Source organism: Protopterus annectens, chromosome 12.part0 (genome assembly GCF_019279795.1).
Source record: "Protopterus annectens isolate FY-2018-M chromosome 12.part0, PAN1.0, whole genome shotgun sequence".
Classification (NCBI taxonomy): Eukaryota; Metazoa; Chordata; order Ceratodontiformes; family Protopteridae; genus Protopterus; species Protopterus annectens.
This window is the reverse complement of record NC_056746.1, coordinates 1334370929-1334443017: the sequence shown is the minus strand read 5'-3', so window position 1 is coordinate 1334443017 and position 72089 is coordinate 1334370929.

Sequence of the window (72089 nt, the reverse complement as noted above, 5' to 3'; positions counted from 1 at the left end):
TCTGCTCAGAGGTGACATGTGCCTGACATACAAGGCCATGTCCAACCTGGAATTAATGGACATGCTCCACCTCAAAAAATCCAAATCCACCAAAACCACTAGAGCAAGCGACTTAAACCTTAGCACGGATATAAATAGGACATGCTGGGGGGATAGATTTATCACTCAGAGACTCCCTATGCTGTGGAATAAAATCCCGGTCCATGTGAGGCAGGCTCTGTTCAAGAGAAATCTTGACCTGTGGATGGGAGATCGTAGGTTTACCCCGGGAATCATCTCTGTGTCACTGCTGGACAGAGGCACAACAAACTAATGGGCACAGTATTTTTTCATATAAGGGGTGGCGTAAGCCACAAAACTTTGGGCTAGGCTAATAAATGCCTTAGGGCAGATAGCCTAGTATAAACCTATGAACCTATGAACCTATGAGAGAGTGTTGGCTCACAGATCCCTTGATAGAAGGAGGTATCGAAGAGATCGGAGTGGATGTCAGAACCGAGAGACCAGAGGTTTTTGGAACCGATGGCTCCACCGCAATGACTTCCATGCACTCTGGCTCTGAGCTCAGGTGAGTCAGAAGAAGAATAGATGATCCGGGGAGGTAGAGTAGTTGGCTCCACATCCATATGGGCTGGGGTCAATAAAATTTTGGCAAGAGCCAGTGTCTTGAGAAGGCTCTTCACCACCCTCTCCACATCATCATCTGAAAGGCTCCTGGATGACTGAGAGGAGTGGGTGGACAATCAGTGACTGCCCTCCACAGACTGTAGAAGTGGTGACTGTAGAGCAGACTGCACCAGTTCCAAAGAAGGTGAACTAGTCCTTTTGTGGCTCCTAGACAGTTTTGAGGACACTGACAGAACTGCATGAGATAAATTTTTGTCGGACCCGAGAAGTTTTGAATCTGAAGAACTGGAAGATTTCTCTCTGTGGCTCAACGGCTCTGAGGACGCAACCGCTGGAGATGTCAGTTTGGAGGATTTTCCTGGTTTACTTGCCTGATTCCCTTCCACACTGGTGTGTCAAAGGGTCCTTTTAGTAAGTCTCTCAGTATAAGTTTGTTTTTGAGCTCCTGCAGGACTCTGGCACTGAAGGCATGACAAATGGAACACGAGTCCTGCAGGTGCACAGCTCCTAAGCAATAAACACAACTTGCATGTCCGTCAATCAGGGACATTTTTTGGGAGCATGAGTCACACTTCTTGAATCCAGAAGGCTTGGATTCTTTGGGCTCTTCTTTAGACATTATTGAAAGCACAAACAGCACAACAGTAATAAGCACAATACACTACAGTAACACAATTCTATAATAAACACAACAACACTATATCTACATTTTTTTTTACAACAAGAGAAGGAAGGTAATCGAAGGGGAGAGCCTCTAAGTTAAACAACAACTCCTCCAACCGAGGAGAGCCTCTAACTTAAATGGCTAATTTCTTAGCATCAAGAGAGAAGGAGGGAATAAGGGAAAAAGCCCTCTAACTGAAAGTGGGCCAAGAGCAAGGGGGAATCCGCTAAGTAAAACATATTTGAAATGGAGGATAGGCCTGAGGGAAAAATGATGGCCTAAACAACTACAATAACAACCATAAAACGGAGATAGGGATCCTAGACAACTACTACTAATCTACAGAAAATGTTTCCTGATAATTATAAAGATTTTAGTATAGAATATAACAAGAAAAACAAAAGCAGCCTGAGGCAGTCTCCAGCAATCTCAAAGTTTCAAGCGGCAAACGAGATCTAGGTAACTAGCGCTAGGCATGATGGGATAGGGTCTAGCCTTGAGCCAGTGGAAGCACTCGAGCTTTAGAATATGACCGAGTCGGAGCGATAGGGACATCATAACATCATAAGTTAATTATATATTTTCAGAACAGTTAATGATATTTCCAGGACCGTAGAGGATGAGTCTTAGTTCAGCAGTACCAGTCACTGAAGCTGTTTCACCTTGTAAATATGACCCTTGTAAATAATAATTATATTTTTATTTATTTACATTTATTTACTAAAGCAGTACATAGACCATTTGAAGGTTCATACTGGGCAAAGAAATTCACAATAACTTAGTAAATAACTAGCTAACTAACTAAATAAGTAAATAAATCAGAACTTATTTATGAAAACAGAATAATCACAGATGGTATATAGTCCACCAGGCAACTGAAATATTACAAAAGAGGAGAAAAACACTGAAATATTAACACAGAGGAGAACATGAATATGTATTAATTTCACTAGTAATTATAGAGGTGAGTAGCAAATAAGAATAGATGGAACCAGTAAAAGTGATGTAGGTAAAGGGGAGTCATGTGATGTGTCCAGTGGAAAACCACTTGCAGTCAGATTTTTGATGTAAGTGTATCTTGAGTTGTGCTCTGAAACTGAGGAAAGACGAAAGTGAGGAAATAGAAGATTTCGTTTAGGTGAAGGAGAGTGATTGCAAAGAGTGGTCAGTACCATGCACTGTGAGGTGGGAAGATGTTGTGGGGGTTGTAGGGGGTGGTTTGACTATGGTATTTGACAGAAAGAGGAAAATAAATAGTTTGAAAAGAAGACACCATAAGAATGGCTCATCTGGATTTGGAGTTGGTGATGCAGAGGTGTTCCTGGAGGTGAAGGGAGTTGGATATGAATTATCAGATTTTGTTTTCAATGGACTCTATTGTGGATTAGAGGCTGTGGCTATCATGGGGAGCCCCATATACAAGTTGAGCAAAGAGGGGTCCTTTGCCTATTGCACCTCTTACTAGTTTGGAAAGAAAGGAAGATATTTCCCAAGACCAGAATAAAAGAGTTGATCGTTTTGCTGGTGTTTTCAGTGTGGTTATGGAAGGCTCTGCCTTGCCATTGGTCCAGACATAAACCTATGTAGTTAAAGGATGTGGTTCTTTCTTTCAGGGTGCCATTCATGTTGGCAATGTTGACATTGTTAGGGTTTTTTAGCTTTTGTGAGGTTGCAGTAAATACTTCTTGTTTTGGGGGGCTTTAGGAGTAGCTTATGGTTGTTTAGCTAAGAATGTGAGGAATTGGACTGAAGGACAACCATGTCGTCACCTTAAAGAGTGATAAGAAGGTTAGGGAAGTCCAAGAATAGTTGGTCCATAAAGATTTAATTTAAAACAATGAGATGAATATGGAATCCTGGGGCACTCCTTTCATAAGTGGTGCTGGACATCTTTGGGATGAACCAGTTTTGACTCTGAAATAATTGTCTGTTATGAAATGTTGGAGCCAGGTGACAGTGGTGGATCTAACACAGATTTCCTGGATGGAATGAAGGAGGAGGTGGTCAATAAGATCAAAAGCTTGGGAAAGATCACTGAAGTGTGTTTGAAATGTTTCCTTTATCCATGTTGAGAAGGATCTCATCTGTAAGTGACCATAATGTTGACTCTGTGTTCCTGCCAGCACAGTATCCATGCTGAATAAGAATAAGGAGATGGTGCTATTGGATTGGTTAATCAGACATTTTGCCAAGTGTAAGGATAGTGGACACAGGGTGGACATAGGAGCATTCTCTGACTGAGATTGCTGTTTGGAAGGGGGTTGACAGGTGCAGTTTTCCATATGTCTAGCATTGTGTTTTGAATTAAGCAGAGGTTATAAATGTGGAGGGGAAGTCTTTACAGAATGACATGACCCAGGGGTCTGTGTTGTCTGCACCAGGGAGAACAACCAGGAGTATGTTTACTAGTAGGAACTAAAGGTCTTTGTGAGTAATTTTCTTAAAATAGAAAAGGGAGTAAAAGGTGGGGTGTTGGGTGAGTTTTAGGGAGAAGTAGGTGGTGTAATATTAGGGAGGTGACTTAATTGCTTGAGAAAGTCAGAGGTAGAGAGTCAGCCTAAAAAGATCTGGGTGGTAGTGGAGGGAATAGGATTTGTGGATTTCTGGCCTGTGAGAAGATTTGCTTCCTGCCAGAAATGTTTAGGTTTACTTAGCAGAGTCAGTTGTTTGTGTTTTATATAGTTGTTTTTGTGCCTGTGTGTAGCTTGCTTAGCTAGGTTATGCAGAAAATTACGGAATTAGATTAGTGTTAATGTTATACTCATTTCTAATGTATAATTTCACTTATCAGTCACAAATGTGTGCACTAATGTCTATGCGAAAAACAATGAACAGGAACCATAGGAACCTTACTCCATGGCAATACCCGGCCTTTGCCTTCACCTTGCTCAAAAACAAGATCAAGCAAGAACACATTACTAAAACCACTTCATCTGATCTTTTGCTGAGTATCCATAGCATTTTATTTTATTTTTTTCTACAGACTCTAAACGTAATATTTTTCCTGCCACTACCAGAAGGTTCTGCTTCTTTGTGTTTTGGCGGATCTTGATTTGTGATGGTACACGTCATTCCCACATCACTTTTTGTACTGCCAACTGCATCTAATGATGGAGCAATGCAGGCAACCCTCACATTTCTTTCTTAAAGCTAAACTATAAACACAATGCATCATACGCACATGACATATACACTGCCAGCTTTAGAAGTTTTGAATGTCAGCAGTTCCTGACTCACTAGTATATATTTTAGTGTCAGACTTAGTGAAGAGAGGCTTATGTCAGCATGGTTCAACCATTTTGAACTGTTAATAAAAACATTTTCTGCAGCCTTAATATTCACTGACCTCTACAATATGAATGACCATGTGATGTTCAACCATCTCTGTAGACTTAACTGGAATTTTTAAAACATGGGTCTGTTTCTAAACTTTCTCTAGAATCTACTGGGTTAGCACAGAATGAGTGCACCTAGGTTATAAGCCATCTCTGTAATATGGATTCATGATAAAGTGAGAGATAATGACAGTCGGATACAATTTAAACTGATCAATAAATCAGTGACTGTACTATAACTTGGGGAAGAACAGGAAACCCAGGCTAATGTTTCATATACCTCTTTAGGTTTAAGAGCTCTGCCTTCCCACTACCAGCTATAAATGACACTGGCTCTTGTGTTACAGTTAAGTACTGTCACCCTGCCCTACAACATAGAAATCCTCTTAGTCGTCCTGTGAGTTAGACATTTATAGACTTATCTGACCATCATACCTTGTCCTGACATGTATCTGCCAACCCTATCTAGCATGGAGACAGCTTTCAATTATATTACATCATCAAATAGATATCTTTTTTGTGCAATATCATTTAAAAACTAGTGAAATGTACTTTTTCCTTCTTCACATTAATAGCTGGATGTTTGTGAAATAATATAACACAGTTTGGAAACATAAATTCAAGTGTTTACTCTAGAAGAGAGTTGTGATACTCTTTTCAGTTTCAAATGGTCAGGGTTAAGTGTATATTAATATTTTTGGCACACCTGTATGGAGAAATGCTTTTCCTTTTATTACTTTCAAGAAGTCCACTGGCATCACTTTCATGACAGAGAAGTATTTATATATTTGTTTATTTATTTATTGCTTTTTGCTTTCATATTTGCCTTTAAAACATTCTTTCATGTTATTATCCCATTATATTTTACTCTGGATGTTATTATTTTGAATAGAAACTGTTGCTTCTCACTCACATCACATCCATATCTCTTAACCTCTTAAAGCAAGAAATCTGAACAAGCCATAAATAAAAGTGGGACAATGGCCCCAAAATAGGGACAATTTTTAAATATTGCTCTTACAAACTTAGAAACTTGGTAGAATAACAGGCTTGGAATTAGCTTGAATTTTCTGAAGGGTATGAAGCCTGAAATTCAAATGTCTGTCATTATGTTCTTACTTCAGTCTTAAATGATTTGACACTAATTTTCCAGAAAACCACAATTTTATTTTCCCAGGGAAAAAAAATGCTGATCCGTAAAAAAAAAACAAAACAAAAAAACCCCCCACAAAATAAAGTGGGGGCCTTCTCCCCAACACCGCCCCCAATTAAATATACCAACTCCAATATCGCACCACAGTGGAGAACATGGCAAAGTCCCAAAAATGGCCCAGTGATTTTTTCCCTAGGAATAAAATAGCTGTTCAGTGCTTTCGGTATTTTGCCATTTCGTGTAATGATGTTCGACTAAACAGCGTTCGCAATTCATTGCATTCGCTAAAATAATAGGGACCTGATTTAGACATGGGACACAAATATCTTGCAATGCAATAAGTAGTCAGAGTGGTATATAGAGAGTAAGAGACTGCAGTAACTGTGGTCATCTAAATGATGCAACTTATCTGCATAAGAAAAATTACACAGATAATTTGTGCTTCGTATTGAAAAGTTCAAAGTTAAATCATGGATCTTTTTCCCCTACTTTTAGCATAGGAAACAAAGTGGAGTCCTTTTATAATCTGCATCAGAAGTGGTGTACACAGAAAGCAGGAATGTTTTTAAGTAATGCCTAAAGAGATTTACCAAGCACATCTAGTTATCAATAATACATTACATACCTCTCAACCGTCCAGTTTTGCCACATATTTTTGGTCTTTTCCTCATAAAAGTTGTGGATTTCTGGCAAAGCACTGATGATTGAAGCCCCTAAATAATGGCATACATATGAATTTCAGATTTCATAGCCTTCAAAAACATGCATGCTAACACAAATCCTGTCATTCTAACAGCGTTTTAAGTTTATCATTTATAAAATCAACATTTAAAATCTGTCCTCATTTTTGGTCCTTTGCCCTGCGGTATTTTAGGCTTTGTCCAGATTTTTTATGCTAAGAGGTTAAGAGGTGTGATGCAATGACTTTTTTCTTCTGAACAAATGTGATATCTGGAATGTCAAACAAAGAAGGGGAAATTAATTTCGCATCTGTGAATTAGCCAAAAAAGAAAGTCTTTTCTCCCCAAGTATTAAAGTCGGGGACAGGCTGAGAAAGTCTGCCAGTGGAGCTGAAAGAGCATCCCTTAACATGAGCCTCCAGGAGGCAGACATTATGCATTCTAAAGGTGAGGTATGGGTCAGGCCACACCCCTAGACACCTAATGGTAACAGCTGCTTCTGCATGGGTGCAAGCCCACCTTTGAAGAATCTAAAGCAATACTGACTACTGAATTTGTCTTGGCATGACTGGCATGACTGGCAATCAGATGGATTACTGAACTGCTGGCAGAGTTCTGCAGGGAGTTCATCACTGTAAGGATAACAGACAGAATGCAGGAAGACATCTGCGTATAGGAAAGCAGTGAAAACTTACTTACTTCCCCCCTCCTATATGGTGCAGCTATACTAACCAACCTACAATTCTCACTCAAAAACAAACTAGAAACTTGCTGTAACAAGATAGCAAAGTTTGCTGCATCCAATCTCCAGTCCACCCACAACTGTATTCCTCTAAAAATGCTAAATTGGCTTGAGTTCCCCCATCATCTTACTGTCACATACAAACTCATCACCAAACATCAGGATTGTCCTGATCTACAGTCACTGTTCTCCAATTATATCCCTAATAGGCCCCTTAGATCAGAAAATCAACTTCTTCTCCAAATTCATAAACCTAATCTACCTACTGGCCAGCATCTAAACTCATGGATCACAGCTAAAATATGGAATTCCCTTCCTATAAACATTCGCACAACTCAATGCACTCCCTCATTCAAATCAGCTCTGCGGGCATATCTCCATTCTGAATGGATCTGTAACTGCTCTATGCCTCATCCTGCCATAACTTGAACCTAGTTGACTTCTTTTTTTTTCTCAAATAATTTTTATTTTCCAAATATTATAATATTTAACAATACAATCATCAGTGAAAACAAGTATTATAAGCCTTTATATACACTGTACACTTGACCTGAACAACAAAAAAAAAAAAAAAAAAAAAAAGAATAAAAAATATGAAATTAAAAACATTTATAATATTCAATCAGTAGAGTATGAAGTTATACATTTAATTAGTTAGAGTTCAGTTTTAATGTCTCAATAAGAGCAAGATTTTTTTCCCGAAGGATTGTTTATCCATGTTTTAGGAGAGATTCGAGATTCTTTCACCTTAATTTCTAATGTCGCTGCTTCTTCCATCAATCTCAAGAATTCCTCCAGGGTAGGTTCTTGTGAAGACTTCCACTTTCTAGTTATACATTTCCTTGCCACAGCTAGTATGGACCAAAGTAGATATAAATCTTTTTTATTCATTTCAGTAGTATCATTAACATTTAAGAGAACTAAAGATTTGGTTAAATTAAAGGTATCTGTGAATATAGCTTGGAGAAAAATAGTAATTTCTTCCCAGAATTGTTTAATGTTAATACAATCAAAAATATATGAGACCAGTCAGCTTTACAGGTTAAAGAACATCTCCAACAAATAGATTTATCAAGTAAATTAAATTTGGCTTGTTTATCAGGTGTAATAAATGCCCTGTGAATATATTTCCAGGTAAATATTTTCCATACTTGTAAATTAAATGTTAACTTAATAGAACAAAGAATATTTGTTTTACTTTCAATTGATAAACTGGTATGACATCCTTTTGCTATGAAATTCCAAAATTTTGTATTAAGGTTAGTTTTATATGTTATCAATATTTTGTATAATTTTGAAATTAGATTTGTCCAATTATATTTGTTATAAATAACTTCAAATATAAAACTTATCAAATTTGGACTAGTTTTATAAGGAGAATTAATAATTTTACTGTTAAGATCTTTGGCATATGATAATATGCTTTGAAGTACCACCCAATCTGCCTTTGAAATATCATATATATTTTGAATTTGTTGAATGTGTAATACTTCTTGATTCTCTATACAGTGTTGCCAACAAGTGAAGTTTTCCCCCTCCCATCTTATTAGGATTACATTATGAATTTTGTTGAAGAAATCTTTTGCAGAGCAAAAGGGTATTATCAAGTCTAGCCAAATCTTAATGTCCGTGTTAGTATATATACATCTTCTGAATAAATTGTAAATATTATTTATGTAATTTAAGTTAGTTGGTTTTGTTATATTATACTGAATATTAACAGTCAATATGTGCCACATTCTATTATTTTGTTCACTTAATATACAGTTTTTAATTATTTTGTTTTCATTTAAGAAAATAATAGTGTGCAGTGTTTTCCATGTTGAAGAATAATTAGGATCTATCCAATTAATGATAGTTCTTAGTATGGAAGCTTTTATGTATGATTCTAGATCTGGGAATTTAATTCCACCCAATTCCCAAGATCTAATATGATGTGTGTAGGCTATTCTATTTCTTTTTGGATACCAAAGAAAGTTTAATAGAATTTTATTTATTTCTTTCAGAATTTTTTTGTTTGGTACTATAGGAATAGCTTGTGCAGTGTAATTTATTTTTGGAAGTACTGTCATTTTTATTATTTGTAATCTGTCTTCAAATCTCAAAAACATTTTATTCCAGCTTACTATTAGCATTTTTATTTTATTAATTGTGTTGTTATAATTTATGTCTAATGTAGATTCCAAATTATCACATACGGTTATTTCTAAATATTTTATTGTGGGAACTTGTTTACCTATTACACAATTTATTGTTGAAGTGAATTTTCTCTTTTTGTTCAAATGCATATAATTAGATTTTCCCTTATTAAATCTAAGGCTAGATATATGATAAAACCTTTCCACTATTTCATCTAGTTTTTGTACTGATTTCTCTGAAACAGATCATGTGAGTAAAACATCATCAGCAAATAACATAATTTTTTAATTAAGTTGACCATATATATCTATGCCTGATATTTTAGGATTGTGGCATACTAATAAGGCAAATAATTCAATTGCTAAGGCAAACAGAATGGGTAACATCAGGCATCCCTGTTTTGTGCCTTTGGTTATTTCAATAGCTTTCGAGGTGAATGGCCTGAGTTTTACATAAGCCAGATTGTTTTTTATAAATATTCTTTATTAGTGTAATAAAATTAGAAGGAGATTCAAATAATTCCAAAGCCTTAAAAAGAAAGTCCCAGCTCAGCGAATCAAAGGCTTTTTCTATATCCAAAGCTACTATTAGAGCTTCCTGGTTACTTCTGTTTAAGAAATCTATAAGTGTTAGTATTCTTTGTATATTGTCATGTGTGTGCCTTTTATAAATGAATCCACTTTGATCCTCATTTATTATGTGTATCAATGATTTTTTTAATTCTACTAACTAGTATTGACATGAAGATTTTATAGTTGTTGATAAGTAGAGAAATTGGCCTATAAGATTTACAATGTAAAGGGTCTTTATTTTCTTTTATAATGGGCGTAATTTGGTATTGTGTTTTGTGGTTGAATTTCATTTAAAGTTCTATGAAACAATGATATTACCGAAGATGGAAATATCTTATACAGTTCATTAATTATTCCATCAATTCCTGGTGCTTTATTACTTTTACTTTCCTTAATTGTTTGGTTAATTTCTTTTAGGGATATTTGTTTTTGAATATCTGACTTTAACTTTTCTGGAATCACCTTTACCTTTACTAAATTCAGGTCTAAGTTTGATGTATTAGTTAGATGTGAAATATCATTATAATGACCAGTGAAATGATGTTTAAATACATCTAGTATATCATGTATATCCAAAACCTTTTTGTTTTTTGTTTTCCCATCATGTATAATATTTGTAATATTATTTGCAATCGAATGTTTCTTTAAACGTATTGCTAAATTGTGCATATGTTTGGGTGAAACTGCATAGGAGCTAAGTTTTAACTTTTCTATAGCTATATTAGTTTTGTGAGTTAGAATTTCATTATATATTTTGTTTAAGTCTTCAATTGCTTTTTTATGATTATTTTGTGTGTACGTAGATGGATTAATAGTGAGATTTGTGATTTGTTTTTGAATGTTATATAATTCTGATTCCCACTCTTTTAGCTTGTTTTTGTACCATGAAAAAAAATTCCATTTAAATAGGCTTTCAAGGTATCCCAGAGATTAATTATATTTGTTTCAGTAGTGTAATATATGTCTAAAAAGAGTTGTATTTCTGAATCTAACCAAGGTTTAAATTGTTTTTATTTTGCAATGTAAGCTGGAATTCTTGACATAAAGATTAACTTCTTATAATATGTATGTATTTTAAGAATTAATGAGTTGTGGTCTGAAAAGGGACAAGGAATTATGGAGAATTTTGTTATTTTTAAATTTAGTTCTTGAGCTATAAAGATTTTATCAATTCTTGTATGTGTCCCAAATCTGTGATCTTGGTGTGAAAATAATAACGGATTGTTCTCCTTATAACTATATCTATCAATTACATTTAAGCTTTCTTCCTATTTCTTAAGTAACTTACATATATAACTTACATGTAAATTATTTTTGCTTGTGGTCTCTGATTTATCCAATATGCAATTGAAATCACCTTCCAGAATCAGATTTCCTTTATGTACTCTAGCAATTAGATCCATGTGTTTTCTAATTGTCCCAACCCCAATACCTGGGAACCAGTATATATTTACTAATGTCCAGAGTCTATTATTATACTTTACTATTACTATAGCCAGAAGTCCTTCTTTATCTTCATGTTTGTAAATGATTTGCGGCATGATGACATTTTTTTTCCATAAAATTAAAGTTCCCCTAGTCTTTTTTTTTATATGAAGAGTGATATAAGGTCGTGTATTCATTAGGGTTCCATATATAGGTATCATTTGTTTTGAAGTGAGTCTCTTGAAGAAATACTTGTACTTTATTTAATTTCATATATCTTAATAAATTAGATCTTTTCCTTAGATTGTTTAAACCAATAGTGTTTAAGGATAGAATAGTCAAGTCCATTCCCAATAATTAACTTTATATCATATTTGCTTTGTATAATATATTTGTAACACCATACAATATATATAATGTGTAATAATTCTCATTGTAGTCAATATATTAACTTTAGTCAAAAAACTCAAATTATAATTTAATTCAGGCCAATAAAAAAAAGAAAAAAGAAAATGTCAAAATTAAATGCATAATAACAAGTATACAAATATTTTTGTAAACCTTCTAATGTACATGAAGTGAAATACACTTCCAATCTGTTAGATGAAAAGGAATCTAACATATTGACTACCATAACTTCCCACATGCAAGAAGAAGAAAAAAACGAACCCCTTTCGAGCTCCAGTTTACCTTTTCTCTTATCTTGGAGAGTTGATAAAATCAGATAAAGAAAATGTAAAAAAACAAACTAGTATTTATTATTTTCACAATATGTTGCTGTGTCTTTTGGCTTTTCCTGGTTAGGGGTCGCCACAGTGGAACTCCGGTCCCCTAATGATTGGCAGTAGATTTTTACCTGCCGAGTTGCCAGCCCTGATGCACTACCTTCAATGAAGGTACGCCCATTCATGCATGTCTCCACACAGAAGACACTCTAACTGTGAATCAAATGGGACAACATCTAACTGTGAGGCGACAACGCTACTGCAGCACCACCATCGCAGTACTATTTTCACAATATAACAATTAATATTGAATGAACAGAGTGTATGGAAATGACTATTGATTTAGTAATACAATTTAAATTTAGATTAGTCTCCTTCTTCAGAATATAGCAATCCTATCATGCACTAAAACATTTATAAAGTAAAACCCCATTTGTGTCATATAAAATGCTAATGATGTCAAGGAGATATCTACTAGGTACCATTTCTTTAAAGGCCATAAACAGTATAGTATGTGCTACTTAACATTAGTTCTCTTTAGACTGAGAGCAGTGTATATACATGTTATTAGTCACCACTATTATGATATGACCAGCACTGATAATTATGTCAGATAAAACACTCTTCTGCACAATAAAAATATATTATAAGTGAGTGAAGTAGACTTAGAAATGAGTCAGTGAGTTAAGATAAATAAAGACAAATTTGTTCAGAACACTTGAATCATACTACAAAAACTATGCAGCCCAAAGAATGAACCTATGGTGTTGTATTCACTAGAAATGATAATGTAAACATGTTTGAGTAAGCAATACATATAATAACAGTTAACCAAAAGAATATTGTTTCATAAAGACATGAGAGTGAGATTAAACATATTTATGCCAATTTCAAAACAGTGTATAGATGGTAGATGAAACATATTAAATTCCTGAATTCATAAATTCATTGAATACTAAAAGTACTGAAATTAATGAAGTTAAAGATGTGTTCTTAGACAAAAAATTTATATTGTGAAACTATCAATTAATTGTCCACAATTTGCAAGAATAGAAGTCAAAACAATTTTAGAGCAATGGAAGTTTCAGCATGTGACATGGATAAATGACCACTTCTGAATGGTCCAGTTAAAAAGACAGTTGCATTGAGAAAACCCACTCAAAGAAATCTCAACCATTAACAGCGCCTCTTATATAAGTGTATATGTAAATTCCTAAATATAGGAAAACTATCTTGCAATATATAAGTTTATCAATAAGTCAGTTACAAATAAAATTTGGGTTAAAACATAAAATTTCCCTTAAATGCCTCTCCCTTATATGATCTAGATTTCTGTGTTATGGTCAAATTCCACTACTAGATAAACACTGAATATCCTATATGTTAATTTGTTCAAATTAGCATAATACAAACATTGAAATACAACCATTAAGCAGCACAGGAGTCAACAAAACACAGTGACTTGTAATTTATATATAAGAAAGAAAAAAAGTAAAAGGAGTAAGAAAAACAAAAATGATACTGACTAATTAATATAACGAAGAGACAATATATCAATCACAGCACTGAAGATACTTCTAAATTAAATAATTTTTTTCTCTCCTTCCTCTTTCCTATAAATGAAATGTATTTAAAGTGAGTACTTTACAGCATTTAAGGTGAATAGTATAGAGTTTAGGGTGTATTATACAAGATACCTTATTCACACACAATTCCCATGTGAACAGATGCCCAACAATAACATTAATACAATAACAATAATAATAATTCCAAAAACTTTCATCTTTATACACTGCTTTTTTGTCCTTCAGAGCTGTACCATAACCATTTTGCAGAATTTCCAGTCTAAATAAATCAGGGAAATAGATGTTACCCACGCCTTCAAACCTCTTTAAGAGTTCACCTTTTATCTGCAAACATGTGCATATTTTGACAAACAATATTTTATCTGCCTACAAGATTAACCATTTCATATTCCAGAAACTTTGTGGGCATTCCTAAGCACATATGTGTTGACCCAAGTTCATAATTTTTTATTTGCATAATAGCTTATTTATGACCAAATTTATATTTGTTCTTGCTCTATGTGGAGACTTTAAGCTCTAGATTTCCCTTAAAATTCTGTGATGTGCATAGTGAACTGTCTGGTTAAGAAACTTGCATACATTATGACCTGAACGTATCCCTAAGATGCAATGCTGACAACTGTTTGACATGTCAAGGTATTTCACATGAATAGCAGACAATGTTAATGGAATCACAACAGCAATGGGCAGTATCCTCTACAGTTAGAGTAGATTAAACTGACTACTAATAAGAAGTATATGTTTAGCACAAAGCTAACTACTTTAAAAACGGAAACTTGCCATAACATGGTATAATCTAAACAATGAAATCTATTAGGTATATCTGAATGGGGAATTACATATCCTAACAACATCGTTATGCAAATGGGCACTAAAACATTCGTCACCATACATATTATGTTTGCTCAGCTTACAGAGTATAAGAAAAATTTCCATGTCACAGTATGTAACTCTTCAAATGCAATTAATAGTAGACATATCTCTCAAAAATGGTTTTAATAACATATATTGTGTAATTCTTAGTTCTCTACTGTGTAAATCTAAATGTCTATCTCCCAAATCATGTATTTATAGTCTGCTCCCTGTAAACACCGAGTACTAAAAAGAAACTGAACAATGCTTTTGAGTAAACTACTGGGAAATGAATGACCCTGAAACTGTATGAATAAAAAGACAAATAAGAAAGTAATCATTCATTCAGTAGCTTTAAATGATGCTAAATTAGTTAAATGCTGACTTTTTCTTTATACGTCAGAATATATCATCTATTTTGTTTTTTATCCGACGTGTTACTTAACTCAGCAAAATAAACTATGCTAAGTGATACAGAGCAGGCAAATGTGCTGACAAACAGCAGCTGTATAGCCTTAACTGAGTAAACTAAGAAGTGTGCTGTGAAGAAAAATAAATTTATTTGATTTCACATAAATAGCAAAATAAATTGATCCATTGAAGCCTCTGGTGGTTTTTTGAAGCAATGATTTAGTATTCTAAGGTAGTTTGTGTGATTTTATATCACATGGGTCTTCAGGGTGAACTCAGTAAACCAAGCATTTCACCAAGAATCTGATAACAATATTATCCAAGCAATTTTCAAGGTTCAATAAAAATATCTAAATAATAGTCAGCTATGCAGCTAATGTCTGCAGAAATAAAGGAAACAAATGTTGTAAAACCTTGTCTTAACCAGATGTATAACATATGCAATACCATTTAGCATTTGCATTTCTTAGGAGCCAATATCTGAAGATGTGCAAGTCAACTTGTTCTCAACAAAATGTGTGGCATTTATACTGCTTTATTATACTAATGTATGTCTAATTTTACTGTAAGCTTCCCTTACTGTCTGTTTCTACCTTAAATCCTTTACATCAGAAAAGGGAAGTACTGTTGTGAAGGAGGTAATGTGTAAAAGCGAGTGTATACCTTCACCGTACTTCCTGTTGTTCGCTCTCTATCTACATTGCGAGTAAACTAATCTCCTTTGATTTTTATGAATAAAAAAGAAAAAAGCCCTTCAAGAAGTTGGATAAATGGAATTAACCGCACCACAACTCGCAACTCTTTATGGTCATGAATGTGAGGACTAACTGACGGAGTTTCAATGCAACAGTGTGCTTCTAGGTAAAAGTACTGTGTTTTGACTTTTCCCTTCTTTCTCCTTTTTAATAGAGTGTGAAGAACTCACGGTATCTACAAAGTGGCATGTTCTAAATGATATTTTTTGATTCAAGAGTGTGCAAGGTAATCTTGTTAACGTTTTTTTGAAAGGGAAGCTCTAACTGATGCACACAATTGTTTCAAATTAAAACATTGTCAACACCCAGCAATGGAACTTTGTTTATAGTGACTCTGTTTCTTTTGCACTTTAAAGTACATCAGTGATACTGTAAAATGTGAAATTGAATTATAGTGATGTCAGTGACCCACAGAAACTATGATTAAAAGTTTTCAGTTTCTGTCAAACAACAATGAAGTGAACTAAATGTTCTACTAATAAAAGGGAGATGAAAAAAAAATTTTGTGAAGATGTCTCTGTTCACCTTTTATATATGACTAAATAAAGTGATATGATAGGTAACATTTGAGCCTGGTTTTCCTCATTTACTATGAATGAAATTTAACTATATTTCTAAGTGTCACTCTAATTATAAAACACTTATCATTGTCAGGCACAACCACCAGACTTCTGATGAATATGTTACAGAAAGTATAAGTTTAATAAAAAGCATAAATGTCACAGAGTATTATAGTCAATGTAATAGATAAAATACATACATTTTGAGGTAAAGTCCAGAAATCTATATCTTTGTTGAATCTTTGAGAGATATGGAAGACTGTGTAGTTTTAAAATCAGTTCTTTGTTTCTTTTTCCTTACATCAGACCAACTGTTTTTCTCTGGTTGATACAGACCAGTCAATTTCTTCAGGAATTGTGATGATATTATTATTCCTGATGAAGGTAGAAGTTGCTTCGATGTTGTTAAAGGTTCTCAAGTAATTTGAATAGAAAATTCTGATTTTAGCAGGATAGACATTTTGCGCTTTTATTTTATTTTGCTTGAGAAGTTTCACTAATGGCCATGTTTTTTTCCTTAATTCTAACACTTTTGCAGAATAGTCATTGTCAAGTCTAATCTGACTCTGTTTATATAGTATGGGACTTTTTCTCCAGGCTGATTTTAGTATGAGTTCTTTATCCAAAAAGGACAGAAACTTTACCACAATTGATCTTGGTGGTGCATTAGGTGAAGAGGGAATAGATTTTCCTATGACTCTGTGAGCTCTTTCTATTCCATTTGATAATCCCTCTTTTAAATCAAGCACTTCAGGAAGCCAGGAATTCAAAAAGATGACGATGTCTTCTCCCTCAGTTTTTTTCTGGAAGACCAAATATTCTTATATTAGTTCTTCTCTCCCTGTTCTCTAAATCATCCACTTTGTTAATTAGCCAGTTATTTTGGTGTAGCAAGAATTCTGTCTGATTTTCTTCTTCTTTGAGTCTCCCATCTATGTCATTTAGTGATGTCTCCATATCAAGTAATTTATTTTGTTGTTGCTGTACAATTTCTTTTCGTACATCTGTTTGGTTTTGGCAGTTTTCCTTGGGACTTTCCAAGTTATCAGTAAATCTATCCATTTTCAATGACAGTTCATGTAATGTGGAAGACATCAGTTGAATCTCTTTCTTCAGGGTAGTTTCTGAGTGAGAATTCTTTAAGCTGGCCATTACCATACAGTTGTGATGTTCTCCAATATATTTTGACAAGAAAAACTCAAAAAAATTTCTTGAAATTTGATAGAGTTGTAGTTCTTAAGTTCCTTAATATTGTTTTTCTATTTCTGGTTAATGAAAATAATTTTTCCCTGTTTTTTGGTACTGTTTTATGGAGCTCTAAAAATGCTGCCTATCTGTTTGCCATCTAGGCTCCGCCCCCGACCTAGTTGACTTCTGATCAGCTAAATCAAGGTTTAGTCTTGCTACATAGTTATATTCTATTCTAACTTAATTCTTCTGAAATGTAAGAATCTAGCTGTATGAGACACTCCATTTATAATTCTTATGATTTTTTTTCATGCTTTATATTGTTTTCTACTATTAGAGTGTACTTTTTTTGAATGTATGACTTGTATTGTACTAGATACTCCTTTGTAATTCCTGAGTAGCTTTTCTCCTCTTGCCTTATACGGTATTCTGCTTTTGTTTTATATATATATTGATTTGCTATTGTATTAGATACTTTATTTGTATTTTCTTTGTGAAGCTTTTCTCCCTGAGCCTCTACTGAAAATGTTTTTTTTAGCCCATTAGACTTTCCCGGTTAACAAATGCCAATAAATAACTAAATAAATAAATAAAATCAGCAGTATTTCGTGTTAAGCTGTTCACAAATAGAGAGAACAAAAAGGAACAAAGATTGCTACTTCAGGTACCTGTAATTTACAAGAGTGCTAGGTGAATGCATATGGTTTCTGCCTCTAAGTAAATGCCAGAGAGGAAGGTTTGGAAGCATACCAGCAGGACATGTATTAGATATCACTTTGCAATTTAACAATTAGCAAGGAATGACCAAATATATATATATATATATATATATATATATATATATATATATATATATATATATATATGTATATATATATTCAGCTCAGATTAACAAACATTCCTCTGTGATAAATTATTCATCTCCATCAGGATGCACTCAGCAACACTATGAATAGCTGAATCTACAGTTATCCTAATGTAGAAATATTTTGTTCACATTGTAGAATACCATAGTCCATTATAACATCTGTGATTTGTCAAATACTATCTTTATTAAGCATTTTTCCAGTATGGAAACTAAGGGGGATTTATTTGTCACAAGATGGTATGAATATTTGAGAATGCAGACAGGAAGACAGATTTCCAAGTACCAAGTATGTGAGAGGCAGTAGGACAGAAGTGGGAGTTCAATGTTGGCCTGTGGGTGGAACATCTAGGAGCCCTGTCCTCACTTAGTTACATGTGATGCAGACTGTCATCCCCTGGGCTACAATAGGCAAGGACTGATTTGATGAAGCTTAGGACCTTATTTTTGTGGTTGTTCTGAAGTGAAACAGTGTTTACATCCAAACTTGAGGGATCATGGAAGCTTTGGGGGATTTGCTATACTGGCCATCTGGTTTGAAGACGACCTATTAGAATTTTTGCAAGATCTGTGACAGAATCTAGGGACAATGCGAAAATTAGATCACTTGACATTCTTGAATGGTTGATATAATGGTGAAACTGCTTACTTCACAGATACAAGGTACGGGGTTTGATTCTCACCATTGAGAGAATTGGTTAGTCTTAAAATGGCCCACAAGACCAGTTAGCTTGGTACTTACCTATGAACGATATTCATCTTGAGTGCTTGTTCAACTTGCTGTTCTGTGCCTGACTATTACTGATCTCTGTCTGCATTTGATTTTGGATTGAAGTTATCTTTTTAAAGTTTGCTTACTTCTATTTTTTATCTTTTTGTTATATTGCATTTTGTTTTGTTTTAAGATTTTTATTCTTTTTGGAATTTTAAGAGGTCTTGTATAGGGTCAGTTAGAAAATAATTCTTTTGCAGGCAGTGAATAATATCAATCTAATTAGTGGGAGGAGCTGAGAAATAGCATTCCTCATTTAACTACAGATATTTAGAGGCATCTTTATTTAGCTGTACTGCTTGTTTGACTTGTTGTTCTCTTTTTGACTATTGCTGATCTCTGTCTGCTTTTAATTTTTCCCACCCAGCCGCCCTAGTGCTCTTGTACTTTTAAACTTGGTGGCATATGAGTTGCCCTCCCCTACTGTAAATCAGAGTTTGGCTACTTCTCCCAGTGTCATGTCATCAGCTCGTTCTACTGAGCACTGAGAGATCAGCTGAAAACCCCTCTCCCATGACTTACACTTGAATTATGTTCTGTTTCCTACCTTCTATAACAATGTAATAGCTATGAATGAAAAATTGTGCTGTGGTGTAATTTATATACTTTAAATTCAGCATTTGATAGGGTCATACACAAAAACACTAATCAATATATTTGAACAACTAGGTATTGAAGTATTTTTTATAAGAGGAATAGCTGTAGGTTTACTGAACATGTGAAATTCTTGGTTACAGTCAGGGTGTCCCACAGGGTTCAGTCCTAGGCCCCTACTTATTATTTATTTATTTCACATTTGTTAACCAGGTTGGTCCAGCTGTGCTACAAAAACAAATTTCAGTGGAGACCCAAGGAGAAAAGCTCCAATAATGTCTGCAGCAATAAAAAGTAAAAGAAACATTATATGTAAGATAAAATAGAGTACAAACTGGAATGCCAGTATACAGAACAAATTATAGTTGTCACATAAGAAAGTGTGAGTACTAAAAATATAAACATACAAACAGTTTTGTCACAGTGCTGAAAAGCTAGCATGTTCTAATATTTACAAGAATTAGAAGTAATGTCAAGACAGTTCCTAAGTAGAGTTTGTAGAATGTGAATAGACAGAGGTATATGGGAGGTTAAGTAGGGTGATTGCAGTGACAGATCTTGGAGTTAAGCAGGTGATCTTTTAGTGGCTTTTTAAAGTTGTTGGTGTGAGTTATACTTCAGATATGTAATGGGAGTTTGTTCCAGCTATGAGAGACAGAGTATTTATAAAGGTTTTCGCCTATATTTTTACAGTGTTTATAGCTCAGTAGTAACAGTTGGTTGGAACTAAGAAGATGATTGGGGGTGTAATAGGACAGAAGTTTGGAAAGAGATGGGTAGGAAGTGGGGTTAATTTGAAGGGAGTAAGCAGTTTGGAGTTGAATGAGAGTAAGTTGATGTGGGAGTTCAAGCCAGTGACGTTTCTGTAGGGCCAGGCAGTGGTAGGAGGAGTAAGGATGATTGACAGCAAATCTAGCAACTTTATTGTGTGTTGATTCAAGTCTGTGAATAAGAGAAAATTGTAAGTTAGTCAGGATAGGGAAGGCATAGAGTAGGGTAGGTATTAAGAAAGTTTGAGCAAGGGCATTTTTGGATTCTGCACTAAGATATTTTTTATTTCCGTAAAGTAGGCCTAATTTTTTATGTTTTTTTTTTTTATGCTTTGTTGGACATGTAGGTCAAATTTTAGTTGGTCATCAATAATGGTGCCAAGGAGTTTAGTTTGTGTTTCAACTTTTATAATAGTGTTGTTGAGGGAAGAGATTGAAAAGGTAGATTTACAGTGGGAGAGGGAGTTAGGCAGAAAAGAGGCAGAGCTTTGTTTTACTGGGACTGAGGATGAGCTGATTGTCATTCAGCCATATTTCTACAGAAGAAAAGGAGTTTTGTGTAGTAGTTAACAGGTTTGACAAGTTTTCAGAGACAGACATCATCTGCATATTGGATAATAGAGCAGTGACCACAAGAAGTATGAAGGTTATTGGTAAAGTTGTTGAATAGCAGAGGGCAAAGGATGGAGCCTTGGGGTACTCCAGTTTGGATACAGAAGAAAGGGGAGCAAGAGTTAAGCCATCTAAATGATTGTTGCCTGTTAGAGAGGTAGCTGGTGAAGCAGTTAAGGGCAGTGTGAGAGAGGTTGAGACGAGAAAGTTTGGAGAGGAGTAGAGTGTTAAGAACAGTGTTGAAGGATTTAAATAGATCAAGGAACAGGCAAGATATAAGTTTGTTGTTGCCTCTGGCCATAGCAACAGTTTCAGAGAAGGAAATAAGGACAGTGGAGGTGCTGTGTTTAGGGCAAAACCCATGTTGTGTAGGAGTGAGGAGATTTTCTTGGCTAAGATATGTAATTAGTTGAGAGTGGATACATTTTTCAAGGATTTAGACAGAGGTGAAAGGATAACAATGGGTCTGAAGTTGCTAGCTTCAGTTGAAATACCACCCTTGTGTGGAGGTATAGTGTAGAAATATTTCCAGAGGTCAGGAACTATGGATTATTGAATGGATCTATTAATTAAAATAAAGACAGGAAAAGCAATAGAGTCAGCAGCTATTTTAAGGAACTGAGAAGGAAGGTTGTCAAGTAGAGGAAGAGCAGTGTTTAAGTTTCAAGAGTAGTTCTCTGATGTAGGAAATATAGACAGGTGGTAAGGTTGCCAGCCCGGCTAGCTAGAATTTTGTAAATAATTCTATGTCATTGCAAATATTAATTTGGTCCATAGGCTTGTCTACACATGTAAGTAATTTCTATATTATGTGCTGAGTTTCAAAAATGTACCCACAGTGCACCCTGCTGAAAAAGAGCAGAAATATATATGGATTATATGCCTGTGCAAATGTATGTTTTCATAGTAGAAATTGGGACATAAAGAGTTAACTTGCAAACTCTGAGAAAATAAGTAAAGAGTTTTATGATTGTGTTTACCACAGCTAGAAGACAGAATGTGTACAGTTAGAGTTTATTTCTATTGTTTTAAGACAGAAATAATTATTAGGTTTAAAATGTAAAAGTGTTAATTGTTTTATGACTTCCAGTTTCAGGCAAGATTTTAAGAGACAAGTGTCAGCTTCTAAAATATAAATATTTTTCATAGAGACATGTTAAATTCTGTTGGTACCTGTTTAGATTGGGAACTAGAGGCAAGTGTCAAATAGTGTTGTCATCTAGCTAACCCAGCAGTAATGTGTATTATTAATTTAAGATCTATCTCAGAGAGAAAGTCTGAGCATTTTGTATTTGTCTTTGGACCTGTAAACATCCATTCAGCACTTGTATTTGCCTTGCTCTGTAAGTAAGACTTAGATCATAGTATTTGTCTTAGACATAGATAGGAATACAGCAAGATTAGTCTAGATGTTTTCTGCATTTATGTGACACTGTCCTGCAATGTTGCTTTAAAGTATTTCCTGTGATCTGAACTTTTATCACTGTATTGAGTTACTGAGTATTGTCTTATTTTTATTATTTATTATTAAATATATTTAAACATTTTAATTGTGGCTGGGTTTGTTAGAGATATTTAATCTCTTAGCGTACTTGCATATGTATTTGGTGATACTATATAGGCCACTCATAAATAGCCTTAAAAGGTCTGGTTACACTTACCATTTGGATAACAGTAACATTACATAGTAGAATTGGTCACCCTTTGGTAAGGGTCTTATAGTAGCTGATAAGTTAGGGTGGTTGGTGGCAGTGATTACTACCATATAATCTGGACATTAGGAGGCATATCTAGTGAACCTCTGACAGCCTTCCCCAGGAGTGTCTGTGTGTTGGTTTATACATCAAATCTCAAAGTGTGTGTGTGTGTGTCTGTGTGTGTGTGTGTGTGTGTGTGTGTGTGTGTGTGTGTGTGTGTGTGTGTGTGTGTGTGTGTGTGTGTGTGTGTGTGTGTGTCAGCTACTTGGGCAGGGACACAAAGCACTGGTTGGACAGAGAGGGTGTAGGAGGTTTTAGCTTGACCACTTGGCTGAGATCTTAACCCTATAGTTGTGCCATTGGGGAGTTTTATTGGGATCTGGAGAAACAGGCAGAAAGCAGCCTCAGACTGACTGTGATCTCTGTGTGTTCTTCAGGGAAATTGTACTTTACTGTGTGTGTAATTGTCATCCTCCCAATGTGCACATCCCTCACTGGTGTTAGTGGTGAGGATTGAGGCTCCTTGATTACTGGGCCAGGGCAGGGGCATCACAATAGGTTTGAATGAGAAAGTGTTGGCATTGGCAGTCTGAATGAGAGAGGTAGAGTGGTTTGCGTTACAGGAATCTGTAGTAGAAAAGGAGTTATTAGGAATGAGCATGGAAATAGTCTCTATGCAGTATTTTTTAAGAAGTGTTTCAGTCTCTGTTGGGGTATTGTTAGGGAAGGGGTTGGGGGTAGTGGGGGTACCAGAATGGAGACTTTTGATAATACTACTCCAAAATCTTTTAGGGTTGGTGTAGTGGTTAGTTTGAGCTTAGATGTAGTAGTTTTATTATCGTGGTGGGTGTTTTTTTTTCTTTGTGGTGACCCCTAAGTTCTCTGTAATTGTAATTGTGAAGGTGATTTAAATTTTAGCCAGAGTTTCCATGCCTTATCTGTTTTTGTCATGAAAGTGAGAGTATTTCTAGTGAGCCAGGGGGCATAGTTGGATTTGACCCTGATTTTCCTAAAGGGAGCTAGGGAGTTCAGAATGTCAAGAAATATGTGGTTAAATTTATGTACATCTTCATTAATGGGCAGAGAGCGCAGAAAAGACCAGTTGATAGAGGAAAGATAATTGTTCAGAGTATCTGGGTTAAAGTTGGTGAGTTTTCTACAGTCTTTGTAGAGATGAGGTCTCTGTAGTTCAAGAGAGTATCAATAGATGCACGTTGGCAGGTGGTCACTTATAGTGATGGATGGGGTACAGGGATTATGGTACATGTGAGGTTTGTTAGTAAAGATTCAATCTAGAGTTGACGCTGGTATGTTTTTATGTAGGCAGGTGGGGGTGGAGATCAGTTTGGAAAAGCCATGGAGATTGATGCTGTGTTGGGGGAGTAAATATTTAGGTAATTCCAATCTATGTTAACATCTCCAAGGACTGAAGTTTCATAGGCAATATTTTATGATAACCAAAAAGTATTTGTTCAAGGATTGGGATGTTTTTACCTGGTGGGATGTAAATAGATGCAATAGCAATTTTTTTGTGGGTATTTAAGTGACAGTTTAAAATGAGAAGTTCAGCAGGTTGAAAGTTAGGGATGGAGACAGTAAGTGGGGAAAGATTAAGCTGTTCGGAATAGAATATGGCAACACCGCCACCTTTATTTGGAATTCTATCTAGTAGGTACATATTAAATCCTGGAGGTAAGATTTCAGTATCTGAAATGTGGGGTTTAAGCCATGTTTCAGATAGGGCTAGGATTTGGGGTTTGTTAGAGGCTATACAGGAGTGAAAGTCGGTAATTTTATTGACAGACTTTGTGTGTTTAATGAGAGGATGGTTAGTTGTTTTGAGGGAGGGAAGGGAAAGTATGGCAATAGCAGAGGGGATGTGGGTGTAGTATTAGCAGAGAGGGTGAGAGTGGTAGGGGAGGGTGGGCCTGGGTTTGGATGAATGTCACCAGGGAGGAGTAAAGAACTGTAGAAAAGGATTTGTTGAGGAGAGGGGAGGTCATAAGTGGAAACTTTAAGTTTCAGGTTTAGAGAAGTAGAAGTGGGGGAAAGGATGTAGAGTTTGAGAAGGCAGATATAGGAGAACTGGAATATTGAGGAGGAGATAGTGTAGAAATGATTATTGTTATTTATAGTAAGTAGGCAGGTGCTGAAGGAAGTTGGTTGAACATGGTTTAAGTTACAATGATAGCTAATGAGAAAGGAGAGGAAGACGAAGAGTGGATCTAGAAGGTATGGGAGGAACATGATTAGTGAATGGCTATCTAGTATCAGTAGAGAATTGGATGGTGCAATGGAAAATGTGGGAGCAGTGCAAAATGGGAAATGAAGTATTAGGTTCGTAGGGGAGGGGGAGTAGTTCTAATGTCAAAGTGTTAAAGTGGGGGTAGATGATAGATTGGAGTGTTATGAAGGGGTGTGGTTATGTAATGAGGCTTGGGTACAAGTCTAGATATTGCAGGGGTGGGTGGAAATGGGGGTAGGGTAGGGACGTGGAGTGAGCCCGAACATAGTGAGGACGAACGGAGAAGGCTGACCTAGACCAGGGAAGGCATGTAAGCAATAAAAAAGTTTACAAAAACAGAGACCTAGGAACAGGAGGACAGCTAAGTAAAGTATGAGTAAGTCCTAGAGTCAAAAGGAACAGGGAGAAATTAGGAGAAATACAAAAGTCAAAAGAACAGGCACAAATTAGGAGAATTTAGACTAGGGAGATGCTCTACTTCATAGACTTTTAACAAGGAAGGAGGAGTTTAATTAACAATATGGGGAAGGGGGTTAAAATAAGCTTATATGCAACTTAGGTTAAACACTATGGCAGGGGAAGAGATAAAAAAGGTAAGAATAACTTGGACGTCATGGGGGGATACAGTGCAGCTGTCAGTACCAATGCAGAGCTCAACCAAAAGGCACTACAAGTACCCATTTGCTAGTGCTACTGAAAGGATTAAAAGACAAAATTCAGTGGAGTTTAGTTGAAAATAGCCATTGCAAGCACTTGGATTGAAGCAGAGAGGCTGTGAAGGTGATCAAATAGTAGTTCAAAAGTTTTCTTAAGTTCATATTTTTGGAGTGTGCACACTGTAAAGCATGTGCAGGGGAACAAACCAGACCCACTATGTAGTCACGATGTACTGGCACTAATGGAAATCAGAGAAGGAAAAAATTGTAGTAAAAGAGTTAAACAATCTCAGTGAAACAAACCTAATATCAATGCCATTCAGGCTGTATAACAAACACTAGGCAGCAGAATTACTTAGCAATAACATTCTAATAATAGTTCAGTTATACAATGAGTAGACAGATTGCAAATAACACAGATAACTAATAATTCCAGTTTGTACAAAAACAGCTAAAATATATAAATTGACTGCAGAATGAAAATAGAAACACTAACTGTAAAACCATGTGCAGCTAAGTAACTCAGAATATACATATACAGCTCTGGTCTTAACAGGTACAGAAAACAAAACCAATATAAGGACAGAATGCATGGGTTCAGTTTAAAAACCCATGTGCAGCTCCCGACATAGTGTTAGAACTCAGAGGTTGAATTAAATGCCAGCATAAAATTAACAATATCTATGACAAGGAAAATATGCATTACATCCAAGTTACACCTCCAGATGCATTGGCAGTTAACTCCTACTGATGCCGTTAGGCATCAAATATTGCTCGTTCATATTTATATCAATAATTCCAAAACCATATGATGTACAAGGTTTTAAAAAAAATCATCTTAATACTTACACAATGGCAAACTCAACTGTTTTGATATTTGACCTCTGTCTATTGCAGGTAAATAGATATTAACTGTTGTTTTTTATTATATTAATTTATATAGATATAATTTTCACAATTTTCTAAATATTTCAACAACCATGTAACACAGACATAACTCCTTAGTCTCATATGAAAGCTCTCAGCTAGATGAATAGAATACTGATAACAGTATGTATGTAACTTGAGTGGTTGCTGAGATATTGTAAGTTGTTTACAAAATATTACAAATGTAATAGTTACTGTGTTTACTGTGACTTATAAACTTCAATTTAAGACATAGAACCTAAAGAATACTACCATTACAAAAATACTTTGTGCTGAAGAGTTTGCCATTTATACTTCTTTCATAACTGTTATGATTCCAGAAATATGAACATTTGTTTGAAATGTGAGGACATAATTTGAGTCTGTCAAAAGGCTTAGGCTCCACCCATTGGAAGTTGCAGTGCAAACCTCCTGAGGTCCATTGGAGGGAATGAGTTAAGCAAAGCAGTATTAGTAGTAGGTGAAACAACAGCATGCAGTACACAGTAAACAATTCCAGCCACAAAAAGCCAGCAGAAAATTAACAATATCTGTGACAAGGATAATATGCACTTAAGTAAAGCAGTATTAGTAGTAGGTGAAACAACAGCATGCAGTACACAGTAAACAAACAGTTCCAGCCACAAAAAGCCAGCAGAAAATTAACAATATATATGACAATGATAATATGCACTTAAGTAAAGCAGTATTAGTAGTAGGTGAAACAATAGCATGTAGTAAACAGAAAACAAGCATTGTTTAGATTGTATCTTTCAGATCTTTTTTTCATCTGAGGTGTTCTACAGTCTGTATGCTGATGACTTGAAATTGGTTAAATTGTTTATATGTGTTATAGATAAGGCATGTCTGCAAAAGAACTTGACTAAATTGACCATTTGGGCACAGGAAGCAATATGCTGATAAATACATCAAAAACTAAGCGTATAAGATTTGGGAGACATAAATTGAAAGGTGAATATCTAATACAGCACTCAGTGATTGCAACTGTAGATTCATTTAAGGGTATATGGCTAGCTCCAGCTTTGAGCTTTTCTAATCACATCAACCAATTTGCTAATGATAGTTATAGAACTATAGGTTGTATAAAAAGATTTATAAAGTCTAGGAAATCAGAAATGATGATGTCATTGTTTGTTAGTTACATTAGACCCAAACTTGAGTATGGAATAACAACATGAAAACCTTATTAGAAAACAAGCATGTGTAAACAGAAAAGAGTACAGAGTAAATATTTCAAGAGCATCTGTGGATGTGAAAATGTAAGTCATTATGAAAGACCAAAATAGCTGAACCTGTAAAGTGTTTTTTTATAGATATTTAAGAGGAAATCTTATTCACTTATATAGAGCATTTAGAGGCAACTACCTTTGGGGATATCATAAAGTAGTACAGAATCATCAACATATGCAGAGGATTCTATAGGAATAAAAAGTGTACTAATTGGTTCTCTCAGAGAGCAGCTGATGCATGGAATAGACTATCAAATTACATTGAAGCAAGTACTAGTTTAGATATTTTTAAGAACAGCCTGGAGACTTATTATGGGAACAACTGTTTTGGTATATTGGCAAGCTAGAAGGACATTAATGACCATGCTTGAAATATTTGTATGTATGTGTGTATGTATGTGTGTGTGTATATATATATATATATATATATATATATATATATATATATATATATATATACATACATACATACACCTTCCAGCATACTAAAAAACTAATCACTTTATTCAGCTGCTTTTACTGTATTTGTGCTTCTTCTTATTTTATTTCATTTTTTGCTGTACTTTCTTAAAGTGTTCAGTTGCATATAATCTTCTGCATTTATTACCACTTGTTAGTAGCCTGATTACATTGTAACTGTTATTCTAAACCTCTTAGTTTTGATCTAAGTACTTGGGTTCCAAGACAGTTATTTTACATTTGGAAGGTTTGTGATATACACTTTTGTGACAGGAAATGATAGCCTATGCCCTTCTGAGCTGGGAACTGCTGGTGAAGGCTTATTGTGCCTTTTATTCTAAGTGCCTTTGTTTTGGTTTAAGCACTTGGGCTCCAAACAAGTTATTTAGCATTTCTCCCCAGGCCTCCACTGAAAATAGACTCTGTCCTAGTCTGACTTTCCTGGTCAACAAATGTTAAATAAATAAATATTTTACATTAGGATGGCTATGGATGTATACTCTTGTTGCATTACTGTCTAGACAGATTTTTTTAACTACTAGAGCATCTAGTTTGTACATAGCTGAGCATTGCTAATCAAGTTCCTTGTCTTATTGACTTATTCAATATTTAAATTTCCCTGACTTCTCCCTAGTAGATCAGTAGCCATGGATATGCACTTCCTGACCCTATCTGTGGCCAGTCTAGTCGAGATGGGTATTCTGAGACATTGTAGCAATTGTCTCATGTACACTGACAACTTATTCTTAATGAAACAGATATACTATGCGGGAGGTATAAATACACTTTAAAGCTGGAGGCAGAACTCTCTCTCATACAATCAAAACTAATCTATAGAGATTGTCAGTGATGCTTGCACCACACCTACTGCACAGAGAAAAGGCCCTGTACATAAAAATTAGTTATGCTGAGGCACGTACAGGTAGCCGTCTATAACAATAAGACCACCAGCACAGTACAAAGAAAGTGTCCTCAGCCATCACGTAAACACTCTGTTAAAACACCACCCATGGATACACATAGTAACAGTGTATCCAGTGCCTCTACTGCTAAGTCCTTAAGGCAAACTTGTACACAGCCAAATTTCCTTGTCATTGATGATTCTATAGTGAGGCACACCGCTGTTCCCCTCACAAGATGGAGTAAGGAGAGAGTCACTGTTAGTTGTCTTTCTGGGGCTAGGATCTGTGAAGTCGCACAGGCAGTCAGGTCATTAAACAGCAGGTACCAGTATGACTCTGTCATAGTTCATGTGGGTGTTAATGACCTGAGATGTACCTCCTTGACTATATGAAATGAGACATGATTGAGCTCATAGATTATGTGTCTCAGGCATGTATGTGCATAGCACTGAGCAGCACACTATCTTGTCCAACATTTGGCCTAGCTTCTGCTGTCAGTCCAAGGAGGTACAATATTTGATGGCATGGGAAGACACATTTGACAAACCACACTGCTTTGCAGGGATGGTCTGCAGTTATCCCCTCTAGGTTTTCAGATACTGGCAAATACTTTTTCCACTCCCATACTGCCTTTTTAAGGCAATGCCCACCTGATTAACCTACCAAATTAACTGAAACTATGAAGGAACATCTGAAGGTGGTACTGCTCAATGCTAGAAGTCTTATCAAGAAACTCCAGTCACTGCAAGCCTTCCTCTCCCTGGAGAGTGTAGACATCTGTGTAGTAATGGAGACATGCTTTAAAGTCACAGAGAGTACCCCATCAATGCAAAGTTGTAATAATTTTCATACCTTTAGGCCAGCTACTGCACAGGAGGAAACTAAAGGTGGAGTAGTCTCAGACTACATAAAAAACAATCTCACATGCAGACTAGTTAAAGTGTATGACCCACTGAAACTCATACATGTGCAACTCACCATAAACAGGGTCTAGTACCATATCCTTGAAACCTATACATTGGCGGCTGGTGACTTCAAATCAAAGGAGGGCTGCAAGAGACAGATGAATGTGTGGGGTCAATGGGAATGGGTGTAACCAACTAGAAAGGGGAGGAGCTATGCTCAAAACCTCAAAAACCTTAATTAAATAAGCTGCCCTGGGTGCCAAACACTATCATTATGAGAGTGCAATCAATACAAAATGAAGTGTAAAAGAAAAAAAAATATTTCAATCCATTGGCTGCATGACAGCTTACTTAACATCTAGATGGAAACAAAAAGGTTGTGAGGTATGAAAACATAAATTACTTTTTAAATACATTACTGGAATACTAGTCAAAATCAAGTATAAGAAAAACAAGCAGCACTTAACTCAAATCACTTCTCCTTGCACTCCAGTTCTAATTATAATTTATATTCAGCTTTATTAAAGTACCAAGTAACATGCTGAAAGTAGCAATCTCTGTGATACCCCCACTTGTAAAAATGTTTCTTATCCAAAAAAGACCTGCTGCCTGACAACTATCTACTTGTTTCATGGGGAAAACATGATCAAAGTAAAAAATGAAAAGCAAACAAGAAACAAGCGCAACATGTATTGCTTAAAAGATTACTGCACAGGATATGGACCACACATGATAGATTGGCATTCTGTTTAGTTTGCAGGTAAAGCTTGTAATGAGCTTAACATAATGTAACCCTGTCCTTTATTACAAATACTGTCATATGCATTTCAATACCCAAAGCTTATACGTTATCTAGTTATGTAAGTATTCTCTGCATGGCAACAACAGAAAGGCTTTCAATGTTGGCAATACTGCTTATTAAAACTTACTTGCATCTTACAATGTCAGACAAGCTTACCTGATGGTCATTAAAGCATTGCTACTTAAACACAGAGCAAAAGGCACTTTCTGAATAATAATAAGCATAAATCAACAGTATAAAAATATGACAGAAACCAGAACATTCTGCAAAATCAATGACAGATAAAAAACTACTGTAGTAATTGTGTTTACCTTGGATGGGGGGGGAATAGACTGCACATTTACACTGCATAACTGCTCCTTGCCTTGCTTGGACACATCCAGAGTTACTACATGGGGGAGTTGGGTGCACCAAGTTTGCCACAATTTGAAATGTCTCTGGCTGACTGAATGGCCCTGACACATTTGTCATACCTCTCAACCTCAGAGCAAGAAATCTTGACAAAACCATACATAGAAGTGGGATAAAGGCCCAAAAATAAGGACAATTTTTAAATATTGCTCTTATAAACTTAGAAAAATAATAGAATAGTAGGTCTTGCATTAGTATGTATTTTCTGAAAGGTACAAAATCTGAAACTCAAATGTCTTTCATATTTTTCTAACTTCAGTCTTCAATGATTTGCCACTAATTTGCCAAAAAACACAATTTTATGAAAAATGGACCAAAAATGTGATGCAAAAATATAAAATAGCCAAACAATACAGCTGGGAACCTGTCAAAGAAGGGACACTTTTTAATATTAGTACTGCTAACTTGAGCAGCTGACAAAATAAAAGAATCTACATGCATTTCTGAAATAAAAGTAATCTATAACTGATTATTACAGTTATTTATTAATTGTAAGCCCTCCATGTTTTCTTCCAAAATTGCCATTTTGCAGAGGGATTATTAGGGGAAGAGCAATATTTTGAGCCAAAATCGGGGACAGTTGAGAGGTTTGGATATGCCTAATTCTATAAAGCAATTTTATGTGCACGTACCAATCAACCTATTAATGCAGGAAATCTGGAGCATACAAACATTACTAAAAATTGCTCTTGTATAAACTTAAGACAGTTGATAGAATAACAGGTCTTGCTTTAGCATGCATTTTTCTGAAAGTTATGACGTAAAACTCAGTGTCTGCCATTTAGTGACTTAATTCCTAAATGATTTGCCAGAAAAACACACATTTTATGAGGAACAAACCAAAAATAAGAAGCGAATATCTATTCATTCTGCAAAAATATGGATGGCTGAGAGGTATAGTTTAACCGGGGCTGTCTGAGTTTGCTGCCCTTCCCCTCTCAAAATCATGGTCGAATGGAGCCTCCCCCCTGCAGCCATTCCAAAGTCCCATTCCTTGGTTATTTTACCCCATTTACCATAAACACTGTAATGTGCATACTGCTTTACTTCTGCAATTATTTGGATTTCATTTGAAAGTTTTATTTTACATTTTTACAGCACAAACCCCAATAGATATCTGCTAAACAAAGCAATGCAGTCTCACAATGAAAACAGACTTAGCATTAAAACTTCTCTGCTCTTGAAACTCACATGCATTGAAACAGCATTGAAACCCACATTCAAAGAAAATACATTTTGCCAGTGGCAGATAAAGATTAACTTTGGGCTGTTTTCAAATCATAGGCCCCTTGAACACGAAACATACACATGCTCTTTGATACACCTTCCCGATTGTATTAAATTGTATTCCTTGTACAATACTCAAAAAACTCCAGCTTTACTCCGTAGCATATCGCCTACTCAGAGGTGATCTCTGCCTAACATATAAAGATATGTCAAACCCAGAGCTGTTGGACATGCTACACCTAAAGAAGTCCCAATCCCTCCAAGCTACATGCTCTAGGGACCTAAACCTTGTCACCACAATAAACAGGACATGCTGGAGGGATAGATTCCTATCCCAGAGACTTCCCATACTCTGGAACAGGCTACCCATCTATGTCAAGCAAAGTTCTTCATTAGCACTTTTCAAGAAAAATCTTGATGAGTGGATGGGAAATAGGAAATACACCCCGGGGATCACTTCTGTGTCTCTGCTCATCAGTGGCACAGGAAAATAGCTTTCTTGGGTGGCGTAAGCCAGGGAACCTTGTTGGCTAGGCTTGCATAGGCCCTTGGGCTGATAGCCTAGTACCTACCTATGAACCTATGAACCTAATACAGTACAGTTGTTATAGTGCATTTTAAATTTATTGTTTTGAACATTTTTCCAGTAAACAATGAAACAAAATGCATGCACCAATGACAAAACTACCCAATTCAGAACATTTCCATGATAAAAGTCTACTCAACCTTCTACAGTCCACCAGTATCAGTAAATATGCACAATCTCTGAAGTAGTAAAAGTCATCTAAATAATTACACATTAAAGAAATCTGTAACAATGAAGAGGTTGCTGCTAGCAAACAACTTTATATGTCATTGTTTATTCATCTACAAATAAAGTGCCTGTTGCCCTTGAGGAATAAATTGCCTATGCTGCATGCATTAAAAAAAATGATAAGCTAGTAATATGGCAATAGGGACTGTATGGCAAACTGATAACAGGTTCATAGTTACTACTCTAGGTATCTTCACCAAAAAGGACTGCAGCATCCACCCCATTTACAACACAGTACAGTATCAGCAATGTATCTATCTAATGTGGGAGTAGAACCCACAGCCTTCTGCACCAAAAGCAAGTACACTACCTGTTGTGCTATTGACAATGCAAGCAGACTCAGAATAAGCAGCACTAAAGTTTTGTTCCCCTGCATCTCTCAGCTCCTTGTAAAATCTACTCGACAAGCAGTTGTATCTCTGAATTTTGCAGCACAAGAAATCTGGAAAAAGCCAAAATTTATTGGGGAGTGGACAAAAGCCCAAAAACCAGGGGCACATTTTAAACATTGCTTGTATAATATTGGAAAGTTGCTAGAATAAAATGCTGTGTTACCACCATACATTTCACTGCCACGTCTTTAACCCAGGGGACCCTGTGCAAAACAGTCAGAGAAATATACCACTATGCCAAATCAGCTGTTTTGTGAAAGAGGGGAAGACAAACTTAAATGGGTACCATTTAGTGAATTCAGTTCTCACCATAGCTGTCAACCTCTTGGCACAAAACACCTGAACAAAGCCAATAATGGTGGAATACAGTCCCCAAACATATTCAGTGAATTCAGTTCTCACCATATCTCAACCTCTTAGCAAAAAACATGTGGACAAAGCCAGTTATGGGGGGGAATACAGCCCCCAAACATTCAGTGAATTCAGTTCTCACCACAGACAGCTCTCAACCTTAGCACAAAATACCTGGACGAAGCCAATAATGGGGGAATACAGTCCCAAAAATAGGGACAAATTTCAAATATCCATGTTATAAACTTAGACAGCTGCTAGAATAAACGGTTTTGTGTTACCATGTACTTTCTGAAGAATATGAAGTCTGAAATTCAAATGCCTGTTATTTTTAAACATTTAACCAGGAAACTAGTCTGACTTGGAACAAAAGACAATTTTCAGCAGAGCAGGGAGAAACTCCAGACACATCTTTGTAAGATGGGAGGACATGCAGACTCCACACAGAAGGCACCCCAGCCAAGAATCCAACCAGAGAACCTGTAGCTGTCAGGCTGCAATGCTACCAGTGCACCACTGCACTACAGACTTTGCAAGGAAAAATGTAGATACAGAAACCACAGATTTTATGAGGAACAGAACAAATATGAGGCAATAATCTGCAATTTTTTTTAGAAATGGTGGTGGATAGGGAATTCAGGTCCTTGCCACCTGCATCCAAGTTACAGGGTTCAAGCCTGACTATCTCTACCCACCACCATTTGTTCTCTCTAGCCACCAGTATATAGCAACTGGGGCTATATATATATATATATATATATATATATATATATATATATATATATATACACTCACACACACATTTTGTCCAGCAGTATAATCCATGTCATGAAGCCTTCACCTGCCTGCTGTAGAAAATGTGTTCAGCAGTATAATCCACACCTACCCATTTCATGAATGAAGCCCACAATCCAGCCAGTGACCATTTCTACACACACACACACACACACACACACACACACACACACACACACACACACACACACACACACACACACACACACACACACACACACACTTTGTCCAGCAGTATAATCCATGTCACGAAGCCTTCACCTACCTGCTGTAGAAAATGTGTTCAGCAGTATAATCCTCACCTACCCATTTCATGAATGAAGCCCACAATCCAGCCAGCAACCATTTCTACACCTACCCGAAGACTTTGTCCAGCAGTATAATCCACATACGAACGAAGCCCGCACAGCAGTGAAATCCCCGCGAGAGCTCACCCCTCCGTCCTCATTGGTTCTGCCTGCAGCTGAAGCAGTCCGGAGCTCCTCTATTCTGTGTGGTCATCACCGCACAGATTCCTGGGTATCTCACTGCATAGATTGCTGGGTATCTATTTGTCTGTATCCGGACTGCTGATAAAGGCAGTCTGAGTTCCCCAATGTGTCTGCGCAGAGGAGTCGGGACTCATGATTTTTTTTTTTGTTTTTGTTTTCTTGTTTCACAGATTTTTCTTTTGTTTTTTCTAGGTGGGAGGGCTGCAGTCCGGCAGTCCTATAGCACGAGCCACCCCTGAACCTATAGGTCTCTCACCATGTCCCAGGAAACTCATACTACCTATCTCAATGTACAAGACTCCTTCACTGTTCAACCCACTACAGCATTCATAGGGGATCTCATCTACTCCTGTATAGACTGGAAATTCTACACCACTTTTAATGCAGAAGCCCAGCAATTCCTAAACTTTGCTAATACCAAAATCCTGGAACAGTTGATCTATTTTCCTTCCAAGGGTGCAAACATCCTTGACCTTATACTCACAAACATGGGGGAGACGATATTCCTCACCCAATGTGATGTCTTCGCTCTTCAGATCTGACCATAAGGCAGTATTACTTGAAATAAACATTAAAGCCTGGGATCCAGGAAAAGCAAAATCCTTTAGGAACTATTCCAAGACTAACTTCTCTAAGCAACACCTTGGATAAATTCCAAGCACCCTCAAACCCAGCAAACACCATAGCATATACTGAGCTATTCATAAAGTTTCTGTACAGCCGTACGGATAGCTGTATAGAGCAAGCTGTGCCCACTTGTATTAAGAATAAGACAAACTCAAAAGACAAACAACCCTGGTGGAGTCACAATATCAATCAGTGATCCAACAAAAGAAAAGCAATCTTGGCCAAGCATATGAAGAACAAAGCCATACATGCTAAAGTCCCCTGACAAATCAAAACAGGCAGCTAAGAGACCAAGAGAGTTAATTAATACTTCAAAGGGCTAAAGTCCCCTGACCAATCAAAGCAGGCAGCTAAGAGACCAAGAGAGTTAATTAATACTTCAAAGGGCTAAAGTCCCTGACAAATCAAAACAGGCAGCTAAGAGACCAAGAGAGTTAATTAATACTTCAAAGGGCTAAAGTCCCCTGACAAATCAAACAGGCAGCTAAGAGACCAAGAGAGTTAATTAATACTTCAAAGGGCTAAAGTCCCTGACAAATCAAAACAGGCAGCTAAGAGACCAAGAGAGTTAATTAATACTTCAAAGGGCTAAAGTCCCTGACAAATCAAACAGGCAGCTAAGAGACCAAGAGAGTTAATTAATACTTCAAAGGGCTAAAGTCCCCTGACAAATCAAACAGGCAGCTAAGAGACCAAGAGAGTTAATTAATACTTCAAAGGCTAACTTTGAAAAAAATTAGCTTCTCGGGCAAAGGACAACCACCAAGTTTTGTACAGCTATGTCTGTAACCTCACCTCAGGGGAAATACACACCAATGCACAGAACGTATTGTAAATGGCATTACACACACTGAAACTGATGCCAGTGCCAACCTTTTTGCTTGCAGATTCAGCTCAAAATTCTCCCCTCACCCCCCCTGATAGTCCAAAGGTAATATCACATACCACAACCCCCCCCCCCAGCCATTACTAGGGAACAGGTCATCAATGCACTTTCCAAGGCCAAAAATACTGCACTGATGGGACCCAATAACACCCCAGAATGTTTAATAAATAGCATGAAACATGGCCTCTCTGGTCTACTTGAATTACTTTTAACTGGAGCCTTCAGTCAGGTAGTGTGCTCAAGAAATGGAAGATGGGTACAGTCATTCTCCTGCACAGAGAAGTTCCAACTAATGATCCAGGTAACTACAGCCCATAAGTCTGACCAGCCTCATATGTAAGGCCATGGAAAGAAATCATCAAGGACATGATAAATGAGGACAGGTAATCTGCAAATGCTGGACCCATCACAGTTTGGCTCTGTTAAAGAAGGTCATACCTATTAAATCTGGTGGATCTTTCTTTGAAAGGGACACCAAAGCACTGTATGAAGGTAAGACTGTGCATATAGCTTACCTTGACCTTGCCAAGGCTTCTGAAACAGTACCCCACTCAGGCATTATAGACAAGCTCATTAATTTAGATATAAACCCTTTTATCACCCACTGGATAGCTAAGTGGTGCACTGATAAAACCAAGAAGGTCAAAACAGGTGAGGCCATCTCCACCAAGAGGCCAGTCACTAGCATAGTCCCCCAGGGCTCGGTACTGGACTCAGTCCTTTTTTGCATCTATTTCTCTGAAATGGAAGCAAATGCTGCAAGTTTATGGCTGATTAAGTTTGCAGATGATTGCAAGTTGTGGACTATCATCGACTCCCCTGAAAACACTATCATTCTAAAAGAAGGCCTATCTCTGACAAACAAATGGTGCCAAAACCACAATCTTAAACTCAGTGCTAAGAAATGTGCAATTGTACCCTTTGGGAAGTCAGCACAGCTAATTAGCATGTTAATAATACACCCCTAAGAGTTGACCCAGTGGTCAGGGATCTGGGTATGCACGTAGACAGTTACCTTATCTTTGACCACCAGGTGGCCACAGTAGTGAGGAAATCCTTTTATGTTGTGGAACCTATAAGTAAGGGCATGGCATCTAGGTCATTGGCCAACTGCAGTCCACCCTTATCAGACCAATCATAGAGTACAATGCTCCTTTTAGAATGTACTTGACTGGGTGGGTGTATGCAACAACTAGAGTGACCTCAGAGGTTCCTTATAAAAAGAATACATGGCATAACAAACCTGCCCTATGCAGAGTGCTTTAAAACCCTTTCCCTCTAATCAGTCTCCTATAGATTGCTAAGGGGTGATCTATGCCCGGCTTACAAGTCATCTGTAAACTCCACACTTATGAATCTCCCTCATATTTGTAAATCAAAGAGTGCCAGTAACACAAAGTCTAGGGACCTAAATTTTGTATGTGACTTAAACAGAACATGATGGACAGACAGATATATATTCCAGAGATTGCCCCTCCTATGGAACAAGCTTTCCATCCATGTGAAGCTGTGTTTGTCTATTACCCAGTTTAAGTGCAACCTAGACCAGTGAATGGGAATGGGAAATTTACACTGGGGCCTAGCACCCATGTCCTTTATCGACATGCCCGGCCCTCAGTGTCCTGTTTGGACACAGGACATCATTATTCTTTCAGGAAAACTTGGATAAACTTAGAAAGTCCTCGAGTCATTAGCCTAATAGCAATATATGCGTTACGAGTGAGGTTTGTAAGCTTCCCTTTATCTGCATGGGTTTTTCCCAAGTGCTACAGTTTATTTCCATTCCCAAAAAATGTGCTGGATGACTAGCTACACTAAAGTGTCTACATACATTGCATTTATCCTTGCAGTCATGGACCACGTCATTTGAGAATCCACTTATCTATTTACTGAGTAAAAAAATGAATAAATTGCTTGGAAACAGAATGAGAAGTAAAAGGTAAGACAAAACAGCATCCAAAATTAAAAGGCACCCCATGGCAGATGAAAAGATAAGATTCCTTTACTTTTATTTTTAAGGGATAATCAGTAATCAGCTGCTTTTGTATGATCATCTTCTGTACAAATGCTGTTTAGCGACAGCTTGAACTCAAAAGCAAATTAAAATTACAGGCTTATGTAATGCATCAGTCAATAAGCAATTGATTTATAGATGGCATTAATACAAATACTTTAGTTTAGACCTAGCAATGAGGAACTGAACAAGTGAAATTACTGGGTTATCTATTTCATTCAGTCATTGTATTCAGCTGCCTGTAATTACCCGTGAAAAATACTCCTCTGATGATAAGACCCTCAGCATAGCTGTGTGCATTCTATAGCACAAAAGCTGTGCCATACACTTTCAGTGGGAAATGTCATCACATCCTCATATCTGTGGCACATGCCATCACAATGACTTTGCTAAGGTCAGGGAGTGTCAGTTGTAACTGGCAGGATAACGAGATTCCTGAAGAACGATTAGCTAGTTAAAATGCAAACAGAAGCAGCAACTATGCAGCTTGTAGAAATTATCTATATGAAGCCTAAAACTATAATATGTTGCATGTTACCATTTTGCTAATGCTCTGATACTTTTCTGCATAACTGCAGCAAGCTAAATCAAATTAGCTCAGGATGGATACCTCAGCTGCTATTAATATGACAAATGCAGTTTTTCATGCCAGCATCTGTCTTGTCTGTAGAAATACAATGGACTCCCTGGAAAAAGGCCATGGGTCCAGTGAAATTCACCCAATAAACAAAATGAAGTGAGGTGATTTACAGCAGAAGACAAATAAATAATGTTGGTAAAGTGCTGCTAATGTATAACTACACCATAAATAAAACAGTTTGCTTCCACAGTGTCTTTCCCTACAGAGTGATCCATATGCACATACAAACATTGGACAGATATGGCCAGGGCATTTCTCTATTTCTGTTGCATTGCAATGCTATTCAGTTTTCTTGACACATCATTTGAGGTTTACATAAAATCTCAAGATACTCACTCTATGGATTTTTCTCTTTGGTCTATTAAATTTTAAGTTCTCTGTCACCCCAAAGAAAGGTCACATGATAAGGTTTTGTATGTCTTCCTTCTTTCCATCTTAGTTGTAAACCTATTGGTGAGTTCATAATCATTTTACTATGTAAGGTCAGTGTCAACTAAGAAAAACAATGAGGCTGAAATTTCATAAAATCTGAAAATGGGAAGGTTTGAGAAGAAATAACCCCTGCTGATGTGTCAGTCTTCACAAAAAATGTATTTAAGCACCTTCTGTGGTATCTATAAAAATGCAAAGGATAAAAGAATGTGAGAGCCACAATGGTGAAAGAACAGAATAGCTGGTACTCTTCTCACTAGAGAAGAGAGAAGACAGGGACAAGATATATGGGTACTTAAAATCATGTTGTGGATATGTGAAGGGGGACATGGTATGTGAGCAAAAAAGTGTTATGGATAAATAAAGTGGGGTATAATATGGATGCAGAAAATCATGCAATAGATATGTGAAGGGGGTACATGATATGAGTGCAGAAAACATGTTATGGATATGCGAAGGGGGACATGATACAGGTACAGAAAATCGTGTTACTGATATGTGAAGGGAACTTGATATAGGTACAGAAATTCATTTTATGAGTATGTGGTATATCAAGTGCAAAAACTGTGTTATGGATATGTGAAGGGGTATGATATGGGTGCAGAAAATTAAGTTATGGATATGTGAGGGGGGTATGATATTATTACAGAAAATCATGTTACTCTGTCGCATATCGTCTACTCAGAGGCTATTTCTGCCTAACATACAAAGCTATGTACAACCAGAGCTGTTGGACGTGGTCCACTTAAAGAAATCCCAATCCTTCTGAGCTACACACTCTAGAGACCTAAACATTGCAATCACAATAAACAGAACATGCTGGAGGGATAGATTCCTGTCACAGAGACTTCCCATACTCTGGAACAAACTACCTATCTATGTCAAACAGAGCTTCTCATTAGCACTCCAAGGAAAAATCTTGATGATTGGATGGGAGATAGGAAATTCACCCCGGGGATCACTTCTGCGGCTCTGCTTGACAGGGGCACAAGAAAATAATTTTCTTGGGTGGCAAAAGCCAGGGTACTGTTTGGCTAGGCTTATATAGGCCCTAGGGCCAATAGCCTAGTTCCTACCTATGAACCTATATGAAGTGGGGCATGGGTTCAGAATTTCATGTTATGGGTATGTGAAGGGGGCATGATAAGGGTGCAGAAAATCATGTTATGGATATGTAAAGGGGAGCATGATATGGGTGCAGAAACCATGTTATGTATATGTGAAAGGTGGTATGATGCAGGTTCAGAAAATCATGCTATGGATATGTGAAAAGAACATGATGCAGATGCAGAGAATCATGCTATGGATATGTGAAGGGGATATGATATGGGTTCAGAAAATCATGTTATCGATGTATGAAAGGGGTCATCATTAATATGAAGAATGAAGAGGAGAGAAGGAGCACAAACAACAGATTGTAAAGACTCCCTGGATTTTTGAAAGAGCTTCTTCATGGTGAGGGTTGTAGATGCACAGATACAGTGCTATTTGAATGCATGGCGGAGGGTGACACTACAGTTTGAGAAAGGAGGTAGGAATGATGGGAGATGGAATGTTAGATGTACTTAAACAGCAAGTAGGCAGTCATTGTCTCCTTCTGCTGTTAGTTAACTGTAATGCAAACAGCACAGGCCCAAGAAGATGGCCTGGAGAAATAAAGCGACGCAATTAAATAGAAAGAGTAGGTAATGCAAGATAAAACAATGAGGTGTTTAATAATCATGCTAAATTACATTTTTTTCAGTAAAGGCAGACATTTTATTTAATATTTGCTTTTGAGCTAAATTGTCTAATTTTAATGAAAACAAGATGTTTTGGGTTTTCATTTTTTGTACTGTTTGGCTTTCTTTAACCTAAAGTATTTTTTCAATTTAAGTGGTGATGATGGATGCAGTGGTAACAAACATTCATAGATGATTAAAGGATCCCTTCACCGATTCTTAACCAAGTACTAGGCTTGATATGAATCGTAAGAACAATAAGCAGATGAGTCAGGCATCTTGTGTGCCAAAAATGTGTGAGGAGCAAAATGTAATATCACGTAACAGTTAGAGAAGTTGGCTTTATACACTTGGCTGCTGTCAAAGTACCAGCATTTTACAATTTAGCAAAACATATTTTGAAGATGCAGTTCTACTCATAAAATATACTGCAGCTGACTGCCCAGTATCACCCTGTAGAGCACTCAGTTAAGATTGGTTTTCACTCTTGTTGCTGCTTAACCACGCCTTTGCCTTCTGCTAGTCTATGCATAATTTACAGCTGGAGAGTGTTTGTAAGTAAATGTTAAATGATACTTTAGACATCTGACTGAACTAATTTTATTCATTATATAGCGCAGATATGTGGTCTAGAGGAATAATACCATACCTTCCACCCAGGCACCCCAGGCTGTACAACAGCATGGCCAAAGCCAAGTGAGAGAGAGACAGAGACAGAGAGAGGAATAACACTCCGTCTATCACCCAGACACCCCAAGTACTAGAAGCAGCATGGACAAGGCCAAGGAGAGAGCCATGTACCACCCAGACATCCCAGGTAGTAGCAGTAGCATGGACAAGGCCAAGGAGAGAGCCATGTACCTCCCAGACATCCCAGGTAGTAGCAGTAGCATGGACAAGGCCAAGGAGAGAGCCATGTACCACCCAGACATCCCAGGTAGTAGCAGTAGCATGGACAAGGCCAAGGAGAGAGCCATGTACCACCCAGACATCCCAGGTAGTAGCAGTAGCATGGACAAGGCCAAGGAGAGAGCCATGTACCTCCCAGACATCCCAGGTAGTAGCAGTAGCATGGACAAGGCCAAGGAGAGAGCCATGTACCTCCCAGACATCCCAGGTAGTAGCAGTAGCATGGACAAGGCCAAGGAGAGAGCCATGTACCACCCAGACATCCCAGGTAGTAGCAGTAGCATGGACAAGGCCAAGGAGAGAGCCATGTACCACCCAGACTTCCCAGGTAGTAGCAGTAGCATGGACAAGGCCAAGGAGAGAGCCATGTACCACCCAGACATCCCAGGTAGTAGCAGTAGCATGGACAAGGCCAAGGAGAGAGCCATGTACCACCCAGACATCCCAGGTAGTAGCAGTAGCATGGACAAGGCCAAGGAGAGAGCCATGTACCTCCCAGACATCCCAGGTAGTAGCAGTAGCATGGACAAGGCCAAGGAGAGAGCCATGTACCTCCCAGACATCCCAGGTAGTAGCAGTAGCATGGACAAGGCCAAGGAGAGAGCCATGTACCTCCCAGACATCCCAGGTAGTAGCAGTAGCATGGACAAGGCCAAGGAGAGAGCCATGTACCTCCCAGACATCCCAGGTAGTAGCAGTAGCATGGACAAGGCCAAGGAGAGAGCCATGTACTACCCAGACATCCCAGGCAGTAGCAGTAGCATGGACAAGGCCAAGGAGAGAGCCATGTACCACCCAGACATCCCAGGTAGTAGCAGTAGCATGGACAAGGCCAAGGAGAGAGCCATGTACCACCCAGACATCCCAGGTAGTAGCAGTAGCATGGACAAGGCCAAGGAGAGAGCCATGTACCTCCCAGACATCCCAGGTAGTAGCAGTAGCATGGACAAGGCCAAGGAGAGAGCCATGTACCACCCAGACATCCCAGGTAGTAGCAGTAGCATGGACAAGGCCAAGGAGAGAGCCATGTACCACCCAGACATCCCAGGTAGTAGCAGTAGCATGGACAAGCCATAGAGAGAGAGAGAGAGAGAGACAGAGGGGTGACAGCACAGTGCCTACTTGTTTTTGTCTGGTGGGAGGGTTGATGGGTGCATGTTCAGACAGCAGACTCCATTATGAGCCCCTGAGGGAGACCAGAAGACAGCAAAGGCACTTGGTGTTGGGGGAAAGGGGTCAGGAGCTACTGAGGTAGAATCGTCTGCAGAAGTGTGAGACACTGCCTCACAGTTATGTGTAGCAGACCATCCCCTCGGGTTTCCACTGAACGTTCACAGGGGGAAGTGAGCATGAATAAGTCAACATAAGTGTGAACATGCCCCTGCCCATTTTATTTTTGTAGGTATTGATGTGGTGGTTGGGGATCGTTTGTCAGTTTTGTCTAAACATAAGATTCTAGTTAAGAAATAAAAATTATGGATAGTAAACTTAGGTGCTATGTTCAAACGTGGTTTAGATGAATATTGGTAGATAGTAATTTTTTTGGAGGGGGGAGTTGGCCAAATTTATTTTGGTTAGATTAAAGATTGGTATAATTTTGTTATTTTACATTATTAGTGCTTATATATATAACTATTAATGTTGTTACTTATCATTGAATTCTGACTCTTTAAATTGTGACTCTTTAAAAAGCAGGTTGCTGGAGTAACCCACTTTGTATTGATGACACCAGTGGGCTAAACCGGTTTGCATAGTTTTATTCTAGCCATACTGCCACAATAATTGAATCCTATTTCATTTGAAATAAATTAATTTTTGATGTTTTATGGCTCTTTTGGGATATTTCTTTGTGAATTTATTGCGGAATATTGTTGGGCATTTTATCTTTGAGCATTTACCTTCGAGTCTATTTATGTTCAAGTCGTGATTTTTGAAAAGCTGGAGCACTGGAGTTTCTTCTGTGGTGATTATCATGGTTGTTCCAAGCACCCTTATTCTGTCATACACCAGTTTGTATATCTATAGATATATATATATATATATATATATATATATATATATATATATATATATATATATATATGTGTGTGTGTGTGTGTGTGTGTGTATGTGTGTGTGTATATATATATATATATATATATATATATATATTTATTGAACGCCCACTTCACCAACACTTACTATGATGGCACGTCACATTACCAACAAATGGAAACCTGACGTTTCCTGCACGGTAAGTAACTGTTTGGCCATCTCAACTTCAGGAACTACCAATAAAACAAACCCACACCCCCTTAATAAATATACCAACTCTGAGAACACATTACCACGGGGGTAAGGAGCAAAGTTCAGTTACATGGCTAAACGGTTACTTACCGTGCGGGAAACATTGGCTTTCCATTCCAATTCGATTCCAGTTGAATTTTTTAATACTGCCTTCCTGAGCATCCTTAATTACCATGCCCCCATAAGACTTTCCAGAATCAAAGCACAACCCTCCCCATGGCTACAGAAAACTACTAAGTCAGAAATGAAAAACAGGGATAAAGCCTGGGAGCACTGGTGCAAACCAAAACCCCCTCATCTAGACAGAAATTCCTAGAACTATGCAATAGAGTCCAAAAGCTAATAAAACAGGGCAAATTCCAATACTACCAGTCTGCCCTAGGCTCCTCCGAACACAGCCCCAAACAATTCTGATCCTCCATAAACTCCATCCTCCACCCAGGTAAAGTCAGTACCCCTCCTCCTAACATCACTCACTCCTCAGAAAATATTGCTACCTCATTCAACACACACTTCACACAAACCATACTATTACTAGCTAAACAACACAACCCCCCCCAACCCACACCTTCAGCTAGTAATCTCTCCACTGCCTTCTCTTTTTCTCCTGTACCTACCTCCAACATAAAAAAAACTCTTAACTAAACTTAAGCCCACCATATTAGCAGCAGACAACCTCCCAAGTGAATACCTATAAATTGCAGCTGATGCTCTGGCCTACCCAGTATCCATCTTGATTAACCGATCTCTGTCAGAAAGTTACGTTCCCACACTGTGGAAAGTATCACATATAATTCCCCTCCACAAAGGTGGACCCTTCACAGAACTAACCAATTACCACCCCATAGCTATTCTCTCTCCACTCTCCAAAATTCTAGAGAGATGCATACACTCTCAGGTCACAGACTACCTCCTTACTAACAACCTCCTTTCCAATACTCAGCATGGTTTCCAACCAAACCATAGCACCACCACTACCTTACTCTCCTTTACTAACACTATCCTTCAGCATAAAAACAATGGCTATCTCTCCTCTGCTACTTTCCTAGACCTATCTAAAGCATTTGACATGGTCCCACACAAACAACTTATCTCTGTCCTCAATAACCTATCCTTCTCACAATCAGTCACCAACTGGTTTCAGAGTTACCTGTTTGACCACCAACAATCTGTTGTATGGCAGAATGACATATCTCCCCAACTACCTGTCTCCATAGGGGTTCCCCAAGGATCCATCCTTGGACCCCTACTTTTCTTTGTTTTCACCAATAATCTAGCCTCTGCCACCAAACATGGCACACTCATACAATAAGCAGATGACTCAACCATCATCTGCTCAGCCCAGTCCCTACCCAAACTGCAAAAAGTCACACAGGAAGCCTTTTCCTCTGTTGAAACTTGGTTATCCGATGCCCAATTAATACTCAACCCAAACAAAACTAAACTATTTATCTTCCAACCCACCAAACATACTCAAAACAACTCTCACTTTAACATCACAGCAAAAGACAACACCACTATATACCCAACTGAACACACCAAATTGCTAGGAGTGGAAATAGACAATAAACTAAAATTTGACATTCACATATCTATGACCATAAAAAAGTCCACAAAAAACTAGGAGCATTATACAGAAATAAGCATCTTCTCACCAAAGCAGCAAAGATTTCAGTAGCAAATTCCCACCTTATCTCCACCCTACTTTATGCCTCTCAATATATACCAACCTAAGGCAATGCAATCTAAACAAGCTCGAGACCTGCTACAACAAAATCGCCAAATTCGCCACAGGGGCATCCTACAGTAGTCACCACTGTCTCTCACTTGCTGAACTGGGCTGGCTTGAACTCCCTCACCTCCTTCAATGGTATCAACTCTCACTTGCTCACAAACTAGTAAACCATCCACTAAATGTCCCATCCCTCCAGAATCTACTCCAACCCTATTGCACCACCAAACCACTAAGATCTTGCAACAAAAATCACTTGCAGATCACTAAAGCCAATAGCTCTGCTGGTGAAGCACTATTCTCTTGCACCATAGCCAAGTTATGGAACTCCCTCCCACCCACAATAACCTCCATACCATCATGCACCCACTTCAAAACTTTACTAAAAGCACACCTAAAAACATGCTGGCTATGCCCTTGCAACTCCCACTCTAATATCACCCACCCCATCCAACCACTACCTTTCTTTCCACTCCACTAACTACCTTGATTATAGCAAGCTCAGATGATCATAAGACTAGTACTTATTATACAGCAGGAACTTCTTATTTTAACATTTGTTAATGTCTGTTATGTACTTCACAGATAAAGATTCTAGTTGTCTACTGATGTACTATGTTCTTCATCTGTAAATATGTTCTAAGTAATTGCTATGTAAATTGTTAATCGGTATGTAATCCAATGTAACTACTGTCTGTTTATTTTAACTGTGGAGCTTTTCTCCCCAGGCCTCCGCTGAAAATGGACCTACGTCCAGTCGGACACTCCTGGGCAACAAATATAAATAAATAAATAAATAAATAAATTTGTCAGTATTGTGACGTGTCGGTAAAGTGGGTGTTCGATAAACTAAAGGTAACCCGTATATATATATATATATATATATATATATATATATATATATATATATATATATATGTATACAAATATATATCTCCATCCATTCACTATCCTTTCCCCATTTTTACACATGGGATTCATACCACACACTCATACACACTCACACCTATAGTCAGTTTAGAGTATCCAGTCCACCTACTGCATGTCTTTCAAATGTGAGAGGAACCAAAAGTACCTGGAGGAAATGAACATGAACACAGGCAGGACATGCAGACTCTGCATAGAAGACACCCAGCCAAGAATCAAACTGGAGAATCTCTTGCTGTGAGGCGATAATGATATCTGCTGTGCCACTGTGTGTGTGTGTGTGTATATGTATATATATGTATATATATATATATATATATATATATATATATATATATATATATATATATATATATATGTGGATCTACTTTGTAATATTGAAATTCTAAAATGCCGAAGACCAAAATGCCAAGATGAGAATCACAAAAGTTAAAATGATGAACCACGATATAGGTTTTGCCAGGGCAAGTAAACACTTACCCAAAACCACACTAAAACACTCTGCACTATCTAAAACCCAACTAGGTGGGGGGGATATATCTCCCACCCCCCAGCTATATATACAAAATCCGGGATTGCACTACAGTGGGAAAAAGGGCATGATCCCCCACACTGGGCAAGTGTTTACTTGCCCTGGGAAAACTTATGCAGTTCTCGTCTCAGCATTTTGATCTTCGGTGTTTTGGAATTTTGTTATTCTGAAATAGACCCATCAGCTCATCAAGTTTGCTGAAACTTGCAATTCACATGGTCAAGACCATATGATCGAATTTTTGAAAACCCAAAGCTTTTCAATGGAGATCATGGTGCAGTGAGGATTGGGAAATTTACCCTTTTCCTCACTGTAGTGCAATCTTGGAGTTGGTATATATAATTTGCAAGGGATGTGGGAGGCTTGTCCCCCTGTAAAATGTAAAAAAAAAGGTAGATTTTTGTGTTTTTGTGGGGTTTTTTTCTTTGATGTTCGAGTATTAGGAAACTCGATCATATGGTCTTGAATTTCAAGTTTCTGAATACTTGATTACCTGACATAGACCTATATATATATATATATATATATATTTACACTGTATATATGGATCTACTTTGTTTGATCGAAAATATGGTACATCAAACAAAGTAGATGCCCACTTCAACGAAAGTGCACGTTCGCTGAAGCCTAATCGCCGGATCGGCTGACTAAAGAAAAAATAAACAGAAAACATGTTTTGCAGTGGGCAAGCCCTCCCTGCACCCATACAGCCCCCTACTTAAATATACCAACTCCGAGATCGCACTACAGTGAGGAAAAGGGAATATTCCCATTTCATGCTGTATTGTGATCTCCATACTTTGTTTTTGAAGTTTCAGTACTTCGAGCAACTGGGTTCGACTAAGTGGGTTTCAAAGTACTGAAACATACAAATGAAGTAGACCCATACACAATATATATATATATATATATATATATATATATATATATATATATATATATATATATATATATATATATATGTGTATATATACACACGCACACATGCACACACACACACACACACACACACACACACACACACACACACACACACACACACACACACACACACACACACACTTTAGAAGGCCTAAATCTTAGTAGACCGACTTTCATAATACTTAGAGGACAACTCTGAAAACTGAGAAGACTGACAAGCCACATCGCCGACTCCCGAAACACGACCAAATAACACACAACGTACCTCTCATGTAATTCAGAAACAAAATAAACAATGCAACCTACTTTACTACTGCCCTGTCACTTGGAATCTACGTAATAGCTACCTAGCTCTCTCCTAAACCCCACCCACAAACCAATACCCGCAAACTAATCCTACTGCACTGCAAATGTTTCATTTAACATGATTGTAAATATTTATTTTGGACATCTCTACTGAATATTCTTTAAAATATGTACACCACTTGCTTGAATATTCAGTAGGGATATCAGAAATAAATATTTACAATCGTGTGAATTTAAATGTTTACATTTGTGTAGGGGGCTGTGCCCCCTTGCACTCTCCCATAGGGGCTGAGCCCCACCACAAAAAAAACCTGCAAATGTAATATATCAACTCCAAGTCATATTACAGTGCAGAACTGAGCATATTTCCTGGTCCACTCAGCTAAAGTCAGCAACAGTCAGCATTCTAGCTGTTCAGTCCTATTGGTATCGTTAAAATGGAGTTTCAGTCATCTGCAAATTCATTGTTGTCATCTTGACATTATGAAAGTCGGTCTACTGAGAATTCGATCTTCTAAAGTAGACCTATATATATATATATATATATATATATATATATATATATATATATATATATATATATATACATATAGAGAGAGAGAAATATGTAGATAGGGTTCATATTATAAGCATGAAAACTGAATCACATGAACATGTATTGAGCGACACGTAAAGTTCGAAATCCCAAAACATCGAATCCCAAACCTGACAAAAACAACAAACAGATACTGTCACTAACTGTTGTATGTAGGGGGGCAAGCACCCCCACACCCCCCTACTTAAATATACCAACTCCGAGATTGCACTCCCTTGAAGCAAAGGGAAGAATTCCCTATGGCGGTATCAGTTGCAACCTTCGATATTGTGAATATTCACTCTTTAAGTGTTGCTGAATATGTGTTCACGCGATTCAGTTTTCATGCTTATAATATGAACCTGATAGATATAGATCAGATATATAGATATATGTATGTATGTATATCATCTTAGGTTTGCACAGTTCTGGAATAATAAATCCATAGCCATTTAATGTACGTGCCACTGTTTTATGAATAGTATTTGTCACTGTTCCAACTTAAATATGTTATTCATTTTCTAGAACTACATCAAAGATGTGTCTTTATCATAGTCTGCTGCAGTACAGTGTGCTGGTGAGACTCTGACATGCAGTGTGCCACTGATATCCCGACAAGAAAATGTTATTTACCATATGCCTACTGACTGATATCAATTGCATTAAGAGAGCTTTTATATGCACAATGCAACCACAGTTTTTATTGTGTGTGCACGTGCACGCGCGCGCGTGTGTGTGTGTGTGTGTGTGTGTGTGTGTGTGTGTGTGTGTGTGTGTGTGTGTGAGTGTGTGTGTGTGCAATACCTCTCAACTGTCCAGATTTTTGCTTCATATTTTGGTAAAATATGTGATTTTCTTGATTTTTGTGGCAAATCAGGACTGAATTCCTTAAATAATGATAGGCATTTGAGTTTCAGACTTCACACTCTTCAGAAAATGCATGGTAACCCAAGACCTTTTATTCTAACAACTTTCTAAGTTTACAACAGCAATATTTGACATTTTTCCTATTTTGGGGCTTTGTCCAGATATTTTTGTGCTAAGAGGTTGAGAGCTATGGTGTGTGTGTCTGTGTGTGTGTGTGTGTGTGTGTGTGTGTGTGTGTGTGTGTGTGTGTGTGTGTGTATGTGTGTGTCTGTGTGTCCGTTTCTTTATTCAGGTTCACTAAGCTGTGTGTTTTATGATATGAATATGGTATAAGTTTCCAAATTACTTTAGAAATTACATTTGAGGGAATATATATACAGTGCTGCAATATTTTTCTGCAAACATGCAATTTCATAAAATGTAATGTTCTATTACACTGTGGCACTGATTGTGGTTGAAAATGGTGTCCAAATCAGCACACTTACCCAGTTAACTAATGTAAAAATATAATTAAATAAAATATATATTTTTTGAAATATTTACACTGAGTAGTTTGTTAAGGAAAATGCAGTGTTTTTTATATATTTTTTGTTTGTTTGTTTTATGTAAGGAAGCATAAGCAATACTATTTCTTATTGAATTAGGAAATGGATTCCTAGTTGTGAAACTGCAAAAAAGTATTTTCAGTATAAATATGGATAACTAAGATTTACTGTCCAACTGTGACATCTACTATATTAGATGACTATTGGAGAACAGTGATCCAAGTAAAGAAATTAATGTACTGGTTCATAAAATAGCTGCATAGCTTAAAGGACAACAGACAGCTTTATGTGAATTAGATACTGTGAAATAGATTTATACCTTCTCAGCAGGATGGACAGTAAGATAAGGTACCACATCTTGCTGACATTGGCAATTTGTATGCATGTGATGTTATAAGAGAGATCCAGAATGAAGAATACAATACATACACATTTTTGAATTTTAGGTTAAACCACAGATTATATGCATTTCACATTATAAGACAGACCCATGTTTTTTCTAGGTTAAAACATCTTGATTGCTCATGATTTTATGAAATCATGAGTTTAGATGCACTTTTTTAAACAAAAGCAAGTCTTCAAATACACTGTTATTTTTCCTATAATGACTTCACTGTGCAGTACAATTATACCCTAGTGTATCTTAGAGACATTGTTCTGTTTTAAAACTGGCGTTCGTGGTCAACAGAGCATATAAATATGTAGGGTATTAGAATTAACATTACAATATTAAAAATAAATATCATCACACAGTGCTAAATCTGAGTCATCTGGCACCCTGGTCAGACTGGTGTCCCCTTAACCCAAATTTGTGGACCCAAAATAAAAACTTAATTATATTACTTCTGTAGCTCACTGCAACTTTTACTAAACAAAACAAAAGCACATTTTGAGATGTAATGGTAACAAAGAGTTTATGCAAGCTGTTTTCTATAGTTACTAAACAAAATATGCTGCTAGTTGCTACTGCAGTATTCATTTACGAAGCCACAAAATCACTAGTGGCTTTTTCAATCAACCCTTGTCTGGAATTTTGTAAATAATTATATGTCGTCTGTGAATATCAACATGATTTATATAAGACGCTTGTGTTACAATTGTATTAGAACTATATGCCATGTATTTATCAAACTGGTCTGTAAAGACATGTGTTAAAAGATATTTTATAAAGTGCTTGTGCTTAAAATGTAACCAAAGTGTGCCGTACTGGAAAATAACAAAAATGTACATGCACTATTGTAACTGTTTAAATGTATATATTTTTAATAGTGGAAACTGTAACACAGGAGGTTAATTTCAGAAAAATAGCTGAAATGAAATTACTTAATGGCTATACAGTAAAAGATGGTATCTTTCAGTTTTCAAGGCAGCTAGAGACATAGACGCTGTGCTGAGAAGCTTCCTGTATTGTCTTCAGAGTGAACTAATTACTAGTTTTGAAAACATGAAGGAATGTAAATGTTTTATGACTTCCAGCATCTGCCAAAGATCCAAGGTTTATGTATTTTCGCAGGTAGATGCTAAATACTGTTAGCTTCCAACAGTGGGGATTTCACCTGAGATAGAGTCAGATGACAAGAAATGATGTCATTCTGCAAGCTATCTGAGCAGAATTATTTGAGATATTAATTTGAGAAATCTCTTAGAGAGACACAGCATGTTGTATTCTGTCTTGGACCTGACAAGAACTATTCACCACATATCTACCTTGCTCTGTAAGTTTCTAGTGTATAGTAATTTTCTTAGATACAGTCAGGAATATAGCAGAGCTTAGTTTAGATATTTTTTTCTTTATTTATTTGAGAATGTCCTGCAATGTTCTTTTAAATATTTCCTATGATTTTGAACTCTGATGCCACTGTTAATATATAATGAGTATTTTCCTTATTCTTTTATTATTTATTATTAAATACATTTAAACCTTTCATTGTGGCTGAACTGTCTAAAGATATTTAAGTTTTGAGAGTACTTGCATATTTATTTGGTGACACTGTGTGAGCCACTCCAAATAGAGTTGCTCTTGGGCAAACTACCATTTGTATTAATATCATTATTACACAGTAAGATTGGTCACCCTTTGTTAAGGGCCTTAAAGTAGCTAATAAGTAGTTGACTGATGGCAGTGATAACTACTTTATAGTCTAGGCAAAAGAGGGCACAGCTAGTAAACCTGTGCCATCCTTTCCCAAGTGTGTGTGTGTGTGTGTGTGTGTGTGTGTGTATATATATATATATATATATATATATATATATATATATATATATATATATGTATATAAATCAAACCTCAAAGAGTGTGTGTGTGTGTGTGTGTGTGTGTGTGTGTGTGTGTGTGTCAGCTACTTCTGCATGGACCAGAAGCACTAGTTTCACAGAGAGGGTGCTGGAGGTCTTGGCTTGGCCACTGAGCTGAGATCTCAGCTCTATAGCTGTGCCAGTGGGGACTCTTATTGAGGATCTGGAGAAAGAGGGAGAAACTAGCCCCAGACTGACTGTGGTCTATGTGTGCTCTTAAGGGCAATTGCTCTTGATGCAGAGAGCAGCATCTGGAAATACTGTGCGTGTACCTGTCATCTTCCCAGTGAACATTCCCCACTTTTGTCAGTGGTGAGGATTGAGGTTCCTTGATTATTGGTTCACTAGAGGGTTGTCACAGCTTACACCTAGCTACAGTTCTGCACCCTTTGATCCTGTTGTACTTACACCCTCTGCCACCCATTTGTTGTGCCCTAGTTACAACTCTTCACCCCTTTGTCCTGCCCTAGTTACAGCTCTGCACCCCATTTTCCTGCCCTAGTTGCAGCTCTGTATCCCTTCATCCTGCCTATTTACAGCTTTGCCACCCCTTTTTCCTGCCCTATTTACAGCCTGCACTCCTTCGTCCTGCCCTAGTTACAGCCCTGCACCTAGTTACAGCTCTGCACCTCTTTGTCTAGCTCTAGTTACAGCCCTGTACCCCTCTGTTCTGACTTAGTTACAGCTCTGCACCTCTTCACCCTGCCCTATTTGCAGCTTTGCCACCCCTTTGTCCTGCCCCTGTTACAGCACCGTTTACATCTATAGATTCTTTCCCCTGCAAATTTACAAAATCAGGACAATGGGCTGCTTGATGGGGTTATTGTTCTAGACATTTAACTAAATGTAAAGCATACAAATCATACATGTTTTATGTGTTTATGTGTTTCAAGTATACTGTCCTGCAAAGCAGTTGCATTGATTCCATGTGTACAGTGCTGCAATATTCTTTTACTGCAAGCTTGAAATTTCATAAAATGTAATGTTGTGTTACATTGTGGCAGTGATTGTGGTTGAAAATGGTGTCTGAATCAATGCAATTACTGAGTTAACTAATGTAAATATATAATTAAATAAAATATACTACTCCTGCTATAGGTTTCAGCATAAACAAACATGCACTCATGCGTGTTATGTCTATAATGTTCATACTTTAACTTTATATCATTTAATACAATTCAATCTAATGTCTAACAAGCTTTGCTTTCACTGTCTAAAGTGTTGCACAGAATTAAAATCTAGTATCTCTTGATCTTCTTAATCTGCTAATACAGATATACATGACCATTTGTAATTCAAAAGCAGAGACCAGAAGCGGAACAATTTAAGAGTTTCAGTTCATTGTCTGTAGGCATATGCATGGTAATGAAGTTCAACATCTGTTTGCTGAAATGTCTCATCTATATAAGAGTGTGTTTAACCATGTGCAGTGTCCACTGCTACAGACTATGGGAATTGGAACTGATATATCCCTTTTCACATAGCTGGAAAATTTGGTTCCACTAGTGTCTCTGAGGAGCAAAAAAAAAGTACTCCAGAACTTGAGGATTAAAAAAAGTATTCAATAATAGGCAAAAGAATCTTTTGTACAAATATCAAAAGAGAGCTATACTAGTACCTTAGTACAGATACTAACAAGGATACAGACACACACCCACACCCCACACATACACACACAATTCCCCCCACACACACACACACACACACGTGCTCACGTGCACACACACGCACACACGCATGCATGCACACACACGCACACACACACTCCCCCACACACACTCTCACAGACACACACACACACACACACACACACACACACACACACACACACACACACACACACACACACACACACACACACACACACACACACACACACTCACGCATGCACACAAGCACATACACACAGACGCGTGTGCGTGCATGCACACAAACCTACAGACATACACATACACACACACACACACACACACACACACACACACACACACACACACTCAGACACACACACACACACACACACACACACACACACACACACACACACACACACACATATACATGCACACATGCAGACTCATATGCACTCACGCACACACAGAATCACACATACACACACATTCAAACACACGTGCTCTACACACACACACACACACACACACACACACACACACACACACACACACACCAAAAACTGTAAATAAATTGCAATCCAAAAATTTCGCTTTAATGAAAAATATTCTTTTATAGCAATTTATTTACAGTTTTTTGGAATGCCATCTTATTGTAACCACCGACGAGGAGAAGAATATTTTTCATGAAGGGGAAATGTGTACCTGACCCTTTCAAAGTGGAACTGGGTAGAAGATAGAAAGTTTAAAACCTAAAAATTAGGAATGCTCCCTATAATTAGGTGAATTGGAGACAGATACATATCTGTTATTGCCTGTGTCTGTGGGGGGTGCTGCTGGTATCAGCATTTGATTTAAATTTGATTTAATTTCACAGTAAAAAAGTAAAGAGAATAAAGAAGGTAAGCATCTGAAAGAGGTGGAAATGAACAGCTAATCTTTGAGAAGACCCTCTAAAGCTGCTTGCAAGCAAAAAAAAAAAAACGGGGAAAGGCTCTTTTTATGTAATTAGTCACTGCAAAGAGGATTAAGAAAGCTATGACTGAAAGCTCTGCTGCTGTTTGATTACTGTGAAACTTTCAAGGGTCTAGCATGCTACGAAATCAGCTTAAAATGATCATTTCTATACCTTATTTACTGGCATTTGTTTACTGGGAAAGTCCACTGGGTCAAGAACAAATTTTTAGTGGAAGGCCGAGGAGAACACCCACTGTGCAAAAACGCAAGAAAATGCATTATGAAACACAAGTAGAACAAAGAAATACAAGTCAAGGCACACTTAGAAGTATAAGCTAGTGCATTAACATGACAAATGCAGAAAAAAATGCATGTAGCAAATCTAGTACTACAAGGCTTGTGTATTCACAGTACGACTGTTTTTTTCATGCATTTAAACATTGAAAGATCTGGAGTGAGGTTTGTGGGAGTGGCCAATATGTGGGTGTGGCTCAAATAGGGTGTGGTTTGAGTATGGTGTGGGTGGGGCTTATGGGGCGCCACAGCAGTACTTCGCCTAGGGCGCCGTTTCAGCTAAGGCCGGCCCTGCTGAGATACCAGTCAGTCACAGGATATAGACATACAGACTGACCAAAACACAATACACACCCTTAAAGGTACTTTGGAGAATCATCAGTTCACCTATAGATTCATAGGTTCATAGGTTCATACTAGGCTATCTGCCCTAGGGCATTTATAAGCTTGTGTTTGGCTTTCACCACCCATTTTAAATTAATTTTGCTATACCCTTTTTCGAGGTTAGTATACTGTGCCTCTGTCTAACAGTGACACAGAAGTGATACCCGGGGTAAACCTACGATCTCCCATCCACTCATCAAGATTCCTCTTGAAGAGAGTCAAAGAAGGACTCTGCCTAACCTGGACTGGGATTTTATTCCAGAGTGAAGGGAGCCTCTGGGTTATGAATCTGTCCCTCCAGCATGTTCTATTTATTTCAGTGCTGAGGTTCAAGTCTCTCGAGCGCATAGCTCGATGGGATTTGGATTTTCTGAGGTGCAGCATGTCCATTAATTCCGGGTTGGACATGGCTTTATACGTCAGGCACAGATCACCTCTGAGCAGGCAGTATGCCACTGAGTAGAGCTGGAGTTTCTTTAACCGGGCAGCATATGGCATCTGTTTGAGCCCTATGATCCTTTTGGTGAGGTATTTTTGGGGTCTTTCCAGTTGCTGTAGGTGTCTGGTAAGGTAAATCCCGAAAGGGGCATTGTACTCAATTATGGGCCTGATGAGGGATGAGTAAAGAGGCATGAAGATCTCCCCTGATCTAGATGTGAATCCCTTCATAATTAGGTGGGCTATGTAAAATGTTTTTCTAACCACTTTGGCCACGTGGTTGTCAAATGAGAGATTGCTATCAACTTGGGTCCCCAGGTCCCTGATTACTTCTTCTGTACTTAATGGATTACCACCTATGTGGTAATTTGTGGGCACTTTATTTCTGCCAAAGGGGATGACTATACACTTTTTGGCGTTTAGCTTGAGGCCATGGCTCTGGCACCAGTTGTCTGTTTCTATGAGGCCCTTTTGGAGGATGCTTGTGTCAGCTGGAGAGTCGATTATGGTGCCCAGTTTGCAGTCATCTGTGAACTTAATCAGCCACAGTCCTTCCATGTTGGCCTGTACCTCTGAGAAATATATACCGAACAAGAGAGGTCCCAGGATTGAGCCTTGTGGGGTGCCACTTGTAACTGGTTTGGAGTCTGACATGGCTCCAGCAATTCTAACCATGTGAGTTCTGTCCTTGAGCCAGTTTGCAATCCATCTAGTGACATAGGGGATTATATTTAAGCTGGTGAGCTTATCTATAATGCCCGAGTGGGGTATTGTATTGAAGGCTTTTGCGAGGTCCAGGTAGGCTGTGTGGACCACCTTCCCCTCGTCAATGGCCTTGGTAACTGTTTCAAAGAAATCAACCAGGTTTAAGAGGCAGGATCTGCCCTTAACAAAGCCAAACTGGGTAGGATCCAGTGTCTGTAGGTCCCCAATATCTTTATTTATGAGGTCCATGATGATCCTTTCCATAGCTTTGCAGACCAAGCTAGTCAGGCTTATGGGGCGATAGTTTCCAGGATCCGTTGAGGCACCACCTTTGAGGAGAGGGACCACTGTTGCTATACGCCACTCTTTGGGTACATATCCTGTAGTAAGGCTGAGATTGAACAGTAGTTTTATGTTTGGGTTTAGCTCTTCTTGGAGTTCATGTAGGACGCAGCCCGGGACACCGTCTGGTCCCATTGATGCTGTGTTTTTTGCTTTGGAGAGGGCAGCTCTTACCTGAGCATCTGAGATGTCAGGGGGGCAGCACTCTGCTGGGATAAATATTTGCCCTTTTGGTGGGGATGTGGAGGGAGAAGTTTGTGCTCAACCTGTCAGCTAGGATGTTGGCAATGTCTGTGGGTTTGGTGTATTTTTTGTCATTTTGGACTAATTCTGAACGTATCTGGGAATTCCCACCCAGGCTCCTAACATAACTAAAGAAAGCCTTGTGATTATCCTTAGTGTCCTGTGCAATTTTTCTCTCGAAGCTGGCCTTAGATGATTTTATGAGTGCCAGTAGTTTTTTGCTAATACTGATCAGAGATGCCTTCCCTTTTTGGGATTTTGCTCTATCATGTAGTAGCTTCCTCCCTCTATTGTATAGTTTGTTTATGGCTGGGGTCCACCAGACAGGATGTCTGCCTTTGGAGGATTGGGTCTTGGTTTTATTTGGGATTGCATGATCCATGCATTCCTGATGGTGTTCATAGAATGCGTTTATAAAGGATTCTGCGGTCTGGGCTGTATTTTCCACAGGCCCGGGGGCTTTGAAGGATTCCACCTCAGTTTTGAGGAGTGTGAAAATTGCTTTAGAGAAGTTTTTTACTGTGGTTTTCAGGGCAGGGGGTGGAGTCAGGATGTGAATATCCAGTGAGATTAGTTTATGGTCTGATCATACCAGTGAGGGATACACTTCTGGTCTGGAGCATAGAGTCCCCATGTTGGTGATGATCAGGTCCAGTATGTTTTCCCCTCTTGTGGGAGTGGTAACAAGTTGTTCCATAGCATTTGAGTTTATAAATTCTAGGAACCTTTGGGCTAGGGTGTTGGAGCTAGAGTAATGCTCCCAGTCTATGTTTGGGTAGTTGAAGTCGCCCAATATAATGGTGTTTGGAGAGACCTTCATATTTTCCAGTGTTCTCAGAAAGGCCGAGTGGCGTTCCTGGGTTTGGGAGGGTAGTCTGTAGCAGGCTATAAACCGGAAGGCAGTTTTACCCACTGTTAGTTGCACATCGATTGTCTCTGATGCTTCGTGCTGTGCCACCAACCTGGAGGTGTGGGTATCTTTGACGAATATTGATACTCCCCCTCCTTTTGTGATACGGTCCAAGTTTTGGGGCCGAAAAGCATGGTATGAGGTATAACCTGGTAGTGCTAGGGTGCTCTCGGGAGTCTTGAACCAGGTTTCTGTTACTGCACAGATATCGATGTTCTCCATGCTAAGGAGAGTTTCGAGTTCGTGCATCTTGAGGTTTAGACTTCTGGCATTGAGTAGCATTACTCTTAGTTTCTTATCCCTTGTGATACCTATGGAGGTGGGTTTGTCTTTTGAGCCTTGCCTAAAAAAGGCACTATGGGGGTAGCAAGAGCCTTTGCCAATATCCGAAAGCCCAGGGGTGACAGGTGCAAGCCGTCCCTAGCGAAGCATCGTGGCTTGTCGAGCATGTCATCCCAGGCTGATAGGCAATGGATCCCCTTTGAATGACACCAATACTTAAGCCAATTGTTGAAATTGATCATCTTGTCTTCATATTGTGGCATCATTCATGGTGAGGGTAAGATGCTACTCAAGGTCAGGGTCATACCGGCCTGGGCTACATGCTCAGAGAGCTCCTCTATGTCTCTTTTCATGTAGTCCAGGGAGGTACGTCTCAGGTCATTCACACCAGCATGGACAATGACTGAGTCATATTTGTACTTGCCTTGGAGTGACCTGAGTGCTTGTGTTATGTGGCGGATCCTAGCACCTGACAGGCAGCTCACCGTAACCTTCTCCTTGTTCAGCCTGGTGAGCCTGACGATAGAGTCACCTATTACAAGTGTATCAGGTGTGTTGTTTAGCCTTAAGGGCTGTGACTGTTCAGCACACTGGCTTTGTGAGCTATGTGTTGCACGTGTTTTGTTTTGGGGTAGCGGTTGCTTGGGTGTCTGCTTTGGAGGTCTCTGCTGCTTAGGCAGATTTTTATTTAGAGCCTCCGAGTATGTTTTTGTGTGTTTATGTGTTTGGTTTGCTGTCTTGGTAGGTCTCTGTGAGACTGGAATTGTAGTGAGTGTGGTTTCCTTCTCCTCCTGACTGGTTTCGCCAGTACTGAGTTGAGAGAGCTTCTCACATGTGTTGGAATTTGTTGGGAGGAGGAGAGGGTTGTCTGTGTACATGAGGCAGTTGTAACATTGCCTCAAGATTCCCAGATTCACCAGCTGGACCGGAGAGGAGATTGACAACTGACCTTTGGACATGCTAGAATAGTATTGGGAATTCCTTTATAATTGAAAAAAAAAGGGCCATTGGGGAACGAGGTACTCAAGGGGAGTTTGTGAGGGTGTAGTGCTTTTAATATTTTAGTGCTGACTTATATAATTGCTTTAGTGAGCAAGTGCCAGGTAACTTAAATGCAATGTTTTTCAGGTAACTTAAATGCAAAAATGACAAACAGTAACTTTCTTTCAAGTGAAACAAGGAAATAAGTACAGTAAGCAATGCAGATATCACTAGGGATCCACAGAAGTGCTGAAAGGCCGCATTTTAGGTGGAATTAGAGTTTCAGGGAAATAAGCAAACAAACAAGCAGCATACAAATAAAGCTAGATTCAGCAGGCCTGGATCTAGTCTATGCTACAACAAACAAGGTGTACCAATTTCAGTAAAAAACAGTTCAAATATGCATGCACTATAAGCCTTTAACCAGAAATTCCCAGCTCAGAAGGGCAGAGTCCAGCCTCTCCTCCCACAAGAGTGCAGACCACGAACCTTCTTAATGTAAAATAACTGGCCTGAAGCCCAAGTGCTTAAACCAGAACTAATCCACTTTTAGAATAACAGACACTGAGCCTTCAATCAGCAGTTCACAACTTAGAAGGATGTAAGCTACCTGTCCTGCCACCACAGTGCAGGCCACAAACCTTCCTAATGTAAAACAACTGGTCTGAAGCCCAAGTGCTTAATCCAAAAGACTTAGAATGATAGCTACACTTTAATCAAGTTACTACCAAGCAGTAATAAATACAATTGAATACTTTAAAGAATGCCTGGATTAGTGCTCAAGTTATACAAACAAAGCTAGATTCAGCAGGCCTGGATCTAGTCTATGCTACAGCAAACAAGGTGCACCAATTTCAGTAAGAAGCAGTTTAAATATGCAGGCACTATAACCCTTTAACCAGAAATTCCCAGCTCAGAAGGGCAGAGTCCAGCCTCTCCTCACACAAGAGTGCAGAGCATGAACCCTTTTAATGTAAAATAACTGGCCTGAAGCCCAAGTGCTTAAACTAGAATTAATACACTTTTAGAATAACAGACACTGAGCCCTCAATCAGCAGTTCCCAACTTAGAAGGATGTAAGCTACCTGTTCTGCCACTACAGTGCAGACCACAAACCTTCTTAATGTAAAACAACTGGCGTGAAGCCCAAGTGCTTAAACCAGAATTAATACACTTTTAGAATAACAGACACTGAGCCCTCAATCAGCAGTTCCCAACTTAGAAGGATCTAAGCTACCTGTCCTGCCACCACAGTGCAGGCCACAAACCTTCCTAATGTAAAACAACTGGTCTGAAGCCCAAGTGCTTAATCCAAAAGACTTAGAATGATAGCTACACTTTAATCAAGTTACTACCAAGCAGTAATAAATACAATTGAATACTTTAAAGAATGCCTGGATTAGTGCTCAAGTTATACAAACAAAGCTAGATTCAGCAGGCCTGGATCTAGTCTATGCTACAGCAAACAAGGTGTACCAATTTCAGTAAGAAGCAGTTTAGATATGCAGGCACTATAAGCCTTTAACCAGAAATTCCCAGCTAGAAGGGCAGAGTCCAGCCTCTCCTCCCACAAGAGTGCAGACCACGAACCCTTTTAATGTAAAATAACTGGCCTGAAGCCCAAGTGCTTAAAACAGAATTAATACACTTTTAGAATAACAGACACTGAGCCCTCAATCAGCAGTTCCCAACTTAGAAGGATGTAAGCTACCTGTCCTGCCACCACAGTGCAGACCACAAACCTTCCTAATGTAAAACAACTGGTCTGTAGCCCAAGTGCTTAAACTAAAAGGCTTAGAATGAGTTACACCAAGCAGTAATAAATACAATTGAGTACTTTTAAGATGATGCAAAAGCAAAATAAAGTAGGAAGAAACACAAATACAGTAAAAGCAGATTTATTTATTTATTTATTTATTTATTTATTTTTTGAGTGAGCAAATGAGATGGGCCCAGGAGTTACAGGACAGAAACAAGTGCAAATGCAGGCCTTCAAATCAGAAAGTTGAGAGAGATGGAAGACCGCCCAAATAGCCAGTAACTACAAATTCTGGGCCAGAACCACTCCTTATGTGGTAGACAGGTTACCCAGTGCTTACCACTCCCACTGATAAGCTAGAAGGCTTCCCTCCAACACAGAAAGGCTTGGGGGCTCAGAAGCTTACAAATAGTCCTGGATACAGCAAATCTGTATCTGGAACACTAATTACAGGAAAGGTAGGAAACAGGCTTACAATTTTTTTTTTCAGAAAAGTAGCAAAAACAGTAGTAAAAACAATTCACATGCAGTGCAAGCTGGCACACTTGAGTATGTAGCAATATTAGTCCACACACAGTTTGAAAAAAATGTAATTAAATTAAAAAGGACTAAAAGCAAGTGCAGAAAGGGTTTATTAGGTAGAATCTGGTAAAGAGATGGGACTGGGGGAGTGTCCTAGATCAAATCTACAGTGGGGCGGGCACTGCAAAAGCCACCAAATTTAAACTAAAACCAAGAACAGGGAGGGGGTGGGGAAAAGTTTCAACAGAGATGGGAGGAATCAGAGTGCAAATGATAAAACCAAAAAAATATATACTGATCTCTGTATATTTGCAGAACACTAAGACAACAGATATCTAAGCAACAATTTAGCTCTATAATACAGAATAATACAGAAAAATATACTCAGCTCTATATATTTGCAGAAAGTCTTGTAAGGCTGTTCCACTTTAAATGCAGACTGCTGCTATTAACAGTTCAAATTGATATGCTGAATACTACCAGTGCAATACATGTCTAAGGAAGCAAAGATGTATAAACACAATCAACAATAACAAAGCAACTAAAATAAGACAGAACCAAGCTCTAAAATATTGAATTCATGGAATTAATTACAAAGTCCTTAATAACGTATGTAGTTTGCATGCAGTAGTGCATACAAGCAGTGTCTAGGCACCTTTATAAATAAACAATGTGCATGTAGTTCAGTATGGATGCATCGTGCATGCATGTAGCTATGTATGCAAGCAGTGTACATGTTCTTATGCACATACCTGTGTATGAATGCATTGTGCTTGTATATCCACATGACTGCAGTATGTATACACCTGTGCAAGTATGCTGAGTGCTTTTATCTATGCATTGAACACGTACTTACTTCCATATGCATGGATTATGTAAGCACTTGTGAATGCCTACAATGGGCATGTACTTCTGTATGCATGCAGTATGTACAAACCTGTGTATGAATGCAGTATGCATGTATCTCTGCATGCTTGCAATACACATGTACATATGCAAGTATGATGTATGTTTATATATGTGCATGAATGCATTATCTGAGCACTTGTGAATGCATACAGTGCACATGCATTTGTACATGCATGTAGTGTCTGGATTCCTGAGCACAAATAGAAGACATCTGCCATGTTTCTTCTTGAAATGTGGGCTATGAAGCACAACTCTAAAATATTACTGATTGCTAAATCTTTGCCAAAGGATCCTAATGTTTTTTTTTTCATTCTTCACAAAAGATTGCATAGGTTTCTATGATCACAGATCAGGTATTTGGTATGGAGGAGGTACTAACCATGGTTAAGAATGAAGCAAATTGCTAAACTATCACAGAGCTGATTTCTACTTCCAATACCAGTGATAATGATTCCAGTCCTGAATGGATACATTTTCAAATATCACCAGGATGTTGCATTACCCTGTGTAAATTGTACATTACCACAGTTTATATCTTTTCACCAGACAATGTTTCATGTTTAGATATTATCCTACAGCAAATTCCTGACAGAATGAAAGAAAGTAAACTAATTACTTGTTGAGATCTAAATCTTAACTGGAATTCATTGTTAAAATGAACAGTAACTTTGTTACTAACTAATTTCAATCTTTCCCAGCTTGACAATATCCCACATGAGTCAACTCTGTATCTGCAAGGATCACTCATTGACAAGATAATCCGAGATGTTCCTAACAAACTTAGGGCTCTTCAAATCCTATCAAATGCTATTAGTGACTATTGCCCTGCACCATTGTACTAGTCCCACAGGACCAAGAAACCTTTACCACCCCTTCTTACTTGCTACTCATTTCCTGACAAATTTACTGACTTACTAGACAATGAACTGAAACTTTTAAATTGGTCTTGGATATATCTCAATGCAAAGACTTGGCATCAGTTCTATCCCCATTTTACAAACTACTCTCCCCCAAAAATAAGCTAATGTCATTATCTAAAAGCACAGACAAGGCTGACCATGTACCTTGGATAACACCCAAGATATTACTCCCTACTGTAGGGGTGAGACTTCAGGGAGGTCCTTTGCAGTTACATAAGTGGATGGTGAAGAGGTGTGATTTGAGAAGGCATTTGCAGGTGGGTGTGCGATATTATAGCCTGAGGTTGGGAGGCAGGGTATTCCATGTTTTGGCGACATTGTATGGAAACAGAGAGAGGCTGAGTGCAGAGAGACAGGTTAAGAGTTTATTGTGGGAGATTGTATGGAATGCCTTTGATAAGTCTAGAAAGGTGGCAGAGATTAGCTTGCCTTGGTTTTTGTATGAGTTTATGGTGTTAGTGAATTTTGTTAGGGCAGTGGTAGTGCTATGGGATGGGCGGAATCTGTGTTGAGTATTGGAGAGTACGTTGTTGGAAAGAAGGTGGGTGAGGAGTTGGTGGTGTAAAAACTTTTCTAGAATCTTTGATAGGGGTGACAGGATGGCAATGGGTTGGTAGTTGGGGAGGTCAGTAGTGGAGCCACCCTTGTGATGGGAATGATAAATGAGATTTTCTACAAGGATGGGATGGTGTGTTCAGAGAGGGATCTATTTATCAGTGCAAAAATGGGGTAGGCTATGGACCTGGATGCAAGTTGAATGTATTTGGCAGGGAACTTGTCAGCAGTGAGGGTGCTTGGTTTGAGCTTTGATAAGAGTTTTTGGATGCTGGATAGTGGTACTGGTTTGAGTGAGAAGGGGGTGGAATTTTCTTGGGCTTTGCGGAGTTGGTGGTGGGTGGTGGGATTTGTGTAATTTATAAATTTTTGTATGGAGGAGGTAAAGTAGTTATTGAAGCTGATGGCTATGTCAAGGTTAGTACCTTCTATGGTTGGTGGTGGTGTGGTGGTTTTTCTGGGTTGGAGGATGTTATTCACTGCAGCCCAGAATTTCTGTGGGTTGTTACTGTGTTTCCTTTGCTAGGAGATGCAGTGATTTTGTTTATCAATTTTAATTTGTTTTTTGCCTTGTTTCTTAGTTCAAGAAAGGCTTGCCTAGTTGTGGGTGTTTTGTGTTGATGCCAGGTTTTCCAAGCTTTGTCCCTGTCCTTAAGATGCATTGTATCTTCATGTCATGTACTTGCTTTAATGACTTGGCAGTGGCTGAAAAGGGTCTTTCAGCAGTTCATGCTCTTGGTCAACAAACAATAAATAAATAAATTAATAAATACCCCTACTATAACTAGTCGAGACATTCCTGCACTTGATCATGTGATGTTCTAATGCCATCCAGCATTGATACCACCATTTCTTAGAAAAAGAACAGTCAGTGGACTCATCAGCACTAGAATGTGATAGTAATTACAAGTCACACATAGAGCAGTCAAAAGCAGGTCATATGTTCCTAGACTCATAGGTAAGTACTAGGCTAGCTGCCCTTATAGGTTCATAGGTAAGTACTTGGCTAGCTGCCCTTATAGGTTCATAGGTAAGTACTCAGCTTGCTGCCCTTATAGGTTCATAGGTAAGTACTAGGCTAGCTGTCCTTATAGGTTAATATGTAAGTACTAGGCTAGCTGCTCTTATAGGTTCATAGGTAAGTGCTAGGATAGCTGCCCTTATAGGTTCATAGGCAAGTACTAGGCTATCTGCCCTTATAGGTTCATAGGTAAGTACTAGGCTAGCTGCCCTTATAGGTTCATAGGTAAGTACTAGGCTAGCTGCCCTTATAGGTTCATAGGTAAGTACTAGGCTAGCTGCCTTATAGGTTCATAGGTAAGTACTAGGCTAGCTGTCCTTATAGGTTTATAGGTAAGTACTATTCTAGCTGCCCTTATAGGTTCATAGGTAAGTACTAGGCTAGCTGCTCTTATAGGTTCATAGGTAAGTACTAGGCTAGCTGCCTTATAGGTTCATAGGTAAGTACTAGGCTAGCTGTCCTTATAGGTTTATAGGTAAGTACTAGGCTAGCTGCCCTTATAGGTTCATAGGTAAGCACTAGGCTAGCTGTCCTTATAGGTTAATATGTAAGTACTAGGCTATCTGCCCTTATAGGTTCATAGGTAAGTACTAGGCTAGCTGCCCTTATAGGTTCATAGGTAAGTACTAGGCTAGCTGCCATTATAGGTTCATAGGTAAGTACTAGGCTAGCTGCCTTATAGGTTCATAGGTAAGTACTAGGCTAGCTGTCCTTATAGGTTTATAGGTAAGTACTAGGCTAGCTGCCCTTATAGGTTCATAGGTAAGTACTAGGCTAGCTGCTCTTATAGGTTCATAGGTAAGTACTAGGCTAGCTGCTCTTATAGGTTCATAGGTAAGTACTAGGCTAGCTGCCCTTGAGGGCCGTTTCAAGCTTGGCCAGTTTCCCTTTTTGTGCTTGAATTAACCCATCCCATTCGGTTAGAGATTGGCACATTACCCATCCCATAGTTGACAGTTACATTTTACCTCTAATGAGAATAACTGAGATCGTACCATAGATAATTTGAGGGGATATATAGGATCATAGGATCATAGAAAGTTACTAGGCTAATGGCCCTAGGGTCCTTTCAAGCCAAGCCAAGTTTTACCCTTATTTCCATGATCAGCACCAATTGTCCCTGTTCAAGAGGGAGACAGGTGGAACCCCTGGGGTAAAGTTATGGCTACCCATCCAGTCATCATGATTGCTTTTGAAAAGGGCCAATGAGGTGCTCTGTTTGATATGAAATGGGAGTCCATTCCAAAGGTGTGGTAACCTCTGGGAGATAAATCTGTCCCTCCAGCAGGTTCTATTAATGTCACATACCAGGTTAAGGTCTTTAACCTGAGTAACCTGTGTACCATTTGACTTGCAGATATGCAGCATTTCCAATAAAGCAGGGTCAGAGATTGCCTTATATGCAAGGCAGAGATCACCTCTGAATAGTTTGTATTAAACAGAATAAAGTGACAGTAACTTCAGACAATCCACATAGGACAGATGCTGAAGACCTTGAATTTTCATTGTGAAGAACCTTTGTGAGCTTTCCAGTTGCTGCAGGTGCTTAGAAAGGTACATACCAAAAGGGGTGTTGTACTTGATTATTGGCCTGATGAGAGAAAAGTACAGAGAGGTCATAACTTCTTTTTTCTGGATGCAATGCCCTTACTTATGAAACAAGCAATATAGAAAGCCCTTCTTACCACTGTAGAGACATGGTGATCAAATGTAAGGTTGCTATCAACCTATGTGCAGGTCTCTCACCACTGAGTGCATACTTAGGGTGTTATTGATGTGGTAGTTATCAGAAACATCACTCTTACTGAAAGGGATGATAATACATTTTTTTTCATTGAGTTTAAGGCAATGACTTTTGCACCAATCATTTGTTGTGTAAGGCCGTCTTGTAGGATGTTGACATCGTTTGGGAATTCTATGTCTGCTCCCATTTTGCAGTCATCAGCAAACTTTGTCAGCCACAGACCTTTAGTTTTAGCTTGTACTTCAGAGAAATATATTCCAAAGAGTAGAGGCCCCAGTACTGATCCCTGTGGAACACCTCTGGTAACAGGTATGGTGTTGGAGGTGGATTCCCCTATTTTGACTATATTGTACATAGGATAAAGCATTTAGGAGCTGTCTCTGTCCATTAGTAGTACCGGGGAGGAATTCCTGGGGTAAATTTTGTTTCCCATCCATAAATCCAAGTTGCACTTGAATATGAACAGGGATGAACTTTGTTTCTATGTGGATGGGAGTCTGTTCCAGCAGTATCCTTAGCAATATATACATGACCCTCCAAACTGTTCTGTTGATGTCACAGAAAAGGTTTAGATTCTTAATCTGAGTATTTCTGATTCCATTTGACTTGCTGATGTGCAGTAAAAGCATCAGTACTGGGTTGCAGGACATTTTGTATGCCAGACACAGGTCACCTGTTATCAGTCTGTAGGATACCGAATATAGTGACAGGGCATGTAGGACATGTTGTTTAAGTCTTGTATCCTTTTAGTAAGGTATCTTAGTGGGCAATCTAGTTGCATGTGTCTGGACAGATACATGCCAAAGGGGGTATTATACTCAATGACTGGCCTAATGATGGCTAAGTAGAGGAGGGCAATGACATCCCTAGTTCTAGACACAATCCATTTGTTTATAAGCTCTGTAGTACAGATTTTCTTATGACAGTGGACATGTGTTGGTCAAATGTCTGGTTACTGTCCACATAGCTTCCCAAATCCTGAACAACTGTGTCAGTTCTTAGGTCTGTATTGTCAGTGTGGTAGTTCCTTGGGGTAAATTTCTTCCCAAAGGATACAATAATGTAGTTTTTGGCATTCAGTTTCAGTTTATGATTTTGGCACCAGTTATTTATATGGGACAAACCTTTCTGCAGGAAGGCTAAGTCATTTGGGAATTCAATTACTGCTCCTAGCTTGCAGTCATCTGCAAACATAGTCAGACAGAGCCCTTTGGTATTGACTTTTACTTCAGAAAAGTAAATACCAAATAAGAGAGATCCCAGCACAGAACCTTGGGACACTCCACTGATGACTGGTTTCTTTATGGAGGTAACTTCGCCTATCTTGATTTCCTACATGCTATCTGCGAGTCAGTTTGGGTGACACGGGGGGGGGGGTGACATGGGGGGGTTTCCTAGTTTATTTAGCTTTTCTACTACACCTGAGTGGGGCGCTATCTCAAAAGCTTTGGCCAGAATGAGGTATGTGCTGTGCACCATTTGCCTTCATTCTTTGCTTTGCAATGCCTCAAAGAAATCCATGCAAGTGAATATCAAATTAAAAAAAGGGGATTTAATAAGTTCCCTTTGTGTTGTAGAAGGACAAAGCCCCGATTGCATTGTTAGTGACTGGGGTTTGGATAAAGCATAGATGCTGGAGGAGTCAGCTGGCAGAGAGGTTGGTGTGAATGGCTATCATTGCAAAGTTGGAGATGAGATAGGTACTCAAGAAAATCCTCATGGTTAGCAAAGAAGATGACAAATTGAATAAGAAATTCACTGGTGGCTGACTCCCTCATGGTGACCCTAACTGAGACACTTGTAGGGGGTGGTGGAAACAGAATATGACTGATAGTCAGTATTATGATAATGGAAAAAAAAAGAAATGCAAAGTGCTGTATTAGAAGAGGAGTACACGATATGATAATACAAAGGGGATTGTACAAAGCATAAACAGAAAGTATTACTTCACAGAGAGGGTGGTGTAAGACTATAACAGTTTTCTGAAGAAGTACCAGGATCAAAAGTCATTATTTAAATTCTACAGTTCATTAGAAAATCACAAGGCCATCCTTATGAGGGTTAAAACTGGATGGATAATATGGTAATAGATCAAAAGGACCTCTGGCTTATATTTTAAAAATGTGTAGACTTGGTGAGCCACATGGTTTGTATCTACCATCCAAATTTATGTTTCTGAATCTCAATGGTATACTTGTAATAACTACTAAAGCAACATCTGCTTAATCTGAAAGTTCAAAAAATAGATGTGAGAAAACCAGATATATTAGTCCATGGAAATAAGACAAAAGTAGCACTGATCTTTGAAATTGCTACACACAGTGATTACAGTGTCTTACATACAGAGAGACACAAAGTCAAACAAATGCCAGTATTTGCAGGAAGAAACAATGGCAATGTGGAAGGATACCCATACAGTTCTAATAGTAGTAGGAGCAATTGGTTTCAAAGAAGAATTTACAGTCATATTTCGATATGTTACGATACATGTAACTCCATATGAATTTCAGAGGGAGTCAATTCTGGGCACATTATAGGTGCTGCAAGCACCTTTGGCTACCATCAAAGATTAAAGCAATATTAATTTTATGAACTTTAATCATACTTTGACTTAGGAGTGGGGTCCATTCCCATCATGGTATTAGAAACCCAAAGGACTTGGAGAAATTAAAAGGGAGGATAACACTGAAGTAATAGATTATCTGCAAAGTGAAGGATTTAGTGTGGAGAATCCAACACAGGCAATTTTGCAGCATGATGGAATTACGGGTCCCCACATTAAGGAACAACAGGTGGTGTAGGAGGAATCTGAAGAAGATGTATAACATGATGATGACCTGGAACCTTCTGTAGGAAACTGGTACACAAGTCCAGTTAAAAATGGATATGGAAAACTTTGCAATAATAAAAATTAGAAAACAAAGGGGTAGTGCAGAACAGAAAATTAGTAAGGTAGAAGTTAAACAAACAGAAACTGAAGTTATGGATTACCAATGAAGTGAAGGATTTAGTGTAGAAAATCCAGCACAGATAATGTTACAGCATGATGGAACAATGAATCCTCAAATTAAAAAGAAACAGGTGGAATGGGTGGTATCCGAAAACTTGCCACATGATAATGCTCTGAAACCTTCTGTGGAAAACCTGTACAAAAGTTGGGTTGAAACTGCACAGCAAGGGAAGGAACAGAAAAGAGTGGCAACCTTGACACAGCTTTATTGTGGAGTAATTGGCCAATGCATTCCAATATCAAGGAGCAGCAGATGATGCAGGATGCATCTGAGGAAGATATGTCACAGTTAGATGTTCTGGAACTTTCTGTAGAATGCTCACAGGAAATGGACAGCAAAGAATGTGCTTTCAGTTAAGAAGAAAATGATCTGTGGGAAGAGATGTTTCATTTGATTTAAACATATTAAGATTGATGAAAGGCATAAATTACAGAAAGTAAATAAGACCCAAAATGTTAGGACAGACAACAATTAGTGTAATTAGGAGCATAGGCTGTAACATGGTCTTGCATGGATAACCATGATTTTGGGTTAGATAATGTATGTGGTTACAGACGTAGATTTGGGACAATTGTTGCTATTAAAAGGGTTAAGATGTACATAGTTTTGTGTGTTTTAAGTAAATGTGTTGTGTGGTGTTCTGTGGGTGTTTTTTTCTTTTGAAGGTTTTCAATAAAATAAAAAAGTCTTGTAAAATGTGACATAGTTTCAAATGGAGATGTGAAGAAGCAACTGTATAAAGGATCAACCTGCCAAACATTAGTGGGTACATGTAACACAAAGGCTGGAAGCAGACATTTTAAAAGCTGTCACATATAATAGTTTGGAATAATAACTTCTTATCATAGTGGCCACTCTATCCATATTATGTTGGAATTTGAATGGACTTATAGGTTTGTACCAAAAGGGAAGACTATCGAATTATATTAAGAAATGC